At 42.4% G+C, this 72,089-nt stretch overlaps 1 protein-coding gene and 1 non-coding gene across 3 annotated transcripts; one reads left to right on the top strand and one right to left on the bottom strand.

Annotated features, from left to right (window-relative positions):
- Positions 1 to 9,941: 9,941 nt before the first annotated feature.
- On the top strand, positions 9,942 to 10,048 carry LOC121824568 (U6 spliceosomal RNA). The gene has a single exon (XR_006066500.1). It is a non-coding gene; the product is annotated as a U6 spliceosomal RNA (small nuclear RNA).
- Positions 10,049 to 31,333: 21,285 nt separating this feature from the next.
- Positions 31,334 to 71,260, bottom strand: Tmem65 (transmembrane protein 65). 2 transcript variants are annotated; one of them, XM_006990665.2, is made up of 8 exons: positions 70,755 to 71,260; positions 54,975 to 55,055; positions 45,260 to 45,304; positions 42,296 to 42,363; positions 37,720 to 37,774; positions 37,008 to 37,050; positions 35,079 to 35,184; positions 31,334 to 34,047 (listed from the first exon to the last, which is right to left on the bottom strand). In XM_006990665.2, the coding sequence occupies exons 1-8, from the start codon at positions 71,038 to 71,040 to the stop codon at positions 33,946 to 33,948; spliced, it is 786 nt and encodes a 261-aa protein (XP_006990727.1). In that variant the 5' UTR covers positions 71,041 to 71,260; the 3' UTR covers positions 31,334 to 33,945. The 2 variants fall into 2 exon arrangements, with proteins under 2 accessions (XP_006990727.1, XP_006990728.1); XM_006990666.3 differs by lacking the exon at positions 54,975 to 55,055 and having other exon boundaries at positions 70,755 to 71,229.
- Between the last annotated feature and the right edge of the window lie 829 nt (positions 71,261 to 72,089).

Here is a 72,089-nt window from a genome sequence, read left to right as displayed (position 1 = left end):
AAGTGGCTAATATGTGGTACAGCCCTTCACAGCTGTTTGTATCTGCTCCCCGTCTCCACAGATATAGCATATACAAGTTCAGGGTCATGCAGGTTGAGCACTTGCCCTACAGTCTGGAAAGTCACAGGCAAAGCTAAGGGTAAATTCAGTTCCTGCTGTGCCCAGGGCTCTCTGCCACAGCAACCTGCGCTCTTAACTGTTCAGGCCACTGCTTCAGCCACTGTCCACCTGTGGTCTTCTTCACTTCCGGAGTCAAGAAAACTAGTGGGAACCTGGCTATTTCACAAAACCAGCAGGCTCTCCAATGAGAACACGCCCCTATTCCCTGGCTGCTGTCTGTTGCTGTTTTCTGGGAAAAGACTCTTTGGTGGTGGTGTGGGTCTCCTGGGGTTTCTGGAGGTTTTCCAGATCTTTAAAGTAGACTGAGAAGAATCTTCGGTTGTCTTAAGCATTTCCCCCAAGTTAGGAGAATGGGACTTGGTGAACATAGGGCAGAGAGTAGATCATCTGTCTATGCCCACCCACAGCACCATAATTCAGCCCTTTTATGAGCACTAAAGATGATTTTTTTTAAAAAAATGGGCTGGAGAGATGGCTCAACAATAAGAGCACTGGCTGCTCTTCCAGAGGTCCTGAGTTCAATTCCCAGCAACCACAGGGTGGCTCACAACCATCTGTAATGAGATCTGGCATGCAGGCAGAACGCTGTATACATCATAAACAAATAAATCTTTAAAAAAAAAAAACCCACATGATTGCTGGAGGACTGGAGAGCTTCAGGATTGTCTGGACAAGTAAAGAAAATGGAATGGTCAGTTTTGATTCTCAGTGTGACTGCATTTGGAATCTGTGACTTAGAGGGGGGGGCATTTCCAGATCGACTGAGGGAGGCCTCCCGCTCAGCATGGCTGACACCTTCCAACAGAGAGAGGTCTGAGGGGAGAGCAGTGTGGCTCCACTGCCCGCTTCACTGCCTGCTGTCGAGGGTGGCTGGTGGTGGTGGTGAGGTTACCAGACAGAGGTCTGAAGGCTGGTGAGGTGGCTCGGTGGGATGGCTCCGTGGATTCCCAGAGCCAACAAGAGAGTGGGAGGGAAGAACTGACTCCCCAGAGCTGTCTGCTGATCTCCATATGCCTGCTGTGCATCACACACACACACACACACACACACACACACACACACACACACACACACACATGAATAAGCTTAAACATTTCTTTTTCAAAAGGTCTAAGGGAAAAGCATTGGTGCCTGCCTGTCTTCACCTCTTGTTGACGGGTGCATCTGTTGTTGTTGCTGCTGCCGCTGCAGCTACCACTGCTGCCGCCATCCTCTGCCAACATCAGACTCTAGCTTCTTCAAGCCTTCCAACTGTTTTAGAAATCAAGACTCTCCAGGAATCTTCCAGGCCTTCAACACCAGATTGGGACTGCTGAGGCGTCCAGCTTCATGGACTGAGCAGCTACTCGATGCCCAGCCTCTCCAGCTTACTCATAGCCACTGTGGGCTTACCAGCACACCCTCTGTAGGTTCTGTCTTCTAGAGAACACTGTCTAATACAGAAGAAGACATCTCGCTGTGATTTTCTCCCCCAGGCCGCCTCTTTTTTAAAATCAGAATCGGTCATTTTGGTTTCCATACTGGGTCCTGGCATTTATTGTAAAGAAGTCTGAAGGCCTAGTGAGAGGGCTCGGTTGATTCCGAGAACCCACATAAAAGTTGTCCTGGTTAGGGTTTCTATTGCTGTGATGAAACACCATGACCAAAAGCAACTTGGGGAGGAAAGGGGTTATTTGACTTACACTTCCACACCACTGTTCATCACTAAAGGAAGTTGGGACAGGGACTCAAACCGGGGAGGAACCTGGAGGCAGGAGCTTATGCAGAGGCCATGGAGGGGTGCTGCTTACTGGCTTGCTCCCCATGGCTTGCTCAGCCTTATAGAACCCAAGACTGCCAGCCCAAGGGCGGCCCTCCCCATCAATCACTAACTAAGGAAAAGCCTTACAGGCTTGCCTACAGCCCAATTTTATGGAGGCATTTTCTCAACCACAGCTCCCTCCTCTGCAGTGACTCTAGCCTGTGTCAAGTTGACCACCTGCAGGAGTCAGTTCTCTCCTTATGTGGGTCCCGGTCTGCTCCTCTCTCTTGAAAATCTCTTATCTCTAAGCCTTCTTTGCTCCCTGCTCATTCTAGTCTCTCCCTCTGATCAGTAAACTCGGTTTTACAGACATTCAAATGTCTTTTGGGTGTGTGTACTATTAAAAATTGTTATACATTGTTCCACTTTATTGAAAGGGCTGATGCTGGAGCTAGAATTTGGCCTTCCTGCCCCAGACCCGAGCACACTTGTTGAGGTTTCCTCCAAAGTCTCTGTCCCGGGTCAGATCAAAGTCAGTCACCGGACTCTGTGACAGAGAGAAGGAAAACAAAACAAAACATCCCGGAAAATTACATTATATGCTTAAAACCAACTAAAAAGTAAACTGTTCCCAATAGGGATCACTGCTGCCTGCCTCCTCCTTTTCTTGGTTTTCTTCACTGTTCTTAAAAATGACAAAAATGTGGTCACAGATGTTTAACTCTCTAAATATCCTCTCTTATATTCCTAAACTTTTACTACGGGATAAACTTTATCTCAGGATTTGTAAGACCATTGTGTAAACTCTCTTAATCTCAGGATTTGTAAGTTCACTGGGTGTGGTTTAATAAAAAAAATTATCTATAAAAATCTGTAACAGAAAGTTAGCTTGAAACTTGTAACAGAAAGTCTTGATAGTTTAGAATTTTATACAAATTTTTTAAACTTTTTTTTTTTTTTTTATGGAAAAAGGCTCTGAAGCTGAGGCATGATTACCTGCCAGCCTGAATTGATTTTATCTGTAAAAATCAGGCTTTACTTTTCCTGGAGCTAAGTCTCCCATGAGAAAGGCAAGCTCACAGCCAGGTTTACCTTGCTAATAGGCCTCTGGCTGCAAAGGGTAAATTCACAAAACAGGTTTCAATGTAAAAAAAAAAAAAAAAAAAAAAAAAAAAAAAATCTCAAGCTACCATGCTGTTGTTATTGACTAAAACTTGCTTTTACTATTCCTTTATTTAAAAAAAAAAAAAAATGCTTCTCAGTGACTGTTCTCGGTAACCAAACCCCTATGTGCCATGGCCAATGATTAGATGTTCCCAGCTAAAACGTCAATGTGTTGATCTGGTCTTGGTAACAAAAACACTGGCTACTAAAACTTTTTTAAAAATAAGTAAAATTACCATCGTCACAAGCCCAACATTTTTAACTTTCCTTTGGTTGGGTTGTTTTCTAAATATAAGCTTAAAAGTGCTTCCCACTGTACTGAAAACATCTCTGTCCAATCTATCCAGCTCAGCCTTCTGGACAGAGAGGAAAGAATGTTTACGCTTTTGTCCCAGGTCACCTTCTGGGTCCTCAAGCTCTTCTCGACCTTTGTTCTCTTTCCTGCCAAGAAATGTGTCTTATTACAGACGAATGTTTATGCTTCTGTTATGTTGATGACTTTTCAGGCTTTGACTGTGGCTTACAGGCCTTGGAGGACTCCAGCGTTTACAGACAATTGTTAACTGCTTTTTCTACAAGGAGGATTTCAGTGCAGGTGACAGACAGTGGTCATGGTAACACCTTCTGTCCCTAGTCTAATCTGTCCCCAGCAGATTTCCACTCAGTTGACGGATACCGTCCAGGAATCAACTGTGGCCTGGAACTGCTCCAAAGCGGGCTCATCCCCCAGCCTCAGTGGTCCTGCAAAAGAGCAGGGACCTGGGCTTGATGAAAGCTGAGATGAGCCAGTCCAGCCAGGTGAAAGAAAGCTGGCCTGCAAACTGTGGTCTTCAGGGACTAACTCCAAGGATATCGTCAGGTCCCTCACAGGCCCCAAGCTCTTACATCTCCCTGGCCCACTGATTTCCGTATTTCTTGTAATAATGATCACCTCATCTCTTCAAGTTCTTTCAGGAGAAAATTGTCGGAATTATTCAATGGTCAGTAAACCTGATGCTTCTAACCAAACTTCCTCAAGTCTCAAACCATCACCTATCTCAATCCCCTCCGTCTTCTGGCCTTTGGACAGCATTCTACCCATGGGGACCCTGCCCAGGTCTGAAGCCATCAAATACTACACACCCCTGTCATCAACAAAAGGCTAGAATGTCAGATCCAAAGGGCACCCATTTCCCCCCTAAAAAGGGCAGGCCTGGTGACCTGGTCCTAAATTAAGTCTAGGGTCTACTCAAGCTGGACTGTAGAAGCATTTTTGGTAATTAGATAAATAAATAAATAAACAAACAAACAAACAAACAAACAGCATTCCTTAACAACTAGTGGAATGGGTTCCCCTCTACCAAAATGAGCCTCTGGAAGAAGGGACATGTGACTACTGACGTACAGCTGTGATGCCTATCAGCATATCAAAGCCCATGCTGGCCTCCAGGCTCCTTCAGTCCCTAGTCACAAGTATCCATGATACACTTAAAAGCCCACACTAGCACCCTGGCCCTTCTCACCTCCTCCTCTACCCAGGCAGCTCTAGCTCATGGGCTTTCCTTCCCTCAGCTGCTCATCCTCCTTATACTACATATGATTTTCCCATTTCTTGCTGCCCTAGTCTGGCTATGTCCAGTCTGCTCTGGACTCTTCCAGATGCCTCTGGATGAGCTCTCTCTCTCTCTCTCTCTCTCTCTCTCTCTCTCTCTCTCTCTCTCTCTCTCTCTCTCTCTCTCCACACACACACACACACACACACACACACACATCAATAATAAAATTTGGGTGGTTTCTTTATTGTACCCTCACTTATATTTATTTAACTCTTCACCCAACCCCAAAGAAAATACATGACAGCTGCTGTTGTTCCTGCCAATTCAGATGCTCTGGGCCTTTGACCCAGAGGACCTGTGAGGACCTGTGTGGTGAACAGCTCTTGCATTCAATGATTACAGACTTAGTTCCCAGAACAGCACAGCTGAGGAAGCAGGCAGCTTATTAATCTCCAGCTGCACACATTTCCCCAGCTTTGAGGCACTGCTCACAGGATGTCTTGAGGATAAATCAGTCGGCATCATTTGAAATGTGGTCTTTTCCTTACTGTTAGCAAACGAAATTGGAGAAAAGAGGGATGAATATCTGCGAATAGTTACTGTTTCCATTGGTATCTTTGACTTCCAGGATATTCCTTTTGGAACCAAGTATATCTTCTTCATCTGAACTTCACAGAATGGCCTCCCCATTCCTTCTCCAATGGAGGGAAACAGCCCAGGGTTAAGCAGTAAGAAGCAAAAGGAGACAGGAAACCCTCCAGCTAGAACTTTGTAAAAATGGTGTCGCCTGACTGCTTGTATCATAGGAATCTAGGAGAGCCTAAACACGCACAGACCCCCAGATGAAACTACCTGGGGAAAGGTTTGCGAATCTACATTTTGACGAGTGCCCTTGGTGCGACTTTGGAAAGCACTGATATTCGGCATGTTATAATCACACAAGGGATGCCACGTATTGTTGGCATGTCCTGTCAGTAGTTTGTATCTACAGCAGAGATGCAGGGCACAAGAGAAGCAGAAGCCAAGCAAACAACTCTCTAGTAATTGTAGAGCCGGTTAATGCAAGTGAGCACCAAGTAATACTCTATAGCCTGGTCAGTCCGTCCACCTGGAGACGTGGACAGCATCAGCAAGGTCTCCCACCAAGAGAAGCTGTGCCTGCATGTCTCGCACCTGAACATGGCTGGAGGTGGGTGGAGGTCAAAGGTTAGTGATGGATGGAGGAAATGGGGGATGCAAGCAGAAAGATAATCTGGGGTGGGAAAAATCAATGAGAGAATTGGGTCAGTCAAAATTTCATCATGGAAGGGAAGAAGGCCAATGAGTCCCCACCCCTCCTGAGGAACTAGTGACAGTTAATAGCATCAGGCAGGGAGAAGAGGTAGAACATCATCATCATCATCATCATCATCATCATTATATTTTATATACTGTGTTATAAAATTATATTTTATATACATTATATTTTATATAATCACACAGGAATGCCACAGCGCATCTATGGACCTCACAGGACAATCTGCAAGTAAGTTTTCTCCTACCTTGTTGTCTCCAGGGATCAAACTCAGGCTGTCAAGCTTAGCAGCAAAGGCCTTTAACAGCTGAACTATCTCACTAGTCCCTAAGGGGTGGCGCTGTCTCCAGTGGTGTGGTCACTGGTAAGCTGCCCGTGCTCCAGTAAAGAACCTCTCACCCATGCTCACACAGCCACCTTAACTCAACTCATTGGGACACACACACGTGTACACACACACACACACACACACACACACACACACACACACACACGCACGCACACACACCATCAGAATAGGAGGACTTGTTGGGAAGCAGTTTCGTCAGGAGTGGGGATGAGAGAAAGTAATGGGGAGTAAACAACCAAAATTCGTTACATGGATTATGAAATTGGCAAAGAATTTTTTAAAAAGCAGAGTGAGAACCTGGCTGAGCTGAAGAGCTGTGGTGCTTCTCTGTGTGACTGGAAGGTGGGGACCGGGAGCTGGAGGGACAGCAGGGGCATGTCACAGCTGTACAAACTTCCCTTCCTTCCTTCGGGAAAGAGGCGACGTCGAGTTTCTATCGCTAAGACGCATGAACAAATATCTCAACTCTACTAGGCCTTGGTGTTTTTTGTTTTATTCTCTTCCTGATCCCACTGCAAATCCCAAGCAGATGCTAAAAATAGCTGGCGTGATGAGACTGCTCCATTTCCACCGTTTGCCTCTTCAGCTATGATTATGTTCAGGTTGTGACTGTGTTTAGTCAGTTAATTTCAATCAAATCCATCAGGCATTCATTTCCAACACACACACATTCTTATTCCTCAGAAGTATTATTATAACTGGTTTGTTATCTGCTCTACTGTTGAGTCAATGTATTTAGTTATCTATCATTATATAACCAAACATCCCCAGACTTAACAGCCTAAAGGACCCATTTGCATTTGCTCACTCTGTGAGAGTCAGCCTTAGCTGGACAAGGTTTCTGCCAGGCTAGCTTGGTGGCTGGTGGGCTAGGCTGTTTCCTTCAGCTCATCACGAGCGGATTCGCCATGGGCTGGCTTGGGGCAGAGCTCAGGTTCAGATGCGGGGAAGGGAAGGTTTTATATAGGCCTCTTCACAAGGTTTTTCCAGCAAGAGTTACCCTTATAGCTTATTACTGTCATATTAGTATTATAATTATTATTATTATTATTAGAAGGGGGCAGGGAGGGAGGAAGGGGAGAAAGAGAAGGAGGGAGGGAGGGAGAGAGAGAAGGAAGAAGAGAGACTTAACTTTGGGTCACAACTGCTGGGTAGGCATCTACCAATAAGCTCTATATCCACCTTCTTTTTCATCTTTGTTTTCAGACAGGCTCTTACTAAGTTCCTAGGTGGGCCTGATCTTCCTGCCTCAGCCTTCTGAGAGGCTGGCCTGGCAGGAGTGACCTTTTTGAGTGGCAGCTAAGGTTCTCAAAGCACCAGGGCAGAGCTTCCCAGCGCCTCTTAAGGCCCCTGAGCTGACCTGGTGCACCTTCTGATGAATTCCCCCGGAGAAAGGGATCTATGAACCTAGATTGATTCCTGGAAGGAGCATGCACAAAGGCTTGGCTAACAGGAGGTGCTGTTTGTTGGATCTTTCATAAACCAAGCTGTAGCTGTTGGCTCTCCGGCCTCTACTGGCTCCCAGCTCTCCACATAGAAAATGTCCTCAGGCTCCTGAGACCTAAGAGAATTGAATCCTTTTCTGCAACAGTCTCAGCCTCAAGGTTTAGACCTTGTCATCTAATCAGATCCTGGTGTGGATGGGGTGTCTCAGGATCTGAAGCAGCCAACTGTGCCTCCCTGAACAGCACAAAACAAGCTTAGAGACTCTCGTCCTGAAGGAGGGCTGGGCCGGAGGACTAGTTTAGTCAGGAAAGTTCTCGCCTTCCAAGCATAAGGACCCTGAGTTCGATTCCCAGAATCCACATAAAACATGCCAGGTGTGATGGCACATGCTTGTATTTCCGGAGCTGGGGAGTAGAGACAGGCAGGTCCCCGGGGCTCACTGGCCAGCCAGCCTAATACCTGCCTGGCAAATTCCAGGCCAATCAGAGACCCTGTCTCAAAAAATAAAGGGAAGAGCTTGTGAAAAATAACGCCCCGATTGTCCTCTGGATGTATGTGCACACACATACACACTAGCACCTGCACACTTAGACACACACACAGAGGGAGGAGGGGGGAGGAGGGGAGGGAGAGAGAGAGGGCACATGCAGGGAATGCTGGTAGACAGCCATTCTGAAACCCAGCCTGGTGCCTGTCACCCCATCCCATCTGCTCTAAGGACAGCCGCGGTCCCGGGGGGGGGGGGGGGGGGGAGGGGGGGGGGCTTCTCCACCATTCCTGACACTGGCTTCCAGATAGTCCTTCTTTTAGGAAAATCAACAGCTTATTTCTAGATCTAGATAGATTTCCCATTCTGGTTCCTGCATGTTGAGCCTAGAGGCCTCTTCATTTTTAATTGTCTGTTCTTTTTACTCTCTCTCTCTCTCTCTCTCTCTCTCTCTCTCTCTCTCTCTCTCTCTCTCTCTCATAGTACTAAGAATTTAACCAGGGCCTCGTGAGTACCAGACATAAGCTCTGCCACAGAGCTATGTCCTCAACCCTCTTTTTACTTTTTATTCTCCACACAAGTCTTGCTAAACTGTCCCTGCTGGCTTAACTCCCTCTGTAGCCCAGGCAGACCTTGAACTTGTGATCTTCCTTCCTCAGCCTCCCGAGAAGCTGGAATTACAGGCCTGTGTCACCAGGCCTGGCTGGCTCTGTTTTGATAATATGATTTTAGCTCAGCAAACACATGTGAGATTCTTATGATGCTTGCCAGGCTCCTTTCCATTAGAAAAGAGCCATCAGATTTTATTTGCGATAAGCCTCTCTGTTTGCAGGGTTGTTAGTGCTGTGGGAAGATGCCCTTACATTCTTAGAAGCTCGTGTGTCTAGAGGCTTGACTGAGGTCCACTCTCAGAAGATCTCATAGCCATGACTTCAGAACCGATTCCATTTTCCCTGCGCTTTGGATTTGCACCCCACCCCCACCCCAAGCAAATCTGCAAACTCTGCAGACTGGATGACAGGCAGGTTTATTCACTAAATCTGTTCAAGGCCCAAGTTGGAAAGCTTTTCTGCTCTGATGCTTTCGCTTTCCAGCTTTTTCTCTGAGTCATATGTGGCCAAAAGCAGGCAGCTAGCACTTGCACCATTCTGGAAACAGTTTCTGAGGCTACCAAGTTCTTTGGACATCTTTTCTGTCTTCCGCCATGAACATATTGCCAAACTTCCAACCGCTATACACCATAGGTTGTCTCCCCTCCAGACTCGGATACCACTTCCTCCCAGCACTTTCAGCCTTCACTGGGGGTCCCCCTGAGGCACCTCCAGTTCCACCCACTACCCAGTTCCAAAGCCAAGAGTAAAGGTTTTGTTATGACAGTTGCCTACATCCAACTCCTGACTTTTGTTTGGTTAGCTATTGCTATGTAACAAATTCAGCTTAAAATGGCAAGTGTGTGTGTGTGTGTGTGTGTGGGTGTGGGTGGGTGTGTGTGTGGGTGTGTGCGCGTGCGTGCGTGTGTGTGCGCGTGTGTGTGTGTGCGTGTGTGTGCGCGTGCGTGTGTCTGTGTGTGTGCGTGTGCGTGTGCGTGCGCGTGCGTGTGTGCGTGCGTGCGTGCGTGCGTGCGTGCGTGTGTGTGTGTGTGTGTGTGTGTGTGTGTGTGTGTTTCCCACAATTTTGAAATCTAAAGAGAACCAATTTCTTCTGCTGGTCTTGCCCCGGTTCACCAGGGAGGGGAATCAGGCTCAGACTATGAGAGTCCACAACCGTCACAGTGAATGCGCCCCCCCCCAAAAAAAAAAAAAGCTGTGCTCAGTTTGGCAGCACATATACTAAAATTGGAGCCATACAGAGAAGATTAGCATGGCCCCTGTGCAAGAATGACATGCAAATTCCTGAATTGTTCCATATTAAAAGAAAACAAAAACATAAGCTCCAAGACATCATTTCCTCTCAAACATCTGAGCAATCTGGTTTCACACAAGAAAGAGGATGTGTCTGGAAGGTTTCATAGATGAAGGTCTCTTTTCCCTGCTCTGGGTGTTTAATGCTGTTGTGAATTTAATAAAGTTACTCCATTGAAAAGGCCACTGCTCTGCAATGTCTTGCTGAAAAATAAATCCGAGGGATAATCATCTTTTGCAGTCTAGGGGAATGGTTCAACAAAACAGCCAGTCAAGAGAAGACCTAGGACTTTGTTCTAAACATTATTCCAAAGACGCTACAATTGTTCCTTAGGCACCCAGAAATCCTGAGGAGACCCAAATCATCACACCTCAGTGGAGCTATGTAAGGGGTCACAATGCACAAGTAACTTCAAAACTGTGTTTGATCCGGGCTCTTTTGGGTGGCACTGAACTTTAACCAAAGACGTGTTGGATGAACTGAGATTTCAATACTTAAAACAACTGGATCATACAGCTTAAAGTACCTAAAGAGACAGAAAATGGAACGTTTTCACTTCTTGTTATTCTTCGGCTTAAAACTATGCATCAGGGTCCTTGTTTTTTTTTCAAACATTTTACTTCTAGGCTGAAAGGAAAAGAAGGTGTCTGTTGATGGACAGGTTCCAGAGAGATCGCAGCCAGTGCCCAGCTCCTTCTCAGAATGAAGGAGCTGTCCTGGGGCATCACCATAAATACCAAGGACAGAGAAGTGAATTAGCTAAGAACACGTTTGCACTCAGGAGCACAGGGCTGTGGCCTAGAATGAGCATCAGAGGAGTATATTCCCTCCCAGAGGCCCACAGGACCGGGGGACTTAGCATGCATTCAAATCGATGTCTTGCCCTTGGAAGCTGCCCTCTGTATTTCACTTATATTTTTCCCAAATTGGAGTAATTCAAGAGTTGTACTTAATGGGTTATTTTACATTAAGTCTCGCTGCAAAGTATAGATGACTACAAATTGAATCAGAAGACTCCACTGCCCAGTATGCTAAAAAGGAAGAAACTGTAACGTATTCTAAGATCTTGACTGCAGCACTGTGAACCGTGTAAGGCATTCAGAATATACAATTGTGGGGCTTGCAGAGGGTGGGAAGGCCATGGGGCTCTGTGGAACCATGCTCCTGGGGACACTTCTGCTGACCCACCTCCCTCATAACCACTGCTCCCTGGACACTGAACACACAGGTAAAGGTAAGTGCAGAAAATATCTGCTGTGAACAGCCATGGGTATTCTTACCAAGAAAGGCTGAATCTCAGTTAAACTGCTTACTGGATTTTGAGTGGGAAGGATATTGCAGGCAGATGTTACTGTGGAATGTGAAAGTAGCCAGCACCCAGCCCCGAGATGTAGCCTGGTGAGAAAACACGCCAGACCTCAGGCTGCATGCAATAGATGATGGGCTAGTGATAGCAAAACACGCTGAGACAGAAAGGCTAAGCAATCCAGACACGCTGGCTCATCTCCTCTACAACAGTCTCCTCAAGATCTGAACTCAGAAAGGGAAAGGAGCTTGGGGAAAATGAGTTAAGATGATTTTAACCTTGACTGCCCTCCTAAAGTGGTTCATTTTCTACACAGAGAAATGCAACTTATAAAAGAGTGGCGCTGCTGGGCGGCGGTGGTGGCGCACGCCTTTAATCCCAGCACTCGGGAGGCAGAGGCAGGTGGATCTCTGTGAGTTCGAGGCCAGCCTGGTCTACAGAGCGAGATCCAGGACAGGCTCCAAAGCTACACAGGGAAACCCTGTCTCAAAAAAACAAAAACAAACAAACAAAAAAAAGCATGGCGCCGACTGCCAGAATATTCACCCGTGAATTGAAAGCCCCAAGTTACCCACCACTCTCCTTAATTGTTGAATATACTATCACCCTAGAATTCTGAAAGCAGGCCGGGCGTGGTGCATGCCAAGCAGGTCTCTGTGAGTTCAAGGCCAGCCTGGTCTACAGAGCGAGATCCAGGACAGGTACCAAAACAACACAGAGAAACCCTGTCTCGGGAAAAAAAAAAAAAAGAATTCTGAAAGCAGGAGAGAGGAGAGGAGAAGAAGAGAAAGAGGAGGGGAAAGGGGAAAAAAAGAAAAGGGCACAAGAAGATGCATGTGCAGTCAGGAGAGCTGTACTTTAAACAGACCTGTAGCCGCTTAGACAACAACTCCAAGAGTCTCCTCTGTAAAGTCAGGGGTTGTGCTGTCCTTGCCTCTTGGCTGGAAGACATTCTTAAGCTGCTCTGAAGGCTCCTCAATGGCTGCTCTTTCCTTCGGCTGTCGTGGCAGGTTTCAACGCTTTGAAAGGTTTCTTCTCCACCCCACCCTCCCATGCACGTCCAGCTTGAGGTCCTCTCCCCTCCTCACCTCGGCTTCTCTTGCCGCCCAGGAAGACACTCACCTCCTACCTCACAGTGTGGAAGGCCTGTTGCTGGGGGGGATACAGAGGAAAGCTAGCGCCGACCCTGCCTACAAGAACTCACGTGACTTCAGTCTCGGCACCACCGGCTATTGAGGACAGCCAGCGCTTCAAAAATGGAGGGCTGTCCCGTTGCGCATGCTCAGCAGCATCCCTGGCCTCAACCCACCAGACAGGGTAGCTCTCTTTACATTCCAAGTTATGACAATCAGAATTGTGCAGATATTGTCAAATGTCCCCTTGGGAGAGAGCAAAATCATCCCCAGTTGAAAATAACATGGAGGAGAAGCTTCCTATAGATCAGTGGTTCACAGGGATCAACTCAAAGAGCCATATTAAAAAAAAAAAAAAAAATCCGGGGAGAAGACATTGTAAAGCTTCTGAACAACTAGAATTTAATGGGACCAAATCTGGAAAACTGGAAACCTCAGCAATATGAGCCAACTGTTCACAGCTCTGTTTGTTTGTCTGAGGCAGGGTCTCATGGAGCCCAGACTGGCTTCAGACTCGCTATAGCTGAAGATGACCTTGCCTGAGTCTTCTGCCTCTACCTCCCAAGCCACAGCTACTTTTTCCTTAGGACATCTACCCACTCTGGACATGGGCTACGGGGCTTGGGATCCAAACAAAAGGCCGAGGCAGGAGAGTTGGGAAAGTCAGGAAACTTTGGGAGAGTTCAGGGAAAAGGGAAAGGAAAATCAAGAAGCAGGAATGAGTGAGGGATGGAGAACAGTGATCCTGGTACCCTCAGCCAGCTTCCCCTCAAGAGCGCTGTCCATTGGAAACTGTCTGAGACAGAAGGCTGAGATAATAAGCATTGGGTGGGTGAGCAGTGTTTGGGGCCATCTCATGTCCTAAAAGAGACCAAACTGATACTCAGAAACAATTCACAGAGGGAAGCTGAGGTCAGGAGAATCAAATGAGGATTGAGTTAGAACAGAATAAGTTTTTCTACCAAGAATAAAGAGGGCATGAAACAATACTAGAACACTGTGCAAGTGCATGCCAATACATTTTGAAATTTCCAATGAAATGGCCAAATTGGGAGAAAAATATAAACTGTCAAAGCTAAAAGAATAAATTGAAAGGAGAAAATTGAATGTCTTAGGGTTTCTGTTGCTGTGAAGAAACACCATGACCACAGAACTCTTATACGGGAAAATATTTAATTGAGGTGGCAGCTTATAGTTTCAGAGGTTCAGTCCATTAGCATCCTGGCAGGGAGCATGGAGACGTGCAGGCAGATGTGGTGCTGGCTACATCTTGATATTCAGGCAACAATAAGTTCTGAGACACTGGGCAGTATCTTGAGCATATATGAGACCTCAAAGCCTGCCTCCACAGTGACACACTTCCTCCAAAAAGACCACACCTATTCCAACATGGCCACACCTCCTACTCCTTTTGGGGACCATTTTCTTTCAAACCAGCACACTGAACAATCTTCTAGAACTTGACAAGGTTCTCTAGTTAAAAATCTTTTCACCTACAAAGCGAGTTAGAGGACAGCCAGGACTTTACACAGAGAAATCCTGTCTCGAAAAACTAAAAAAACAACTTTTCACAAAGAATCTTCTAGAGTTGGAAGATCTTCAGAGTGGACTCCTCTAAACATCAAAGGAGAAACAGCATCAGAGAGGAGGGGAGGGAAGGAGAAGGGAGGGGAGGAGAGGGGAGGGGAAGGTAAGAAGGGAAGGGGAGGGGAAGAGAGGGGGAGGGGGAGAGAGAGACCGCTACAAGAGACTGACTCAGTTGTCTCTACAGTGGCAATAGATAACATGACCCATGGCTTCTGAGGTTACACTTTACAATTTACAACATTATTTAAATATCAAACCAACTTCAGACTTAAGTAAAACTCTAAGAGCCGATGGACTTGTTTCTCTAAAGAACCTCCTTTTGTAACTGGAATCTCAAGGCTTTTATGAACTGTATTGTTCAGGTCTGAGGAGACAGACAAGAGTGCTAATACAGTTAAACTCAAGGCCACAGACACCCTGGCTCTCAGGACAGTCTGTTGATTTTAACATCCCTGTGGAGATGACCTTAGCAAGTAGTTCTCAACCTTTCTCATGCTGGGACCCTTTAATACAGTTCCTCATGTCCTAGTGACCCCCCAATCATAAAATTATTTTCATTGCTACTCCACAACTGTAATTTTGCTACTGATATTAATCTTAATGTAAATATCTAATATGCAGGGTATCTGATATGTGACTCTGTGAAAGGGTGGTTTAATCCCCAAAGGGGTCATGGCCTACAGGTTGAGAACCATTGCTTTAGAGTTGGAGAAATTCTGTCGAAGTTTCTAGACTTCAGTGACCAGGAAAGCCAAGCAGGTGCCAGGTTGAAGAATTTCATTTCTCCTGCACCCTTAATTTGGCTTGTCTTTGGAGCCTGCTCAGAGTGAGCTGAAACTGACTGCTGTGGGATGTTCTGTATGTTAAATGTGTTGCTCTGATTGGTTAATAACTAAAACACTGATTGGCCAGTAGCCAAGCAGGAAGTATAGGTGGGACAAGGAGGGAGAAGAATTATGGGAGGAGGAAGGCTGAGACAGGGAGACGATGCCAGCTGCCGCCGATGAGTGCCAACTTGTAAGATACTGGTAAGCCACGAGCCATGTGGCAAGGTATGGATTTATAGAAATGGGTTAATTTTTTTTTTTTTTTGTTTTGTTTTCCGAGACAGGGTTTCTCTTGTGTAGCTTTGCGCCTTTCCTGGATCTCACTTGGTAGCCCAGGCTGGCCTCGAACTCACAGAGATCCGCCTGCCTCTGCCTCCCGAGTGCTGGGATTAAAGGCGTGCGCCACCACCGCCCGGCTAGAAATGGGTTAATTTAAGATATAAGAACAGAGAGCAAGAAGCCTGCTGCAGCCATACAGTTTATAAGTAATATAAGTCTCTGTGTGTTTACGTGGTTGGGTTTGAGCAGCTTCTGGACTGGCGGGTGAGAGAGATTTGTCTCTGACTGTGGGCCAGGCAGGACCAGGAAAACTCCAGCGACAACTGACGGCTGGACTGGTCAGGAGTAAAGGGAGCAATTACAGGGGTGAGGAGCTTTCCAGGCCGGGTGTGGTGCCTTTAATCACAGCATTTACAAGATGGAGGACGGAGGGTCGGGAACTCAAAGCCAACCTCAGTCACAACGTGAGTTCATTCAAGGCCAGCCTGGAATGCATGAAACTCTGTCTTCAAAGAACAAAAGGAAAAAAAGAAACTCTCTTGGCCCCAGCACGGCATTTGGAAGGGGGTGGCAGGAGGATCACAGGCAAGTTCAAGGACAGTGTAGACAAACGCTGCCTCAAAAAAAAATGAAATAAAGATAAAGTTAAAAAAAAAAAAGTCAGTTGATTGCTTCAGTAAAGGAAAATCCAGCACACATTTATGATTTAAAAAGCAAACCTCCATACCAAATAGGAAGGAAATTCTGTTACTCTGGAAGAAATGTCTATTAAAAAAAAAATCAAGCACGCAAACAAACAGCAAAAATCTATAGCAATATGTTGCAGTGAAAATCTCTACTCTGAGATCCTCCTGCTCAAAACCCGAACGGCCACTTCCTACAGTGTACTATGATCTCTGCCAAAATGCTAAGCCAAGAACAGGGTCTCAGCAGAGGAGAATCAACTTCTCACAACCAGGAGGTCATATGACTGTGCATGTGAGAAACAGAAAAGACCACACAGACTATGTAAATAAGTAGCTGAGTAAAGTCACTGCATACAAGGCTGATTTTTTAAAAATGCACTGAAGCTATAAACAGGAAAAAAAAGAATTTTATATATATATGACAAGTACAATAAATACCCAGAAAGAAAATGCCTGGAAGAAACAAACACCTAGAAGAAAACTAGATACCTAATTTTACACACACACACACACACACACACACACACACACACACTAAGATGGAGGATGAATTGTGCACAGTAGAAGACTCAGTGTTGAAAAAGCATGTCAAGCAGTGGTGGCACACACCTTTCAAGTCCAGCACTCGGGAGGCAGAGGCAGGCAGATCTCTGAGTTCAAAACCAGCCTGGTCTACAGAACAAGCTCCAGAACAACCAAGACTACACACACATACACACACACACACACACACACACACACACACACACACACAAAAAAAGTCTCAAAAAAACAAACAAACAAAAACAAACAAGCACATATCTATATAAACTAAGTTCTGAAACAATGCAACTGATTAAAAAGAAAATGTCGCTGTGTTTCTGCTGGTTTGTTAGGTTTTACTCTTCAACTTGGCGAGGCCGGCTGGTATCTGCAAGCTGACTTTAAACTGTACGCAGAAACACAAGGGACCAATTGGGGCACAAGCAGTGTCAAAGAATTATTCGGCAAAAGATAGCCAAACCAACTAGGGGGAAGAACAGAAAATACAAGGATTCAAATAATCATCGTTATCAGTTTTCTACTTATCTCGTAAGCAAATGTATTAACTCATGGGTTGTAGGTCAGAAGTCGTGTGCCCAAGCTAATCCCTCAGCATCTGGTCTCACAAGGACAAAAGCCAAGGTGGCAGGGGCTTTGTCACTTTCTGGGTTTCTAGAAACTACTTCCTTGCTCTTGCAGGTAGCTAGGGATATAGGATGGAGTTCCCTGTGTCCTTGCTGACTCTCAGCCTCTGGAGGTGGCCTGTATTCCTTGGATCATGGCCCCGTTCCTCCATCCTCAAGGCCAGTAATAGTGATGGAGCCTTCCGTGCTGTGGACCACTCCTTTTTTGTCTATAGCATCTCTTCCACTTCAATATTGGATGATCTACCATTAACGCCACATGTAAAATCTGGTTATATAACATGCCCCCAAGTTCCGGGGATAGGATGTGACATCTTCAGGTGTGTGCAGAGGTGTGGGGCATAAGTGTCGCTGCACCTTTGGTTTCTGTTTGTCTTCCTCTCTATCCTACACAGCCCAAGTCTCCCAGGATTCCCAGGGGGAACCACAGCTTGAGACCCCCCTGGTGTCTCTACCCAACGCCTCTTGGTTTCTGTCCTCTAGAATCTGGCTTTTAAAACTGCAGAGTCCAAACCACCAAGCAGAACTGAAAGCCTCTAAACTAAAGGTGTTATGCCCAGATCTCAGGGACCCCAAAAAAACCACCACATAGACCAAATCCCATATGTAGAAGCAAAGAGCCTTTATTTTCAAGGTCAGAGCTTGGACTCTCTGTCCAAAGCAGCGGTGAGAGCAAAAAGCCCAGAGCCCAGAGCCCAGGCAGGATGGGATTTTTATCATAGCAGAGGTTGGGGTGAGGGGATTCCAGGGTTCAGGACCCTGATTGGCTGACATTTGTCTAGGGGTGTAGGGAATATTTGGAATGACAGATATTTCCTCTTAGATGCAGGCCCCACTGGGTGGGGTCAGCTTATGGCTTCCTGGGTCCAGGGATTGCCTGCCAGAAGCTGTGTCTGGGCCTCTAAGCCTCTCATGGCAGCTGTGTGGTCAAGCTGTTTTGCCCCCTACCTCCCCCCCCCACACACACAGTCATAGGAGGCAGTCATAGAAGCCATCTCACCCCTAGACGCCCCCTCATTTTAGAGTCTTCCCTTTGCCAATTTCTTCCAATATATGAGCCCTAGGCTTCAGCCAGTTTTTTCTGGACAGTCATGGATTTCTGCTGGGTTATGATCACTGCAGAACTAGTGAGCGCTGGGTCCCCACTCCTATATAGGCCTGGATGGAAACTGTCAGTGCATGCTGGGTATGTTGGTTGGCCCAGGTGTTTTTTGTGTGTAAGTTATCTGATACCAAGGGGACACGCAGGATGATGGTGTTCCTGATAAACAGAGTCACTACCCAGAAACCTGAGCCTTGTCCCAGATGGGTGTCCTCACAGAGGGAACAGGTGAGACATGAATATGTGGTGGCCACAGGGGCAGATTTCAATAGACAGCTAAGTGTCCCCTCAGAGGTCCTCCTAATTTCCTGCTACAGACTTGGTTGTCCAGAACAGACACATCTGAAAGCGTCTAGGTGGAAATTTGAGAGGTGAGATGGGTCGCATGGCAATTTAAGTCACTCCAAGCCATTGACCTTTCTTTATTCCTTCCTCCTGTGCAGAGTGTGGCTAACTGCTGGGACTCAACTGTTTTAGACCATGCGTTGACTCTACGGATGGAAGACCATGTGTTGACTCTATGGATGGAAGACCATGCATTGACTCTATGGATGGAGGAAGACCATGTGTTGACTCTACAGATGGAGGAAGACCATGCGTTGACTCTACTGATGGAAGACCATGAGTTGACTCTATGGATGGAAGCTGTACTCGAAACAGGAATCCAGGTCTCTGACCGCTTTCTGAAGTGTAACCCCTTTACCAGCTCTGGACAACATGCCATGATAATGTTACACAGCATGCTGAGTTTCTGTCTTGTTCCAGCCAATGTTGTCCTGGGATTTTCTTGCTTGCAGTTAGAGCTAATATAACCAGGGCGGTTCAAACCAGTTCTCAAGGCAGAGGTGTGCTCTGCTGTGGTGATATTTTATTTGTACTGAAATGTTATTTTAATTTTATGTTAATAAATAAAGTTGCCCTGGGGTCAGAGCTATTAGAGCCATAGTAAGAGCGTGGTGGTTAGAAGAGCTAGGTAGATTTCTGTGTGTTCAGGGATACAGCCAGTATTGGAGACATACGCCTTTAAGACCTGGAGGGCGGTACTTACAGGCAGTGATGAGGCAGTCATGTGGTTGGGTTTACAACCAATGAGAAGGCAGAACAGAAAGATTATTTAAACAGAGACACAGGAAGTACCTCCCTCTCTCGGGGAAGCTAGGAGCACTGCAGGAGGTAAGATTTTATCTCTGAGCTCTGACCTCTCGGCTTTCTTTTTTACATTGGCTCTGTGTTTCTTATTTTAAAAAGACGATTGGTTACATCTACATCTGGCACCCAACGTGACAAGAATCCATTAAAAACTGCTTGGGGCCGGCTCCCTAGCCGGAGCAGCCGGCTCCCTAGCCCCGGCCCAGGTCTGCTTGGGCTCAGGCTGGACTGTGAGCTGCTTGCTTAAAGCCAGTGCTACAAACAGCTCAGGCCTGCCCTGCTAAACAGGGCCCCTGCCTGTAAAGCCAAGCCTTGACTCGGCTCAAGAGGGAACAAGTGGCTGGCTTTAAGCTTTAGCCGGCTACCCCTTCGCTTTCGCTTTCGCTTTCTCTCTTGCTTTCTCTCTGTTTCTGTCTCTGTCTCTGTCTCTGTCTCTGTCTCTGTCTCTCTCTCTCTCTCTCTCTCTCTCTCTCTCTCTCTCTGGATTCACACCTAGGACACTAGGTGGCTCTTTTGAAATTCGCTCGGATTTCTACTGTTCTGCGCAGATTTGGTAAGTCATAAAGGAAACTATTTAAAAGACAAATTTTTTCCACATTTAAAAAAAAATGGGTTTTCTGTGTACATTGGAAGAAAATTGGGTTTTGTTTGAAATTTTAGGCAGTCTGACAATGGAACAACTATATGAAAAGATTAGTATTATGGGAATTATGCAGTTAATCACCATGCTTATTCTCATTTTAGTATTTAAAAAGATAGTCGATTTAAGTGCCAGGATAACAGCTTTAGAAAAACCTGTTAATTTTAACAGTGAAGTTGGTTCAAATTTGGATCATAAGGTTACAGAAAGAAAGCCTGTTTTCACACAGTCATCCTTAATTTATCCTGTAACCGTACAGCAGATGCCTGATCAAATGGCTACACAAAATATCTGGGCTCCAATTGAACTGATGGATTTTAAAAGGTTTAAGGAGGCAATAGTATCTTATGGCATGCATTCCCCATATGTAAAGCAAATGTTAAACTCTTGGTCAACATATAATAGGATTATACCACAGGACTGGCGGGACCTTGCACAAGCTGTTCTGGAACCCAGCCAGAGAATTCAATTTCTAACGTGGTTTAAGGAGGAAGCTAGAAACGTAGAAACACAATGGAGGGATAAAGGAATACAAGTTTGTCAGGATCAGCTTATTGGAGAAGGCCAATATGCTTCAATACAAACACAATGTTTATATGATGTTCAAACCGTAATTTTATGTCGAATGGCAGCCTTGAATGCATGGGACAGAGTTGATGAACCAGGAAAAAAACCTGAGTCATTCACAAAGGTTATGCAAGGCCCAAAAGAATCTTTCACAGATTTTTTAGAAAGACTGGCTTCAGCAGTAAACAGAATGGTCTCAGGATCAGAAGCTAGTAAGGCAATAATTGAAGCTTTGGCATTTGAGAATGCGAATGCAGCATGCAAAAGAATAATCAGGCCGTTAAGGGCAAGATCTGCACCTTTGGAAGATTGGATTAGAGAAACAATTAATGTTGAGGCTGATGAGCATGATGATACGTGGGTAGGAGAAGTAATTTCAAAAGGTTTGAGGAGTGTTAGATGTTTTGGGTGTGGAAAGCAAGGACATTTTAAAAGGGACTGTAAACAGGTCATTCCTAGAAGCAATGTTTCTTCAAGGAACAAAGGCAACAGAATGCCCCTTCCTTCTGGAGTATGCAGAAGGTGTGGTAAGGGAAAACACTGGACCAACGAATGTAGATCAACAAAGGACAGACAGGGTAATCCTTTGCCTCAGTTTTCGGGAAACTCCCGGAGGGGCCTCATGCAGGCCCCCATAGCAAAACCAGTTCAAACCTTTCCTGCAGCTGTAGAGGAAATCCCTGCTCTGAGCGATTAAATAACCAAATGACTATTGGAATAAATCATGCTGGTCAGGATGATGAAAAAGAGAGAATAGAAAATTCAGGAGAAAACATAAAGAAAATTTTTTGGCAAACTTCTATTAATGAACAGAGACCAAAATTAACGATAAAAATAAATGGTGTTTTGTTGTCTGGTCTGGTAGACACAGGTGCGGACATTACCATAATTGCACCAGAATTTTGGCATCCAGCTTGGCCTCTTCAAGAGGTAAACGTTCAACTGTTAGGAATTGGGACATTATCTGGAGTGAAACAGAGTGCAAGATGGCTGGAATGTATAGGTCCAGAAGGACAGAGAGGAAAATTAAAACCATATGTCGCTAACATAGCTATGAACCTGTGGGGTCGAGACTTGTTGCAACAATGGAATACTCAGATTAAAATCCCTCCAATCTCAGAAACAAATCATAAACTAGCACATGTTTCTGAGAGAAATATTAGAAGGCATTATTTTGAGTGGTCACCAGCCATCCATATTATACAGGAACAGGGCACAACAACTGATAATCCTCCAAAAATACCAACAGCTCTACCTTTAAAATGGTTAACAGACAAGCCTGTATGGGTTCAGCAATGGCCTTTAACAACAGAGAAACTCCAGGCTTTAGAAGAGCTGGTAGAAGAACAGTTAAATGCTCAGCATATTGAACAGTCAACCAGCCCTTGGAATTCTCCTGTATTTGTTATTAAAAAGAAATCTGGTAAATGGAGAATGGTAACAGACCTTAGAGCAATTAACAAAGTAATTCAGCCGATGGGCTCTCTACAATCTGGAATTCCTTTGCCTACTCTGTTACCAAAAGGATGGCCTCTCATAGTTATTGATTTAAAAGACTGTTTCTTTTCAATACCCTTACAAGAAAAAGACAAAGAAAGATTTGCTTTCACAGTGCCTACTTATAATAATTCTCAACCGGTTAAAAGATTTCAATGGAGGGTCCTCCCACAGGGAATGTTAAATAGCCCAACTCTGTGTCAATATTTTGTACAACAGCCATTGGAAGTGATACATAAAAAATTTCCTAAATCTATAATTTATCATTATATGGATGATATTTTACTAGCTGACTCAAATGCAGATACTTTAGAAAGAATGTTTGAAGAAGTAAAGAAAATTTTGCCTTGCTGGGGATTACAAATTGCTCCTGAAAAGATACAAAGAGGAGATTCTATTAATTATTTAGGATATAAAATAGAGCTACAAAAAATTAGACCCCAAAAGGTGCAAATTCGGAGAGATAGACTACAGACTCTTAATGACTTTCAAAGATTATTTGGAGATATTTCTCATCTACGAACTATTGTTGGGGTAAAAAATGATGAACTGACTAATTTGTTCAAAACCTTAGAAGGTGACAAGGACTTAAATAGTCCAAGAGAATTATCACCTGAAGCTGAGAAAGAATTGGCCTTGGTAGAAAAGAAAGTACATGAAGGGCACGTGGATCGTATTGATCCAAAGCTGGATTGCATTTTGGTTATTTTACCTTCTAGGCATTCTCCTACTGGAATATTAATGCAGAGGGAAGATATTATATTGTAATGGATATTTTTACCAAATAAACCAAATAAAAAATTAAAAACTTATGGGGAAAAAATCTCTGACTTGATTTGGAAAGGAAAATTGAGACTTCGTCAATTAGCAGGCATAGACCCAGCAGAAATTGTCGTACCTTTAACTAAGGAGGACATTGAAAAATTATGGACAGAAAGTGAACCTTGGCAAAGAGATTGCAGTAATTTTTTGGGAGAAATTAACAGCAAATATCCCAAAAGCAACAGAATTGATTTTATAAAGAGAGCTGATTGGATCTTGCCTCGAATTGTACGGCAAAAACCCATATCTGGAGTTCGTACATTTTATACAGATGCCAACAAACAAGGAAAGGCAGGTTACAAATCAGAAAATTTAAGTAAAGTGGTTCAAAGTCCTTATAATTCAGTGCAAAAATCAGAATTGTATGCTATTCTGTTGGTATTAATGGATTTTTCAGAACCTCTCAACATAGTAACTGACTCTCAGTATGCTGAAAGAGTGGTGTTACATATTGAGACTGCAGAATTTATCCCTGATGCTTCAGAATTAACTTCACTATTTATTCAATTACAAGATACAATCAGGAAAAGGAGTCATCCTTTATATATAACTCACATCCGATCTCATACTGGTCTGCCAGGCCCTCTAGCACAAGGCAATGATGAGATTGATAAATTATTGATAGGAAATGTGCTGGAGGCCTCAGACTTTCATAAAAAACATCACGTCAATAGTAAAGGTTTAAAAAAGGATTTTTCCATAACCTGGCAACAAGCCAAAGAAATAGTAAAGAAATGTCCTACTTGTTCTTTCTATAATCAAACGCCATTACCAGCAGGATGTAACCCAAAGGGTACTCAGAGGAATGAAATTTGGCAGATGGATGTGTTTCACTTTGCAGAATTTGGAAAATTGAAATATGTACACCACACCATTGATACTTATTCAGGATTTCAATGGGCAACTGCTTTGAGTTCTGAAAAAGCTGATTCTGTAATCACTCATTTGCTAGAAGTTATGGCCATCATGGGTATACCTGCACAAATTAAAACTGACAATGCTCCATCATATGTCTCTGTTAAAATGAAACAGTTTTTTGCTTATTACAATATAAAGCATATTACAGGTATACCACATAATCCTACAGGTCAAGCAGTTATAGAAAGGTCAAACAGAACTCTAAAGGATATGCTAAATAAACAGAAAGGAGTAACAAAAACCCCCAGAAATAGACTGCATAATGCTCTATTAACTTTGAATTTTCTGAATGCCAATGAGAAAAGAACAACAGCTGCAGAGAGACATTGGGTAATAGAAAAAACTACAGAATTAAATCAACCTATATACTTTAAGGATGTGCTGACCTCAGAATGGAAACCAGGGTATGTATTACGTTGGGGACGAGGTTTTGCTTTTGTTTCTACAGGAGAAGATAAGCTGTGGGTACCATCAAAATTGATAAAGGTTCGATTTGAACAAGAGAAACCTCTTAATTAGAGGAGGTGATAGTTCATCAACCAGCATGAACATCCAATTTAAACTAACTTGTACCTATAACACATGTCTTTTCATTTAATCAGATAATAACTTGCCAAAAAGGAACATCCCCAAAATTAGTCTTGGGGGAAGGTTTTTGTTTTTGTCTTTTAGGAGAATGAAGGTTAAGGAATCTGAAGGACACAAGACAAATGAGACAACTGAAGAAAAGGGACAAATCATCTATCCCAGGAAACAGAGTATATGGGAGTATATGGCATATGGGTATATATAATCTAAAAAAAAAAATTTATGTCTTCTTAAATGTTTGTTTCTGCTTTTCTCTAAAGATTTAACACTATTGGTTTTCTAATAGTCCCAGTTCAATTAAAATTTAAAGCTGACTTTGGAGTTGGAGAATGGCTCTCTCCTTCTTTAAACTCAAGCATGTTGTTAAAAGGAAAATGCAAACTCCCTGTATCATGCCAGAAAGAGCCATTTTCTGCTATGGGACAGGACAAAAGCAAAATTAATTAAGGGACTATTCTATTACTAATCTCAACTCTTTGATTCTATTCTGATTCCTTAAACTTTTCTTAAAGTATAAATTTTATATCAAAATTTACAAGATTAATATATACATATACATTTTAAACTTTGTTAAGATAGGAATGGTCATATAGAGTACTAACTAATTCTAGAAAAAAGGCTTCAATTAGCTGCATATATATGTCTTTGTGTTCGAGTCTCTTATCAGTTTTCTGCAGGAAATCATGGCCAGGCCTAACATCAACTGAAGTCTCCAGGAAGAAGATGGGGCCCCACAACAACAACAACAATTCCACGTGGACAATAATAATATCACTGAACTGACAAACATCATCTACAGATCAGCTTTGAACTACAAGGTGCTCAGAGCAATTTTGAGATGACTAGCTGAGATGATCCAGTCTCAAAGACTACTTGAATAAGGACTTGAGATAAACCCTGAACTTTGGCTTTATACACAGACTGGATAATAATGAAGGATATAGTTACCTTTCCTAGAATTTGACAATTAACTTAAATTTTTCTTTCAGGATAAAGATAACTTCGCCCATACCCAGCAGGAAGCAATTTTAAGAATGACGCCCACATTCCCAAAGAGGTGGTGTGGGGCGGATGGTTTTTTTTTTGGTTCTTTTTAATGGGTTTTGGGTCTGGGATAACTTTCATTATTTAGGGGGGTAGGTTACAAGTTGTCAAGGGTTAGGAAAAAGGCTAAGCAAAGGAGATTAGATTTAAGGTTCTTGTTTTAAAAAAAAAAAAGAAAGAAAGAAAGAAAAGAAAAGAAAAGGACAATTGCTAGTTTTAAATACTTTACATTATTACCAACTATTAGGATGTAAAGAAATGAAAGTTAGTAGTTAGACATTACAATAGAAATTGTAGTCATATTAGATATGTTTTAAAAATTGAGCAGATGTATTTTGGACAGGTCATCTTCAAACCCTTCAGAGATCTACAGAATATGGCATTTAAAATGTTTTAATAACTTAGAGATTTTTCTTTTTTGAGACATGTCGGCTCCTGGCAGTACCAATCTACTTCAGAGAAAATATGGGCATTGAAGAAACTGCATATGGAGTTAATTTTCATTGTGGCAAAAGTTAGCCACTGGACAACAAAGTATCCTCAAATCAACAGGACAAAATGGACAGACAGAACACGAAACAAAGGACTACTGATTCCTGCCAAAACAAGTGTGGTTATGGCTTTATCAAAAGGCATCTTCTGAGGCCAGGACAATATGGCACCATCCCTGAAGTGGACTTCACAATCCGGAAAAGGTACAGTGTCCTTTTCTTAGAAGGCAGCTGAACAGGCAGTGGGCCGATGGCTTCTGTTGTGCAATGGAACAGCAACTGAAAGCTCACGCCTCTCAATAGTAGACTGGCATTTAATAGAGGGATGTGGAGAAGGGGATGCTTAGATGAAGCCATATATACACAGCCAAGAAGAATGGACAGCTGAATTCAAAAACCATCAACAATTTCCAGAATTTAAAATCCTGAATCATGACATGACACTAGTGGAATTCAGGTGTTTCTGGTATATGGACTGCTCTCACCCAATGTGAGGTTGAACTGTTGACCTTGTGTACAACCTACTTCACAAATGAGTCTGTCAGATACGATAAGCCTATAGAGTTTCAATGTTTGTTGTTGTTTTAAACAGTTTGTGAATTCAAAACATTTTTCCTAATAAAGCAAGGGTGTGACTGAAGCTATAGAAGGTCGAGGCAGAACGCCTTGGGCCCTGGAATTTGAGCTCAACCTGGGAAACTCATCTAGATAGGAGAGGAAGGAAGAAAGAGAAAGGTGGAGAGGAGAGGGGAGAGTGGGAGCGAGGGAGAGAGAACATGGGAGGGAGGGAAGGAGTAAGACGGGGAGGACAGTGTGGATAAAGACAGCCCTGAGCCAAGCAGGCCTAAGCAGACACTGTGTTCTTCATTACCATGTGCTTACAGTGTGAGCTCAAACACACAAACAAAAGGCCACTAGCATATATTCCTTCCTTTTGCAAGAGGTCTCTGTGTGAGGTTTTATCTTCCCCAAGCTAAACAACATCCCGCAGATCAAAACATATGAGAACCCTGCTGTCTCTAGCAAGTTCGATGTCAAAGACATTTGGAAAAACTAGAAAGCTCTCCAGTTCTCCTCACTAGCTTGTGAAAAATAACTTCCATAAAGTATGTATTATTTACATAAACATGAAGTTGGTTTGTAGTTATACTAAACTGATAGATTATTTATAATCTGTGAGTTGCATCTCCAACACAGTTAATATATATATATATATATGTACATATACATATACATACACACACATATGTATGTATACACACACATATGCATATATACACACACACACACACACACACACATATACACACATATATATATGCTACATACATAAGAGCCATTTGGGGAACCTCAAATGTTGGAGAATAAAGACATCTTGAAAACAAAGAGGCTTAAAATCTTTGGTTTGTGATACTGAATTTAAAACAATCACAAAGCTGTTCTCTTATGAGAATCCACACGCTGTTAAGCCCTCAAGTGGAGAAATAACAGCATGTTAAGGAAAGGGGGCTGGAGAATGGGAATGGGCAGTTTCGAAACTGGAGATCAACAGCCTTGGTGTGAAGAGTCATGGAAAAATGAGATCAAGCAAGTAGAGTGGTAGCCATTGGCTCCAACATGCATGCACCGAGAATAAACCAAGAAACAGTTATTTCCTTGGAAAGAGGGTCTCACTGTGTAGCCCTGGCTGGCTTGAAACTAGAATGTAGACCACATCGGCCTTGAACTCTCCGAGAACTCACCTCAGAGCCTCCCACGTGCTAGGATTAAAAGCGTGCACCACCACGCCCTGCCCTTGAAATTGATTTTTAAATAGGGAGTACATACCGAATTTTCATTAAGCACTTGATTACCTGTCATGAAAACCCTGGCCCAGAGAACTGTATGTAACCAGCCTCCCAGAAGCGAAATGTGAAAAGATCAGAGGTGACAGAGAATGTGACACAGGAAACGAGACAATCTTGGGATGGAAACAGAATGCTCCAAAGAGCAAGTCAGCACTTCAGGACCAACAGAGAAAATCAAGAGTGACGCAGGTGACGTTCATTCAGACAAACAGCCGCTGAACACCAGGCCCCGCTCAAAGTTCGCTGGAGGTAGTGGGTAGGGGGAGACAGCTCTTCCTCAGAGCTGAGATTTAAGGCCTGGCTGATCTTTTTCTTACAGAATGTGGGCCCCTTCTCTGAGTCAATGTAGAAGAAAGAACAGTCAAAAATGTTAAGTGAAATATTTTGGTTGTGAGCCTAGCCCTTAACGGCTGAGCCATCTCTCCAGCCTGTTAGCTAGGGAACATGTATGGGACTGAACTATCAGGCTCTCTGAATGTGGGTGACAGTTACGTGGCTATATCTGTTTGGGGAGCCCCTGGCAGTGGGACCAAGACTTATCCCAGGTACATGAACTGGCTTTTTGGAGCCCATTCCCTATGGTGGGACACCATGCTCAGCCTTGATACAGGGGGAGGGGCTTGGTCCTGCCAGACTTTGCTGACTCCCCAAGGGAGGCCTTATTCTCTGAGGAGTGGATGGGGGTGGGACTGGGGGAGGGGGGCAGGAGAAGAGGAGGGGAAACTGCGATTGATATGCAAAATGAAAAAACTTTTTTTAAAATAAATAAGAATGGAAAAGATAAAATGAGATATGTCCAGTGTCTCTTTAAAAAACAATGTTAGTGAAATAAACTACATGAACTTTCATTTATTCTCCTCCCAAGAAGGAATGGAGAAGGAAAGAGAAAATGATTGATTGACATGTTTTTAAAGTCACAGCCTGGAATGTGAAATGTATCCTAAATACTGTTTTTGTTGTTGAGGTGGAGGAAAAAAAAAGGAGGGAAGAGGATACAGAGACATACAACATGGGATTTGACAGGACAGAGAAGGGGGGTACTGCTGGAACTCCCCGGTCAGTGTGTCAGAAGGAAAAGGTCCTTATTTCCTTCCAATCAAGGGGCCTCCCGGTTTGTTTTTGCTTGTGTGTAACTGCCTTTTAAAGCCCATCTCTGTGCGGCATCTACATTAAGTGCTCTGTGAATGCTAAAACACTACGCAAATGTACAGCCTGCACGCATACTATTAGCAAATGCCAAGTCAACTGAATTTCACAATTCTCACACATTCACCTCATCCAACCACTCTGGAGGGTCTCCTGCACACCATCTCCCTCACATTTCATTCACTTAAACAGGAAGTTCTAGTAACTATGGAAAGATAATATCATCTCTCCAAAGCCTTTTTAATCTTCAAGGCAGTAAAGTAAGCTCACACGTCTTCATACCTAAGCTTATGGAACATGTGAATGGCATCCATGCCCAGTGCCATGAGATTTCACACAAACACCAGTGTGAAACAGGAGTCCACATCATCAGGAAACCCTCAAAAACCTGACACCTCAAATGGCAACATTGTATGTGCCTGTCTCGATTACTAACCCCTTGCTAAAAAAAAAAAAAAAAAAAAAAAAAAAAAAAAAAAAAAAAAAAAAGCCCCAACCCCTGAAACCAACCTAATTCTAATGTCAGTCCTAATTCATACATCAGCAGCATACATCACTTACTGAAAACAAGTGACTCCTGTGTGGTCATGAGCACATGACAAACCCTAGCTACTTACAGACAGATTAGCTACAGATTTTTCATACCTAAGATCACTTCTCCATGCTTCTGGGTCACTTTCTTCTCTCAGTTTAATATCCAATGTATATGTGTCCTGACATTTATGTGTTAGTGTTTAGGGTTAATCCAGACATGAGCCTAGTGAAACACAGAGGAAAACATTCACAATGCACCCCAAGGTGAAATATTATTTCATATGTCTGAGATGTACCATCAGTTTCCTGGAATGTAGCACATTTTTTTTCTGCACAGATATCTGTACATGCTCACTTCCTCCAGTCTTCCTGGTAACCCCACTTATGATCTGGCATCTTCTAATCCCATGATCCTGTTTCATTTATCAACCAACAGATTAAAAAAAAAAATAAGTGTGCATTTATTGTTACGTTCTCTTCCCCCACTTTTGCTCCCCGAATAAACTTCACAAAGACAGAGATACCAAGCCGATCTGGTGGAGCAGGCCTGCAATCCCAGCACTCCAAAAGCAGAGATGGGAGAGTTGCCCAAGTTTGTAACAGCATGGTGAGACTTTGTGTCAAGAAAAGAAAAGGGAAAAAGAAAAAAGCACCTCCCAAACAAACTAGTTGTTGGTGCCTTGGACAGTCCCTAGCCTACCGCATGTAACCAAACACACAGAATTGACCAAGTATACCTTGAGATTCCAAATAAGAATTGCTAGGTTACACATGAGAAAAGGACTTTTTTGAAAAGAAAAATGTCTTTGTTAAGAGTTCACTCGGAGTCCAAGCAAGTGATGAAGCCCCTATTGCACAGTATCTAAGCGCAATGCTGTACACAGGGACACAACTAATTCAAGTCCACAGTAAGCATCAAGGTAAGCATCGACACACCTTGACCACGCCCCGGCTTCCTCAGTGTAAAGCAGGGCAAGGGCACCAGCAGCGACGTTGTGATTAACTGCGGCGACGTGTGTGGGACCCTGCGGCACTCAGCAACAAACAGGCAATGTTGATAAAAAGGGAGATGACAGTGTTGTTACCACCACCATCAATCACGTTAGAGTCCGAAACCCATTCTTCTCATTTCCAAATAATGCATGGGAAGAATGGGAATCCACTTTCTAAGTCCACACAACTTAAAAGAAAAAAAAAAAAAAAACAGATTAAGAGTTTCCAAAAACCAGAGCACCTCTCACAAGGAGTAGGGTGGGGTGGGCATGAAAAACTACAATTCTATTCCCCAGGCACTTCATTACACAGTACAATAAAAATGTCCATAAAGATAAAGCAGAATTCTAAAATGAGGCAGATTTACTTCAAAGCAGTTCACACCACCTTTGGTTGGAGAACAGAAACTTGTATTGTCCTTGTTAGCGGCTGGGAAAGGAGGGTCAGTTTTCTCTTAGCGTGAGTACAGCTGGCCCCGGACAGGTCAGCCACACTCCAGTGAGGGTCCCACAGCCAACAATATTTGGCAGCACAACTCGGTGAGGTGGGGGCTCAAAGCTGGGTGGAAAAGGAGCCTGGGAAGAGTTTGGGTAGGGAGTGGGAACAGGATCAAAATGCACTGGATAAAATCTGCAAGGAACTGACAAATACAACGGAAAACCTTTCCAGTGCTTTCACAACGCCCTGGCGGGAGAAAAGCATGATGGGAACTGAGCATGGCTGAGCAGTGGCATCATTCCTCTCTCAAACTCCACAGGGTTCAGTGACAATGGGGACTTTAAGAGTGTGTGTGTGTGTGTGTGTGTGTGTGTGTGTGTGTGTGTGTGTGTAAACTGCTCCAGGTAGTGTCTCTGTATGCTTGTTGCCTCATAACAAACGTGCATTTATTAATCCTGTTTCCTTCAGTGACAGGATAGCCCAGGCCCTCTGAGAGTAAGAAAACCAAACTTTAAAATCAAAACCACATTCCAAATGTCTTAAAAGATATTTTTTGTTCAATTCTTTCGTAAAAACATTGGTCACTATTTAACATACAGAGGCAACAAAATGCACCCAGTTCACATGCATCAACAAGTCAGTAAATCATAGTACATGAAGAACACAAATTCTGAGCGAATAGTCCTCCAGCTGCTCATGAGACAGTCGGCTGTCCTCCGGAGCTGATAGAGAACAGCCACCACGAGACGGGGAGGTCCAGTTTCGGCTGATGTCCGATTCTCTGTGGTGAAAACACCCAACAAGGGTCCTAAGGAGTCATTCATTTAAAGGGGACCATCTTCAGAAATCACATTGTGCTAAGAACCGTGTCAGGTCAGAACAAGAGCTTGAGAAAACGATACCTTTGGGTGAGGACAAAGAGACTCTGATTTTGTTTGTCTGCTTTTGAAAACTAAGTACTTTAATGGTTCAAAACATTTCATTGATTAAATAGGATTCAAATTTTTTTTGAATGTCTTTCAATGTGAAAGTTACATCTTTCATAGTTTGACAACTCAGACAGCTGAAGATTGAATGAAACTGGCATGATTCTGTTAACAGGAATTCCAGCAGTAAGGACTGCGATAGTTTTAAGAGAAAGAAAAAGGAAATCAGCATTCAAAAGTCCTCTCTAAACTCCAAGATAGGTTTCTGGAAATGGGATTTAATAAGAAGAAAAGTTAAGCACCACAATACAACACTTAAAAACAAAAACAGGAAAGAAAGCCACCAATACACCAAGGACAGACACAAGCACTCACGTATTTACACAGAAAATGAAATAAACATTCTAATCTGTCTATACAAAGGACGGACACAGCACGCACATGTTCACACAGAAAATAAAATAAGCATTTTAATCCATCAGCCTGGAGTCCTCTTCCTGGCGGCCATGTGTGCTATGTGGAAGAAGACACAAAAGACAAATCTGTCTGCCATCTCCAGTCGTGGAATTCTAATTTGATCAAAGGAGAATGCTACTTGAGTATATGAGAATTTGATGTTTTTTTTATACTGTCTATCTTTCCTTAAAATCATGATAAATGGACAGCACTAAACCATCCCTAACTGCAATAGGGGCAGTATATGACACATTTTCCTATGGAAAAGAAATCTTCTTTAAAAAGAGCTCGAAGTAATTATGTGCAAACAAAACTCCCAAATAAGATTTAAAAGGCATAGCCATGCTAAGTTTCTCTTTCCTATCTAGTTAGCAAATATGAATAATTTTAATTCCCCAAAGAATAAACTCTAGCTTCAGTTCCTCTCTTCCATATGTTCAATTAGTCTGTCACATGTAACTTTTTAGTGTATGTAGACCACACGGGAGAAAATTTAAAAGGTTCAGAAAATTAAAACCTAGGCTTCCCACTTGATTCCTTCAGACATACAAGCACAGACAGAGGAGCTCTCACCAACCATGTGCTATAATCACCACGGAAGAAACATCTCCAAAAATGGGAGGAAGACTCTCTCCTCATGTTACATTTGACTAGACTATATAGCAAAGAGCAAAATATGAAATACATGTTATTTCTAAAAAAATTCATCCAAAAATAATCACAAAGCAAGATCTAATGAGATTAGGGTTCTGAGCATGAAATATTTAGACTCATTCCAATCTGATGAGATAAAAACACTTCAGGGGAGAAATCCTTCCAAAGTAATAGAACTGATCCTCACGAACCTTCCAAACACCACTTGAACTCTGCCACTTTCTCTATAAACCCTGAAAGCTTCCCTTTTCTATTTCCCTTAAAAAATTACCATGATTTCCAAATGTCCTATCAAATCCCTTAGTTCATGCTAACTTCCTAATCTTTTAAAAGACGGTGAGCATTGAAGCACTGTCTTTTCCTCACAAACCAGAACTCATGGTGTCGTTAGTCAAAGTTGGGAAATGGAAGGTCAAACGTCAACTAGAAATAAGTACACTTGTTAGCATATATGGGGTATGTAAAAGGAAGGCCAGAAAATTGCTCTTTCTGGCCCTTAAGACAGCGTGGTTCAAAATTAAAATGAACCAGATATACTTAAAATACTTAAATCTGTATTCATTTGGAACAGACGTGAAAGCTTTGAAAATGAGTGAAATCCTATGATTGTAAATGTTTACTCTGAAACAGCAGAGAAGTGATGCCACCAGGCAGGGAGTCAAAATTTTAACTGATATTAGACATCTTAAATAATTTGGAGAGACCCTAGCATTGAATTATAACCATCAATGAAAAAAAAAAAACATAAATAGGTATTTCCATGCATGTACATGTTACATAACAAATAAGCAAATCCCAAGTCAGTACAGTACAGTATCAATGACTAAAAGTTAAATAATATGTTGATACATAGAGAGGAGGAAAAGATAACATATTGATGCCACTGATGAAAAGCATCTCAACAATTTACATAAAATGATACTAAATGGTTTTTAAAAAGATGTCATAAGAAGACCAAGCCACAATAAGTTAGTGTTTCCATAATACATGCTGAATTATTTGATCCCATATCTATACACTGTTACTGTCTTCGCCACTAAATGTTGTGACAGTATTTTTTTAATGACTGAGGTACATTAGTTTACATCTTTTTATAGGTATTCTAAGATGATTAATTTGTCGTTTCCAGTTTTTCATCTTCTTCACCTCCTCCAAAGAAAAACAAAGGGAACATTCCTAGAATGCAGCCAATAGTCACTCCAACAGCCTTGCCCTAAGGAAACAGAGAGAGCATTTCTTAACGTCACGTATCTTCAACAGAGGCATCCTTACATAAACATTGATGACAACGGTCAACTGCCACACACTGAAGTTTCTGCTACACTTGTATTCCTGCTGATTAGAGAAACCTAAGTATTAAAATAAGCTACAAAACACTCAACATGCCATTTTAAGGTTCAGAGGAACAAGGGAAAAGTTTACCATGAACATGACATCAAAGAAATATTCAAGCGGAAAATATTTTTTTAATCATTCATATATTTTAATGTCAGAAGAACAGAACACAGGCAGGGAAAACATGCCAACTATCCTCAGTGTATCTGGATTTGATACCCTTGTATACAGACCTTCAATACTTAATCCCATGTTAGCTATATGAAGATACAGCCAGTATGTGAATATTTTTAAAGTACTAAAGTTTCAGAGGTATAACAAGAACAAATTTGCTATGTCCAGATACTTAAGGTTAGTCCCAAATTCTTATTTCGATCTCAATATTTTGTTCATTTATATTTTAACAGAAAGACTATTCTATTTGGCTCCTGATTGCCCTAGGATGTGACCGCTGCTAAGAGACCCCCCCAATGCCCACCCATTCTATTCAAATCACTTTCACTATCACCCAGGGGAATCAAGGGCCCCCTACTGCTCCCTTTAGAAATGCTGGAGCAGGATGATCTTTGCCTCCATTAATATTTCAATCCACTACTATTTGATCTTTCCTTCACTATCAGTCCACAGAAATGACCACCAATGAACGACTACAGTATGATGGGGATCAGTTCCAGAATAACCACCAATGGATAACAAAACCTTTGGGTGCTCAAGCCCTTAATTAGTCAAGCTGGATAACATTTTTAAAAAATCAGGTATACTTATGGAACTAAAGGGATAACAAACTATTTTTCTGAGAATGTCCAAGGCCTGGGTAACTTTTCTTAGTAACTCCACTCAAATCAATTATAGTCTCAAAACTGCCATTGCTAGCCACCAAGATTCATGCTCATGAGCCACACAACTTACCAGATGTGTGCTAACACGCGTTTGCCACATGTCAACTTGCTTTGGTGTAAGATCAGGAATTGATAGGCCTAACCTGGAAGCCAAGGCCTCAACGTAACCTGCAAGGCTTCAAGAAAACAAAAGAACAAGAGAATTTAAAGACATGCAAATGTCTTCATATAGTAAAAACCAATCACTACAAAGAGAAAGGAGAGTCTTGGCCCTAGACTCCACTCTAGACAAAGCATAAAAATTTTACAACTTCTATAACACATATATATATATATATATATATATATATATATAAAACTCTGGTTTAAAACACTTTCAAATCCACATTTAACACACAGTGACTCAGAGCATTTAATCTCTATCATTATCTTAAGAGACCAATCAAGGTACATGATTTTTTATAAATAATTAAAATCGCTGCACTTATTTCAAACTCAAAGCAAAAGTACTTGAACATATGATTTCATTTGATAACTATGATCAGAAAGTAACAGTTTTTAAAAATTCATCAGACTAATGTACTTAAGAATGACAGCTTAAAACTTTTAGCCTAACCGGGGATTCTAAGTTGCCATCACTGATGGATATAATCTTGTTCTAAGTACTGTCGGGAGGAAAAAGCTTGTCAATTACGCACACTGACAATCATAAGATAGATCCTGGCTTCGGATGTGAAGTGTTTTGAAAGTGTGCATCTGAGAACACAAAAAATGTGATGTTTGAGAGAGACATGAAAACAGAAGGGAGGAAACAGTTCTCAAACGTAAAAGCTCTTTACAAAAACCTTTACACCTCAATCTAAAGTTAAGTGGCTTTAAAATCTATCAGTTGGTTCTATTAATACATCAGAAAGCTATTTAGAAGCTGCTTTATTGTCGATATTAAGCTTGAAGTTTGAAAAACGGGAAATGGAATGTCAGAGGCTGTATCAAGATAAGATTTATGTCAAGAATTCTAGAAATATAAAATCCCAATCATGGCCTTAAAGAAAAAAATTAAAATTAGTTTTGGCCACAAACTCCAGTACAGATACCTAATATTCAGGGTCAAATCACTTATAAAACTGTCTCTGCCTACTGTGAGCTGAAATAGAATCCTATCAGATCCAAACCCAAATCTCAAAATATACCACTTGAGTAGCCAAGAAAGGAAGACGATGTCATGAAGAACAAGAAAGACATGTTTGTCCTAATATTTAATGCCAACTTCCCAGCTTTCCCAGGCCCAGGAAGCAGTGCAGGCCATCTGCCACCTGGAAGGAAGTGAGAAACATGGCTTTTCTCGAAGCAGCCATCCCCCATTTGGGTTATCATTCCTGGCATATGAAAGAAAGAAAAAATGGCCAAGCAAACATACGCTTGGAGGCTGAGGTGTGGCTCAGTGGTAGAGCGCATCCTTAGCATGCATAAAACCCTGTGATTAACCTCTTAACATCTGTGAGAGGGAGGGAAGGAGGGAGGGAAGGAGAGAGGAAGAAGTGGGGAGAGTGATGGACATTACTTCCTTTGTAGATCAGTATCCTCACATCTCTTTATCATTGGGATTTTACAAGTATAAGGAAGTGAGGAAATGACAGAGATTTCTTTTTAATTCTCTGTTCCCATTGGAGATGTCCACAAAATGTATCTTCAGTAAATAGAAACTCCATTTTGCATACATTTTTATCATTTTAGGATACAACATAGTGTATATAACCTAGTGATATGGGTCTATCCAGTCTCAGAACACTGAGTCAGTTTTACAGACTCATTGCCAACAACTGCATTTGATTTCCACCAAATATTTAGTATGACTGATTTAGAAATATTCAACTTAAATTTTTAGTTTTAGCACCCAAAGGAAAATAACTGTCCCTTTAAAAGTCTTGTTAATTAGAAAGGAATAAAGACAAGTACATATAAGCACGTAACTTCAGAAATGAATCATGAATGGACCTACCCAAGTCCAGCTAAATCTGAAACAAGATTTCCCAAAGCAGCAGCTGGAAATTTGAAAAACACACAATGAATTACCAAAACAAAGCCAGCAGAAGTCACAGTATTACATCAAGTGAGAGGCACTGAGTTATGGTCTACTGGAGTCAGCGTATTTCTCTGCTGTAACAACTATGTTAGAAGCAGCTCAGGGAGAGCTCTAGGTGCCAAGAGTTTGACAGACAGCACAATCCTAAAGTCAAAACACCCTACCTCCATTAATAGAGTGTTTACCTCTATAGCAGAAACGTTCTATTCTTACTTCAATATTAAAATTCCGTTCCTGTGTCTCTAGTGTGGTGTTTATTTCGGGGAATTTGGATAGTAGAAGCTCAGGAGCAAAGCTGCATGGGCAACTCCAGATTCAGGAAAGTACAAGAGGAAAACACTTTAAATGTGTAGTGGGAACGCTGAGTTAGGAGACAAACTTGCCTTCACACAGGCAATTGAGTTGAGTAGTGTTACCCACAAGTAACATAAATTAGTTACAATTTCTCAGGAAACAACACCTGCTATATAGAGAAAACTAGGAACCAGAAGAGTAGGATTAGAGATATCCAAACAAATATCTCAATGAGCAAATTCATTTCAAATAAATTGTCTTCTGAACCTAACTTTCTAACATTTTTAAACAATATGCAAACAATAGAATTTTAACATTCGCTATTATTAAATACCTGCCATTGTTGAAATTCCCAAAATAATTCCAATAGACAATTCAATCTGGGTTCCCTGAAAAGTAATTGGGAAAAAAATTAAAGCTGACATGGCCATCAAAGAATATCAACGTGCTAATAAAAACAGACTGTGTAGTAAAATCAACATGCTGCTGCAACATAATTTCACACAAATATATCCATGAATGTGCACAGTATATGAGGTGATTCACTTAATTCTTACACACACACACATACACATATGTATATATGCATGTGTGTGTATATATATGTATATATATACACACATTCGTGAAGAAATAATCAAAACATGTCATCTATTAAAATTGAGCCTCCCTAAAAATAAATAGCAACACATGTAATAATTCTTCACTGAGAATCTAATTTCTTAATTCTACTTTTCTATCACAGAGAAATAAGCTTTAAAACTCCTTGAACAAAAAGATTTACACTTAGATGCTAAATTCTGAAAAACACTGTGCTATTATTTACTCTATCCAGATGTGAAAGACTAGATGATTTTCTAGGAAAGCTGTCATTAGTAAGACTTTCCTCAAGGCTTGTGGTTCCTTAGCCACTAGGCAATGCAGCAGTGAGAAGAGTTAGTCTGACAGACCTACACTAAGAATGAGGACCACTGCATCCCACTGATTTACTCACTGGGAGTCAGAGGTTCCCACATTTATCTTCCCCCGCTGGGGAAAGAAGAGTAGCTCGTGTTTTCCACCCACTTTACAGAGGAGATGAAGGGATCCCCTGGGCTGTCACACACAGGAGGAGGCCTCAAGTCTATTTTGCTAATTCAGTTCCTTCCAATCCTTCACAAAGTGCTGTGGATGTTCTGTATGCTGTGAATATGTGTTGCTCTGATTGATTGATAAATAAGAAGCTGATTGGCTAGTAGCCAGGCAGGAAGTATAGGTGGGATAAGCAGACAAGGAGAATTCTGGGAAGAGGAAAGCTGAATCAGTAGTCGCCAACCTGCCATCCAGGAAGCAACATGTAACAGCACACAGGTAAAGCCACAGAACACGTGGTAACATATAGATTAACAGAAATGGGCTGAGTTTAGTTGTAAGAGCTACTCAGTGGTAGGCCTGAGCTAATGGTCGAGCAGTTTTAATTAATATAAGCCTCTGTGTGTTTACTTGGGTCTGAGCAGCTGCAGACTGGGCAGAACATTGAAAAACTTCAGCTACAGGTAAACTTAGTTTTCAAGAGCTCCCTAGAAAACTGGCGTTGAAAATTTTTTTAAAATTTCAAATCTTAACATTGAGGGGGAAAAAAAGGCTGTCTACTGTGCTATATAAAATGTTCCGCTGCTCAGTCAGTACAGAGCACTAAAGCTGGATGACATTTTCCCCAATTCTCTTGCCCTCTGCTTTCCTCTGCCCCTTGAAGACATAATTCTTGCTAAATATGATCAAACAGCCTGATGCACCACTCTCCCAGACACAAAACATTATAAACTTCTAAAGGCACCTAAAGTAACAGATTTCTGAGGGAAATAAAAAAGAAAGCATAGAAAATAAAAAAAAAAAAAAACACAAAGACACATGTTTTTCTTACATAAATGTAAAGATGTTAGAGCAGAGATGTGCACAGGCCACAGTAAATAATAAACGAGACAGCACCCTTAGCAGCAATGAGTCATTGTCAATGACCCAAGAAAAACCTCTTTAAAAATATCCATCTGAAAAACTGTTTGTGTGAGCTGAAGACGTAGCTCTGTGGGTAGAGTATCTGCTAGTATGCATGAGGTTCTGGGCTTGAGCCCAATCACCCCACACACAGAGAAACAGTAAGAAACAAGAAATATTTGTGTGCTTTATCATTTGGTGAAATTTGGAGTGCTTGAAGGTCCTTCTAAGAGCATAAAAACTTCATATAAATTCAAAGATGTTTTGAGGACAATTTCCCACTTCTTTACTTTGTGATATATTTTTTAAAAATTAATAGATGAGATAGGAATTATGAATAAATCTAACAATAGTTATAAAAGTAACACTTTGTTTATCACCTTAATTACACTTATCTTACAATTAATCTATTCTAAAAAAATTCTATCCTAATTGAATTGTAAAACAAAGCAATTCCCCAAATGACTAAAATATAAATTATAAAAAGCAATGCAGCAATATAAAAGTATAACAAGCTATATACCCTAAGGCTGAGTATTACTAACAGCTAATAAAGGTCTTCTTCACCTTATTATAATTGGCTATACAGAAGCTTGTTCTCATGACTACAAAGAGGGTAGCAGCCAGGAATGCACATCTAACAGGAAGGAGGAAAGTAAGTTTACAGCATGACAGGGCAGAAGACTCAACTCTTTGTCCTGTCTGGAAAACTCACATCTGCTCCACAATGTGAAAGATCATCTGTGCTTTAAAGTATGGTAAAGGGGTAAAAATAAAACAAAACAAACAGAAGAAAAAAAAAACACATTGCTAGGACAGAATGATTACTCATTCCCCTTTCAGAGAGTCTACCCTTGTATTATTTATCTATTTTAATGTCTGGGGTCAAATAAACCACTTCATTGGAAAATGTCACCCTCTCTGAAATGGCCTTCAATATAGGGACAGTCAAAATCATTCCTCTTCATCTGGTGTTGAAGTCAGTGATTTAAAACACCTGTTTCTGTAAAAACTGTATCCAAGGGGATGAATCCTTGAAGACAGATTTCAGTGTATCAGGTTATTAGTGATTTGGAGTTAAGAATCTCAAGTCTGGGAAAACACTCTACTCTGATATACTAAGGAAGAATGAGGCACAGGTCTGAAGGACACAAAATAACAAAACTGAAGTGATTGGAGTCTCTGAGGTGCTCTGCTGGGTTTCTGCTCCATCTCCACACAGACGGTGCTTTAGCTTTCTATAAGGCAGGGTCTGATCAGAGAGAGATCTAAGAAGCTATTAGCTTCCACACTCCTCTCTCTTCAGCCCACCTCCACACACACACCCCACCCTTTGTCAAAGTGCACCATCTCCATGCTGCCAACAGCAGAGGACAGTTTTCAGCATCTGAGTCTTCAGGGTGAGCCTTATTAAGGAAGTTTATTAAAATGGTGGCTGGAGCACTAAAATGTTGCTCTGTGCACAGGCCAAAGTCACTCTGTGACTGCTGACAGTGGCCCCTGAACCCTCTGTGGACCGGGTCCTCATTAATCTGGATGCAAGCATAGAAGACCCTGTGGCAATCAAATCATCTCAAGTGAGCTGACTTCGGATACTCTAACAACACCTGCGGTCTATAAAACAGCTATGTAAACTACTTTAAAAACCTCTATTTTTATAACTAAATCTATTATTCATGTTTCTTCATAGTACAGATAAATTCTAAAATACCAAAAATAAACGCTTCCATCTCCCCTCCCTTCCCACCACCCCCCTCTTCCCCCATCTTTCTGAGTAGCCTCTTCAATAATAGCTAATAGAAAATTCTGAAAGTTAGATTCTGTGAAGCTGACAATACACTCTCAGCGTTCTAATTCAGAGAAGTATTTTTTTTCCCCCAAATGAATCTAAGTAAAAAAAAACCTACCCTTTGGACTCCCAAACTGGTACCCAGAAGGAAATAGGTAATTTATACTTTTTCATCTTTCAAGGATTTAGGTAAACTTCAATCTATTTACTGTTAATATCCAAGAAAGATGACTGCACAAAGCATTCTAAAGGCACATTTAAAAGTTAGCTTTGACTTAACTATGAGAAAATCATTGTCTTTATATAAAATAAAAGTAAATAAACACTGGGAAAGTCTTAAAATACTTGTGTTTTAATCACTAATTTGTTACAAAAGTGTACCAAATATTAGTGTCCACTAAAAGAGATATCATTAATATCAGAAAGGCAAACCAGGCATTCCAGAGCTTGCAATGGTCACAGCAAAGGGGATTTCTTTTATTTACTTATTTTTCATATTATATGCCTTGGTGTTTTGCCATGGGTGCTGGGTTCCCTGGAACTGGAGTTACAGGCAGTTGTGAGCTGTCATGTAGGTGCTGGGAATTGAACCTGGGTCCTCTGGAAGAGCAGCCAGTGCTCTTAACCTCTGAGCCATCTCTCCAGCCCCGGAAGTTTTTTATACTACTACATAATGCAACAAAGGCAGAAGATGTCGTTAAGTGACTCTTAAGACATCTTTGGGTTAAATGTTGAAACTAAAGCCTTGACTATGCCCCAAAACACCTACTAAGATATTCTAGAATGAGAAAATTGAACAAGGAACTAATCAAAACCCTCTCTCTCTCTCTCTCTCTCTCTCTCTCTCTATATATATATATATATATATATATATATATATGTGATGACAAGTCCCAACACGACTAAAGAACACCAGATACATTACATACATCTGCTCCTTAATAAAAATGTTAAAACAGAATTATATAAACCATAAGCATTTGTCTACATGCTTTGCCAAAAGTTTTATGATTAATATACATGATGCTTTAAAATTGAACTTGCTCAATGTTAATTAACTTGATAGGTATAAGATATAAATCATTAGGAATATGTAGAGCACACTGATTTCTTTATTAACTCAAAATAGAAGTGGTGAAAGACTTACTGCAACAATCATAATTGCATTATCCAAAAAGCCAAACCCTATGAAAGGTATCGCATTGTGGAAGAATACTGAAAAACATCAAAACACAGAAAAATATATTTTAAAATTTTGATAACTGTAGAGGGACCCAAACAGGCCACGTAATTAAAGCTTCTAAACAGACTCAGTAACAATCACAGATCCTGTAGCTGCTGTAAGTTTACTTAGAGAAGCTATACTGGGAAACAAACCACAAATATGTAACACATAAAAACAATTTTAGGCCTTTATGTTTTCTTACCAGCAATGCACATACATACAGTTCATGGGAGAGTAAATTCATAAACACAGGAGGACACCACTTTACCGACCCACAGCAGTCTACTTCTTCCTTGTGCCTGAGGACTATCGCAACAGTACTAATCTCTGTAATTGTAATAGTATTTTTTTTTAATGACTACTCTCAAATTCCAGGGAAGGTAACTGACCGCTTTTACTTCCCAGTCTACTTTCAAAAGAAATTTTAGGAAAAGGCTATTGCCTTCACCTGACATCTATGAGCAGTCTCTAACGTCTCAGAACCCACCAGGACTCCTAAGTGCTACTGAAAACTGTAAGAATCGGTATTTGTTCTGCATCAAACTGTGGCTTGAAGGCCTCTTCCTCCTATCCGGTACATAACCTGAAACCTGGGATATGAAAAGTCAAAGCAGGAAAAACATGTTGTTGTTGTTGTTTTTATAATCTAGCCTCACTTTACCAAATTTGTATCTTCAGCACACTGCGTAATGCTGAATGCTGAGTACACAGCAAATGCTAAAAAAATAATTGAGGACTGCTAACCTGCAAAAGAAGCTAATTCCATAGTCAAACAACTGGAGGCATACTGTGAAACAAATTAAAGGCTGGGAACAGGAAAAGACTATTCTATTTGATCATTACAACTTCTAAGGCATAGCCAATGTCAGCTCAATGGACAGCTTTTTTCAATAAACATCAAGAATCTGAGTCTCATACTGTATTTAAAAGCAGTCCTCCCTTAAGCCAGCTGGTTATACTTGTTAGTGACTCCAGATTCTTTTTTCTTTTAACACAGTTAAATATACAATGTAATTAAAAATATAATCCAAAAGTTAGGAAAATGTGATATTCTATGGTGACTTCTCTACCATCAGGGAAAGCCAGTAGGCAGTAATTTTAAAAAATTAACACTTCTATTCACAACTACTATCAAAGAAATACCATATTCAGCATAATAATATGCACTATCGTGTATAGATTACTATAGTTACATTGGCAGTACACAATAGATATTTCGGATCTCTGCTTGTCACAGTAACAATGTTTATGATGAAAAGCAGAATATCCTGTTGTGATTATTACTGTGAAAGGTATCAAGATGTAAAAGTCAAATGTCACATTCATGAAATAGGATTCACCTCAAGAGCCCAGCCTTACTTCTCTGGCTTTTCACCTAAGCCCATTGGACACCGACTGAACATTCGACTTTTTATAGTAAACAGCTTCCAAAACATGCACACAACCCTCCCTCCCAACTACAAATAAACTCAATAGGTAACTAGGTACACGGAAAATTTTAAAGTCACCCAAAGAAGCCCACACAGTGAAGGGAAACCTGTCTGGGTGTATCTAGACACAGCCTTCTCCATGGCTTCTGGAACACAAATATGAGGAAATAACCAAGAAACCAGCTGAGATTACTTAGTGTTTGAATATGTGATGGCACCTCTAAACACAGCCAGTTAGGAATCCCTTAAAACAAGGTGTTGATGGCATTAAGGTCGCACTACTAGTTCATCCTGGTAGAAGTCTGGTCAGTAAAGCTAAGGCATACTGCCATACTCATCAACTAATGAACTATGAAGTAGGTCTTTATGTTTATATTTAAATAAATTTGCCTTATAAATAAAAAAACTACTTTTAATTCAAAGGAGGAAAATAGTTTCGCAAAGAAAAAGTATGCACTGGGCACCCTACTGGGCACCCCAGCTGTAAAGACATATAAAACTTGGTTTCCACATCTCAAAGGATTGAGACGTAGAAACCTAACCACATAAACAGTTCATTTCAACATCACCTACAAAAAATGGGAATAGTACCGCATGCACTATCAGTACCGGGTTAGGAGTATGGGCCGGGAGAATCAGGAAGGATTACCTGGGAAGAGAGATCTTAAAGAATTCTTAACTTGTTTTGGTTTTTGAGGAAAGTTACTAATTCCTAACATAAATATATTCTACCTATGAGAGGAAAAAGGGAGCTATCATTAGTTTTTCCTAGTCATTTGAATTTGCCCTCCAGTGAAGAGTGATCTACTAATTCGCTCTTTCTTCAGCCCCCTCTGGCAAACACTACTCCATAGCTAAGCAGTTGTTAGCAATGACATTTAATATTTAATCACCCACTTAATTACCACCTCCTCAAATTCACCGGCACACGTTTCAATGAGTCTTTTCTACTGTCTTTTCATAAGACCCTAAACTGTTTTACATGGCTCCCAGGTTAACCTGCAACATTCCTATCCTAACAGAACACGGCTGAGCTCCATAATGAGGCTTCTTCCTCCTCAGACGAACTTCTCTTACTTTTTTATAGCTACGAACGCTACCCAGAAATACTCTCTGCATCAGAGAACAGTTAGCCTGAATCTAAAATTAAGTTCTGCAGTTACCTAATTTAAATTTTGCCGAGGAAGTAAATATAACACACATTTTCCTGCAAATTAAGAAATCTTCTAACATAAATTTACTTTTATTACTAGATAAGAACATATAAAAATATTAGTTATCCCATAATATTATGATATATCTTCAACAAGGTTTAGAAAGTACTCCTAGATGAAAAACAGGATAATCCATTCTACCAGAAAGGTTTAATTTGCTGACTTCTGTGCTATTATAAGAAACAGTTCCTTCAGGTCCAAAAGAGAGATGCATATCAATTTCACAATTATAGAACCATTACCGTATCTCAGTTGTCCTGGAGTGGGTGGTTGAGCTTCCAATTTTTCTAAAGGGGAAGAAAAGGTACGGAGCAAGAATTAGTTACTACGGTAGAGCAACAGACTTAGGAAATGGAAAGATATATTTAGGTTAGCTGATCAAAATCATCCATTTTAAAGAATATTGGTTTGGAGTAAATGACAAGATCAGGCGCTAAGCAGCTTCGGCCATATGCTGTGGTCACACACATGGGATCTCTTCTATTTAGGTCATGACAGCACTGTGCAGGAACCCATGTGCGTCTGTTACAGTAGAATCCCATCCCAGAAACATAACTTGTCTTTAAATGGAAACTCTGGATGACTTAACAAATGTCCAATACTGACAGCAGAAAAAAAAAGACACTCAAATATGCTTATATTAGTTTATTTTTTTAGAGATGGACTTATTATGCAATCCAAGTTGGCCCTGAATCCCCAATCTTCTTGCCCCACGTTCCAAGACTGAAATAACAGTCCTGTGCCACCACAGTCACTTGGAAATTACATTGTAAAATCAATGTCATTACGACAATGGTGTTACTGGCTTGTATAATGTCCATTTAACAATACACTGAATGTTTGAATTTTCAAAACTGTACTACTAGAATAAGTAGTCTACACACTAAAACAACCAAAAAAAGGCACAGTGTTTTCATTTAAAATAACAAGTAATTATATATCATGTATAATGTATGGCAAACACTTGATCTTTAGTCAAAAAGCCAAGAGGCAATATGTAATATATGACATAAAGTTTTTCCAAGTATTAACAAAAGCATCATGTCATTACATTTAAAATTATCTAGGTAAATAATTTAACTAAATTTAGAATTATTACAAAATGCAACTAAGCTAGTCACTCAATCACAACACCTCACCATCTGTGAAAGCAGAAAGGATCTTCTTCTACCTGCTCTTTCCTCATCCAGCCAAGTGGAATGAGTTGGTCACAGAGAAGAACCTGTATAGATTTGTTTCCCAGAGCTCCTATAACAAAAGTTTGGCTCCCAGTGCAGCAGTATTCAGAGATGGGACTTGAGGGAAGTGACCGGCTCCCTGGGGCCCTGACTTCATCACAGATTCATCCTTTACAGAGCTGTGGAACTGTGGCATTGTTGGGAGGAGGCGGAAAGTAGGATGTGGGTCCTAACTGGAAGACACGCTTGGAAAGATACACCTTCTTTGTGCCCAGCCCCCTCCAGTTCTGCGTCCTGGCCACCATGAGGTAAGCTGCTTTGCTCCATGTCCTTCTGCCATGATGGTCTGTCTGTCTCATCATCACCCAGAAGCAATGGGGCCAACCAACCAAGGACTGAGCCATCTGAGGCTGTGAGTCAAGATGAATCTTTCCCTTAAGTTCTTTTTCTTATATTTGGTCAAAGCCGCAAACACTGAGTAACACGGTGGAGAAATATTTTCCATCACATTTGAGAAGAGACTAATACTAAAAACAAAGCCTAACAAATAAAACCAAAATAGGAAGTTTCAGGGCTGGAGATCTAGTCCAGGGATAGAGTGCTTGTGCATCAAGTACAAGGCTGTAGGCTCAGTACCTGGGAGGGTCAATTTTTGAAATCAAAGGGAGGGGAAAACTGAGAATTATAGACCAGCTTCCTTCATGAACACACTTATTTGTGAACACACAAATACTAAAGTAATTTAATATTAGGAAACTAACTTCTGCCAGGCAGTGGTGACTCATGCCTTTGATCCCAGCACTCAGGAGGCAGAGGCAGGTGGATGTCTGTGAGTTTGAGGCCAGCTTGGTCTACAGAGTGAGTTCTGGGACATCCAGGGCCACACAGAGAAAGCCTGTCTCCAAACAAAAACAGGATAGCTTGTACAGTCCTGTAACTACTAAGTGTTTGGGTAGGAGCTCCACCTGGCACCCTGGCATCCCTATACCCAAAGAGTCTGGAATGTTCTGGTAGAAGAACCACCTCATCTCTTTGCCCAAAACCGCCCCTTCAAAGCCCACCAAACACAGCTCCTCCCCCAGAGAGGCTCAAGACCACTCCCACAGGGTATAAAGCTACATCCCAGAAAATAGACATGTGGTTCTTCTGGTCTCCTCTTTGAGGGGCTGGGGAATCAACCAGGGAATGCTTTACCCATTAAACCTGGGCTTTTCCAACTCAGTCTGATTCGGTTGAATTTGAATTGCTGCGTCGGCAGAGAGTCCTTCCGGGTGCAAAGACTTATCCCTAAGGAACAGTTCATTTTCATTCCTTGAGGACTGGGATACGGTGCCACATCAGAATCCTCCCTGTGAAGCAGCATTAGTATTTTCTAAGAAAGGCAGATAGAACTGAAGGGAGCTGCTAAACAAACCACACGGGAATCAGAAAATAACATTTCTCCTCCTATTTCAGAAATAAAAATTTGTTTAACCCAGACTCTCTTAAATTTGTTATACGTAAGCTTTATACTGTGTTCATGTAAAGAAAATGGCAAGTCAGTGAAGAGGGGGCCAACGAGAAACAAAAACCAGGAAAATGCAGGTTTTTAAAGGAAATAATTGGCGGTTTGGTGTCAAATAGACTTTTTCTTTTTCTATTTTCTTTTCTTCTTTTTTTTTTTTAATCTTGAGAAGAAACCCAGGCCACCCCGGAGTCTGGAGCCTCACTGCCGGAGCACACATTTGTCAGCCCCGCCACCCTCTGCTTTACTGCTCAGCCATTCCGAGGTCCCCGGCCCTCGAGTCAGTTCACGGGCAGACAGACACCACAGGGCCAGTGGCCTGAGACAGCAGAGGAGTCATCCCAGCTGCACCCGATGGATGCTGCTTGGCACGAAGGTTCCAGAACCCCTCGGTTATGCTCTAGATTTACTTCGAATTCTCAGCCAACTGTTTGGTTGTTTTTCCTTCTGTATCTAAAGTGGCATCTGGTGGGAGAGGAAATTACTAACTGTAGGTTAGGTTCTAATAAACTGAACTCCAGTTAATTAGGTTTTTCATTTCACTATACTGGAAAATATCCAAGAAGCTTTTTCATTGGTAGAAGCTCTTCCAGCAGCCTGAAGGCAACTAGTGAAACCACCTTTAATCCCCGCACTGCACTCAGTGAGCACAGGCAGGTGGGCCAGCCAGGGCTACACAGTGAGACCCTGTCTCAAACAAACAAACAAACAAATAAAATCAGGCATGGAGGCACACAAAAAATTTCAGCTCTTGGGGGCAGAGGCGGGTGGATTTCTATGAGTTTGAGGCCATCCAGGTCTACGCAGAGACCCTTGTCTCAAAACAAAAAACAATTAAAAAAACAAAAATAAAATCCAAAGACACATACCATGAGGACGGTCATCCTCATCGCAGCCTGGCTGTTGTAGAAACCCTTGACCTAACCACAGTAAAGCAAACATGTCCACTTTAGAGCTCACACCTGCTCCAACCCTAGGCTACTCCACCAGACTGTACCATAATTCACACGTGACTTTGATGAAAATGTTTTACCACTGACACTGAAATGTACCCTCTTACACAAAAACTCAGATTACAGGAGAAATGTACGTGAACTTGTACTGCACAGGAGCAGAGCTGCCTATAAGGAAGGCAGGATCACCTGCCGGTTCAGGTCGGAGCCTCCGTGAAGCCTGAAGTGACGGGCGACAGATGTGCAGTTCTGCTGCAGGAGCAGATGAAAGTCTCATCACTCACAGTGGACACTTTAAGAACAGAGTGGAGAAACAAAATCCTAATGTCAATCATTACTTCTTTGTGAGGAGAAAAACAAAACACACTAACAGCTTTTAGAATAACAAACAACAGAGCTGGGAGTTTAGAGAACTTCACTGCCTTAGCAGTGATGACTTCTCTGTGATAAAGCAAAGAAGGAGCAAACCTACTCTACCTGCGGACACAAGTCCCCCCGGGCCTTAGTGCTTAACTTTCAGCTTTCCAAAAAGGGGAAGGGATTATCACAGAAAAAAATGACCGATTCGAAGGCACTGTTTTCTCTCAAGGAAGCAAAGCCAATCCTTGTAACACTTACACACACACACACACACACACACACACATGTACACACACACACCATACACACACCACACACACACATACATCACACACCACACACATACATCCACAAACATACACATACATCTCACACACACACACATACACACATACACACACATACATCACACACACATATACATCACACACACACCATACACATATATCACATACATACATCAAACACACACCACACACATACAAACACACACCACACCCATACACACACAACACACATACATACACACATCACACACATACACACATACACACACACATACATCTCACACACACACATACATCTCATACACACACACCACACACATATCACACACACATACCACATACATACACATATACATACCACACACACACACACACACACACACACACACACCACAGTGGTTAGGGATCAGATCGATCATGCCATGCCAACATGTCTTTGACAAGTGGTCACTCAATGTATGTAGACTTTTCCCTTATTGGTAAGGCAATATATAACAACACTTAGATGTTTTTATAGAATTAACAGTTTTATATAACACTTAGATGTTTTATAGAATTACAGTATGTACAAGTGACTTCTGGTATTCACAAGACACCTCACATTTCTAATACTGCTTCTGTACTTGAAGTCATTTTTAGTTGCTGAATCTGTGAAGTGTCGTAATCACCAAGAAAAAGGTTCAAGACCAACAAAATAAGCATGGATGAGTAATGCCCAGGTTTCTCGATTATTTTTGCTGTCTTTCATGAGATCACATTTTTCCCTAGTGAAGAAAAATCAATTTTATTTGTGAAACCATCAAACTCTTACCCTACTTGGGGAAACAATTTTCTGATAGCAAATTCCCAAAACAATTTATTCCAATGGCAAAAGACCATGTGCCCTACTAGTGCTTTCAAAGACTAATGAAAGTATATAAATATGTATTCACAGTAAAGTTATTAGTAAAACAAACCACACAGAAACAAACACAGTGAATGTATAGTTATCTGGAGGAGAGAAAAGTGTTTGTTTATATCCAATCTTCCTTTGCCAAAATGATTTTGACAACAAAATTCACTATTTTTTTAATCTGAGATTTTCTGTCTACTAACTTAAGACAAATATACAGCAGATTAACTGTTTATTGGATACTTTAATTAACTGTTTTTTTTTATGCTTAGGATTTATACCTAAATCTTTTGTGTTCTTCAGAAAAGTCATTAAGTGATGTTTCCTCTTGGTGTTATTGAACCCAAAATAAAAGCAAGACACATATTTAAAGTCTGCTCTAAAGCTATAAAACGTCTCCAGGAAAAGTATGCCAATGAGCCCCACCATGCTGCTTCCTACTCTGCTCCTTGGGATGGAGGTCTCGCTTTCCTGTCCAGGCTAGACCCAGACCAGTGGTCCTCCAGCCTCAGCCACTCAGGGGCCACAGCTACCAGTGCACACTGAGCCCAGCTTGCATTTTAGGTCAAACTTGATGAAAATATTTTCATGTTTTGAGATGTAGATAAAATACAAGTAAGAAAGAAATTTAAAAATTTCCAAGCTCCAGTTTCTTTTAAATGATAAGACTCTAGCCAAAAATAAAGATAAACCCAAGTTTACTGTAAGATTTAACTTCTATATCTCTTCTTTTTTTTTTAAAAAAGATTTATTTATTATGTATACAGAAGAGGGGTGCCAGATCTCATTACAGATGGTTGTGAGCCACCATGTGGGTGCTGGGAATTGAACTCAGGACCTCTGGAAGAGCAGTCGGTGCTCTTAACCTCTGAGCCATCTCTCCAGCCCCCTCTATATCTCTTCTTTATCCTATTTTCCTTTAAAGATAATTTTGTCAATATTAATAAAAATTTATAGAATTTTTAGAATAAGCTATGCTTGTTGGTATATTTCTTTCCTAATTGTTATACAAGACACTTTAAAATTGAATTAAAAGACTGTAATAAGGAAGATGTAAGTGAAATAGCTGCAGTTTCCATGCTTCGGTTTCCACTGTTGAATTATAAAATGTCTTTACAGAAATGTAGTCCCACAGCATACAACAACCTTTAATATATTATTTAACAGAAACTATGTCTTGTTATTTTAATGTTGAGCACTCATTACATTTAAACATGCTTTATATAACTCTAAGCTTGAAATGACGGAAGTTCTGAAAAACCAAGTGGCCTAGTCCCAACTCTATGTACTATCGTGTTCCCGCCACAGGATAATGCTAAATATAATGGTTGATTTCAGCCTATTGCCATGAGTGTAAAAAAATATCAAGAGAAATATTTTAAAAATCATTTTTAGTAAGTTTAAGTAGCAAACAGCTTCCCTCTGAGAGGGCAGAGAACTGTCTAGTCAGTGCTGGGCCTTCTGAACACTGGCCTTCTGCAGATCCACCAGCCTCTGGCCCAGGGAGGAGAGCCAGCACAAACCAGGCTATGAGGAACTCACCGGGGAAAATAAAGACAAAACTGATGTTTTAAACAACAGAGAACTAAGATTCCAGGCATTATGAATGTCTGCTTAGTTTTTAATAGGAACAGAAAATTAGATGTGTATGACCAAAGCCACAGCGGTGCGTCAAAGAGTACAAAATGCAAACCATGCCGCAGGCAAAATAGTTTAACTAGTTATATTGGAAGACAAAAGGCCACACACCACAAAAGGGATTTAAAACACTACACAACCATGGCTAGATAACACACTTGCAAGAAACAAACAATGAACACTCTTCAGAAACAGCAAAGAACTCAATTGATTTAGTAGTGTTTAATTAACAGGTCCTTTTATAGAAAGCTTTCAAAACCATATTTTAAATTCATGCTTTGGGTTAAACCTTTGAATGTGGTCCTGTGATTTTATTTAGCTATTAAAAGTGCTTGCTGTGAGATATACATTACACTAGCAAAGATATTCCTGCGCAGAGCTTAGCAGAACTATGTATCCCCTCAACCTTCTGGAGAACCTGATGGGCAAAGGCCGAACTGCACCCATCTACTGGTACCCAGGAGCTCCTCGGCCAGCAAGAGCCCAGCAAAAACAGGAGCTGACCTGGTGTTGCCAAGAAGGCGACAGTACACAACTAGATACTAGTTTACTAACCTTTCGAACTCCACCTTAAGTAATAGCTACCATACTAAAGATACAATCATTTTATTTCCTCCTATCTTTCACGTCCCGGTATCTGTCTTTGAAGACAACCAAACATGCCATTGGTGTACAGTTGCCTTTACACATATAGCTGTGTAGACGCAACAATTACAGATGCTTCTTAACACAGACTCCCTGCCTATGCATTACAGGACGTTATTATGACATGTAATGGTTCTTCTTTACAGGCTAATACAGTCAAGCAGCAGTGTAACTTTAAGAAAAGTCACATCCTGCTACTTTGACTTATTGTGGGATTACTTTAAAAAAAATCATAAAGCCATGTATGTTACAGATGAAAAACTTAAACTGAGCTAGAAAAATCTACCTATCGTAGAATACCACAAATGGTACATCTGTCCGTGAGTATGGTTACATAACTCCCCCAGACATTTATTTTAAAATAAAACTGATTAATATCGAGGAAAGAAGAGGTTTTTTTTTTTTTCCAGTTTTTCTCTTTCTATCATTCCTAAAATAAGGATTCTTCCACAGGAAATGAGTGATGCAAGGATTCTTGGAAGCAAAGCGTGTGGTTCCCCAGAGGATGCTGCCTCGCCCTAGAAGCGAATGCCCAGCTGTGTAGAATATGATAAAAATGGGAAATGCCACTAGCAGCAGGGATTCTAAACTTTTTAAAAATACTGCAGAGTCCACCACAACTAAGAACTGGGTCTCCAGGCAAGGAGCATGGCCTCCAGGAAATGTGGACTGAATCCTGTGCTTTGAAGATATGAAGATGTAGCCATGGAGATGGTGACTTAATCATGATGTACAGCTGGTCCAAAACCTAGAGTCTAGGTTCAAATTCCCTTTGATTTAATAAACCTCTAACGGAAAAATAAAGAACAATAAAAAATAACCGCATGTAAATATATAGCACTCTCAAGACATTGGCCATGCATTAGTATTTCAAACAGAAAACAACTGTAATTAAATACCAGAATCCTCTTCAAGCTGTTTTCCCTCTCTCCTAAGACATACTCTCAGACATAATTTTCAAACACCTGTTATTTAAAGGAAAATAAGAAATCTGACGTACCTCACCACCACTCATCACGAAAAAGAAAATAAAAAACCCATATGGCTCATCATGATCACCAGATAAAACACTACATGAAGGGGGGCATGGAGGGCACACACATCAGATTTCTGCTGGTTTCAGAACTATGTGGCCTCCAGTCTAGGGCCAATCTCCATCTCTAGCCCTGAACAGATCTGCTGTCCTGAAATCACACTGAACTAAGACTCCGCAGGGCCTGACGCAAACGCCTGCTCTGACAATGACAAGATGCCAAACCCTGGACACATTTTCACAGTGCACAAACAAGAGACTTAAGTCCCTGCATTCCTGATGACTCAACTGTGTTTTCCTTCTTCACTGCATCCTGGTAGCTTTCGGAGGGAAACCCCCCAAATGTTTGCAAAGAGCTGTAATAACTAGGGGCCTAACTAAAGACTGAGCGTCAAAAGCTGAGCAGCAATAAGCCCTGCTGTGAGTTCAGTTCCCGTTCGGCAGCGCAGTAACTGCTGAGGATAAGGCCCGTCCATCGGCTCTGGAACCAACAGCCTTCCTTCATGCCCACCCTGGGAACAACCTCCAGAGCAATTCAAAACCAAAACGAGTCTTCAAAAGATACTAGCATCTATGCTTACCTGCTTGTGTTTTTTTTTAACACTGCCATTAGAATTAGCAAAGTATAAAATAGTAGAGAATTTTACAGACAAGGAACTAGTAGTCCATGTGAGTTCAAACGTGAGCACACAGGCTGTGCTTCTCTGTGTTTCTCTGAAGTTCTGACAACTCGGTTTTTGTCCTTGACAAATACTATCTGAGTAGTATTTAATCCTTAGCCTTACACAATTTCTTTAACCCATAAAGCCATAAAGTCATTCAGATACCTTTTCATACACTATACCGCATTCTTGGGCATTGCTAAATGTTAACTAGTTAATATTAAATGTTAAATAGACTATGAGTTGAAATTAGAATAGAGAATATTGATTTTAAACTATTGTTCTCTGTGTAAACTTCAAACATAAACACAAATTCACACAACTCCACCACTACTATTATATGTGACTATAAAGCTACCATATCAACAACAACAAAACAAGCCTTTCACTTCTGGCTTTAACATGAACTTAGAACTTATGTAAACTTTTAGACTACTCAAGAGCACATGTCTATATATGGGGGAACACTGAGAAGATAGGGTCTCATGTCATAGCCCAGGGTAGCTTGGAACTAGTAAAGCTCTTGTCTCAGCCCCCTTACGGAGCGTTGAGATATGAGTTGCCCCCTGGCTATTACTTTCTCACCGTCACAAACTTAGTCCTTTAGTTAGTTAAGCATGCAGTTATTACTCAATCACATCCACAGGCCAGGGTCAGATAACGGGAACATTCTGCTGACAATCTAAAATATTAATGCAAAGACACGGTTTTAAGCATTCTATTTCGAACAAGCAAGGAGTCCTGTCAAATAGATGCTTTGCTCTTCGCAACATCTGCCAAACAACACTGGAAAATTGTACTGTACCAAAACTATCAGGGGTCTCTGCTGACGATACCTCCTCCGCCCGCTTCACAATGACCATCTCGGGCTTGGGAAATCTGCATGCTAAAAACATTCTAAAATCAGAATGCAGTCAAACAATGAAGTCATTACAATGTGTGCAAAAATAAAATACAGAAGAATTTTAAAGTGCTATAGGCAGTCTTTCTATGAACAATACTGTAAAACTGGCGATGCAGTATTAAATGGTACTGTCATAATAGCCAATGGGGGGCTAGGTGTAGCTCCAAAGCACAGCACTTGTCTAGTGGGCGAGTCCCTGGGGGGTCTTACTTAGATCTCCTGCACTAAATAATAACAACAACAACAATAACAAGTAGGAATTTTTTAAATTGTTCTGTGACCTTAAAGATTTATCCCCCAACCCCCATGACCCAGGAGCAGTGGCACATGTCTATAACCACGGCACTAAGGAGGCAGAGGCAGGAGGATCAAGAGTTAAGGCCAGCCTGGACCACAAAGTCAGTCCCAGGGCTGCCTGAGCTTAGTGAAACCCTGTCTTAAAATAGAAAAAGGAAAGGGGAGAGAGGGGGGCAGGTGCACCTGTGTGGAAGCCAGAGGACAACTGCTATCACGTGACACTCTAACCAGGAGTGACTGAAGCTATCAAAATGCCATCACCCTGGTCTCAGGCCTCTGGCCATAACACAAGGCAAACCAGCCATCACAATGCTCCCTCCTCCTCCTCCCCCTCCTCCTCCTTCCCCTCCTCCTCCCCCCTCCCCTCCCCCTTCTTACCCTCCCCTCACTCTCCTCTCTAAGACAGGCCTCACTATAATAGCTGGCCTGGGATTAGAAGTGTGTGCCCTCACACTCAGTTCACACTCTTCATTTCTTAGATGCACCACTTTGCTTTCCCCATCGATTCCTTGTTCATTTGTTCATTTCTTTGACTGCTGTTTGTTGAGACAGGGTTGCAGTGCATTGCCCCGGGTGGCTTAAACTCCTGAGTTCAAATAACCCTCTTGCCTCACTCTCCCAAGCAGTCACAGCTACAGTCATGTGCCACCACGCTTGCGCTTCAGCTCCCTGTGGATTACCCACTCTGTGAAATGTTCCATGAGTTTGTCACCGGGACACAGGGAGGAAACACAATCGCATGCTTGCTGTGGGACGGTCTGTATGTCAAATTGCTCTGATTGGTCAATAAATAAAACACTGATTGGCCAGTGGCCAGGCAGGAAGTAGGTGGGACAAGGAGAGAGGAGAATTCTGGGAAGCGGAAGGCCGAGGCGGAGAGACACTGCCAGCCGCAGCCATGACCAGCAGCATGTGAAGACGCCAGTAAGCCACCAGCCACGTGGCAAGGTATAGACTTATGGAAATGGATTAATTTAAGCTATAAGAACAGTTAGCAAGAAGTCTGCCACGGCCATACAGTTTGTATGCAATATAAGTCTCTGTGTTTACTTGGTTGGGTCTGAGCAGCTGTGGGACTGGTGGGTGACAAAGATTTGTCCTGACTGTGGGCAAGGCAGGAAAACTCAAGCTACACATGCTTTTCGGTCTGACAATGAAGTGGACCCTGGATGCACAGTACCCAGATATAAACACACTGTGACGAGACTGTCCCCGTCATCACACGCCTGCGCTTACAGAGCGATCTGTGAACTGAGGCGCACAACACAACTTGTAGACAGGTGTGTACTTTACACAATTATCCAAGAATAAAAACTGCAGCCATGTTGTTGGAGACTGATGTTATTTAACTAAAGCATCCTCATTTAAATCCTGGGAACCATGATACAGAAATCGCCTATGTGAATGAAAATGGATTATTTAGTAAATTATGCATAAATGCTACATATGCAAATTAAGAATTTTCCTGAGAAGTTAAATGTTTTCTTTTAAAATTATTCAATTTTACTAGCATTCGGCTAAAATCCTAGGGTTTACTAATCTATGATGAAGCCAAGTTCATCTGTTAAACCTCGAATTTAAAACTCAGGGAATTTTACCATAGATTGATTGACTAGAAAGTTTTTTCAATCTGCCTTCCCACTTATGACTGGAAAACAAAACAAAACCTGAAGAGTCATCTTTTAAAAAACTCGCAGAAAATTTTCCTTGTTATCAGAGTTATACACATAGAGTTGGCAGAGTGTAAAAATAGGCACAGGTAAGTAGAGAGCTAGAATGCGTCATGTGACCTTCCAGCAGAGAAGGGCTCTGGGCTTAGCCTTAAAGCACTGCGAATTTTAAGCAAGTGGGAGAGGAGAAGGCGGGGAGCCATTTCTTCCCATCAAATGTAGTCCAACGGTCATGAGATGAGACCGAGCCGGCAGGCATCTATGCAAACGGTGAGGAAGGCAGAGGGATGGATACACAACAGGGTCTCACAGCTAAGGCAGGGGAGAGGGTAAGTGCACAGAAGGCCGGGGGCAATCTGGAACAAGGTATTGCCGTCCACTCTGGTGGAGAAGGGCTTCCTTCCACGTGGCAGAGTGGGTGTCAGGGCCCAAACTAGAGAGAGAGCGTCTGCACGAGAAGGCGTCAGCAGTGCTGGTGGTGGTGCCCTGGTGACAGACACAACCAGTGACTAGAAAACAGACGCACTAAGGATACTGGGAGTCACTGCGCCCCATCCTGTGGCTGTTATATTCTTGGTACCCACTCTTCTGCGATGTTCCCTGAGCCTGGCTCCAGATGTCCCATCTACTGCTGACGACTCAGTGACTTCCTCTCAGCACGCTGAGCAGTTACATAGACCTGCACTAACCACTAGCTGACAGAATAAGAAGCTTCTCTGACCAAGCCTGGGAGCAGCACATATAAATATTTAGAAAGAAGTGTGACAACATGACCACTTAGCAAAGCAACAGGTTCTCCCTTTGGGCCTACGGCTTCTCCAGACAGGAGTTTTCAGTACCAGGCATGACTTCAATCCCGTGGAGAGTGGTTGGTAACCCCATAAACTGTCTTGCCTTTACTGTACCAGTAGACACATCTTGACTGGCAGGTCAGTACTGCAGCCTGCAGGATCCAGTACTGGGTAAGACCACTGATGTCTCCCGGCCCCTTCCCCACATCCCCAGAAGCCTGTACATCACCTTCTAGCACTGGGAAAGCTAGCCAGCAGGGAGAGAGAGTTTCCTGGCCAGCTCAAGGCTGATTTCATCAAGTCCTAAAACCAATGAGGCATCTTCAGCAACAGGGTCTTGCAATCTAGTTGTCCTGGGTAACGTAACAGGGACGGTATTAACAGCCACTATTGTATGGCTGACTCTGGAGCCTCCTGGCCAATAACTCATAGGGAGATGACCGGTACACAGCACTGAGATCGTCGCTAATCAACTGTCTCCTGGGAGCAGCACTGTTCACTCATGCAGTGGCACCTCTGTCCAAATGCCCCCCTCTTTTCTTTTAATTGCATTTCTAATTAGTTTACAAACTAGTAGGGTTTCCTAAGATTTCTTCACACATCCTTAGACTTGGTTAACCCTTCTCCAATACCTCCTCTCCTCCGGCAAAGTGTTCTTGTTTGTAGGAAAGGCACACCCAAAGTGCTCTGGTTGTAGTAAACACTGGGCTGTCTGCAGATACAATCCTCGCCTGCCTGAAGTCCTAAGAAGAGATACCTCTCAGCAGCCACTGGCTTGTGGGGTGGAGGGGTGGGACGGCAAGGCTGCAGCTGGAGAATAAAACTGATTTACCTGAGGCTCTATACTCTGCCCAGAGCAGTCTACAGCCAACAGCCCCCTCTTCACACAAGTAGAGACCAAGAACTCTCAGCTACCTCAACAACGAAGAAGGGTCATCCCAACTCCAGAGCTCCCCACGGGGGCAGCTGAGTCTTCTCTTCAGACTATACCAAAACTCTATCTCTTGCCCTGCCGAAGCCAGGCCTGGGTCTCCCTTTCTCTCCTAAGGTAAGGACTGCAGCAACAGTACCCAATATACTTTCTGCCTGCTAATCTTTGTCTCACAGACTGCTTCCCAGGGAACTGGAACAAATGACTGAGATAATAGGACTTCATCCCACGAATTCATTTTCTAATGATTCGGGGAAGGAAAAGATGTTTATTGAACAATACTGGGAAGTCTGTCAACATGAGATTGTTCCCAAAAATTCTAAATAATCAAAAATAAGTGCAGAAAACACAGGAGGAGAATAGTATTTTCAAAAAGCAAATGAAAATGCTCTGTGTCTGGAGGCATATTCCCTGAGGAAATACTTCACTGGCGAGTATGTTCTAGACAGCAACAGGAAATAGAATAAAAAGTAATCCAGCCATGCATCACCTAATAGAGACACATCTGAGAAAAGCGTTGTCAGGAAATTTCAGTTGTGCAAACATCACAGAGTGTATTTAAACAGTGATGCTCTCACCAGGCAATTCTGTATTTCTGGAGCACCACGGTACATGAGGTTCATCACTGCAATGAATTGAATGTGGTCTGATTTACCTCCAAGAGTACACTGACTGGTCCCCAGGATAGTGCTGCTGGGGGTGACAGAGCCTCTACAAGGCCGAGTTCCTTACGTCATCCTTGGGGATATGCCCTAGAAAGGGATTATGGGAACCTACGAGATCCAAGATCTGTCTGTCTCTCATGCACGTCCTCCCTCCGCTGCCCCTGCATCCTGTTTGGAGTTCTACCTCTGAGACCTCTACCCTTCTACTAATGGCTTTCCCAGGACTCCCATGCTAATGTCTGCACCATGCAGGAATGAAGCCAAGAGGCAGCTACAAAGCCTGAACAGCTAGGCTGTGTACTCTGCCTCTAAAACTCCAAGCTAAGTAAGTTTTACCTTTTAATAAAATTAGCTGTCTTATGTGTTCACTATAGCAATACAAATTTGACACTGAGCACAGCATCATTATGTGGCACTTGTTATATGATATTCATTTCTCAAAGGTGATTGCTATATAGCTACAAAAACCATGTTAACAGGTCACATTTTCTAATGTCTTTAAGAAGCAAGCCCCTTCGAAGCAGAGATAAAAATTCTAGGATAATATATTTTTAAATCTAAGATCAGTCACACATGCAAATATAAAATTCTACTATTTTGCAAAATGCACCACATCTTATATCATAATGATAACATTTGCTTATTCTTCTCAACTCAAATGTACCTACGCTTACTATCTGCATGGTAGTTTTCTACTATCTTAGAATAAATGAAGAAAAAGCTCTAACCTTTGTTATTTCAAATCCAGTCCCTGAACCTGTACAGCATGGAAATCCCTGGGAACTCATGAGGAAGTATAAAGCCTTTAAAATCTACTGAGATAGAATCCTCATTTATATCATTGTTAAACTACATCTGCTTTCCACTGAAATACAGAGAGCTACAAGGAACATCATCCACCTTTATAATAAAATAAAACCAAAGTCAATTCACATTTAAAGCTTACTTCAGACGCCTAAGAGAACTGTAGTCACAGGGCAAGCAACTGGAACCTTGTCACGAGCCTACAAGGGCAGAGGAGACATTAGCAGTTGTTTACCTGGGACAGATGCAACCGTACACCATTAGAAGAGTCCAGCTAGAACACATGAAGAGCAAGGAAAGGCGGCCTGAAGGCTGATGGGTACAGAGACGCTCGCACATGCTGAGACTGGAGAGTCTGCCTGCACCTTCTTGAAGATTTCTACCCAAAATTACACACAATGAACCCAAAGTGTCTCTGGCAGTGCTCACCCATAAAACCCAGCCACTGCACCTTGGTTCTGACTGCCACTCAAGGCCAGCAAACACGGCTTGAAAGACCCTGGATCAAATTCAAGTCTATTATTCCTCCTTTCCCCATCCTCCTAGGAACATAGACACAGAGCTATCTGAATTCAGTCTCCCAACAGTAAGACTACCTGGTGCCCCCAAAACTGACTTCTACAGTTTCTGGGTTTAAACTGCTCGGAGCCAATGATTTATCTAAATACAAACTAGACTTTGCTCACTTTTTCTGCATATGGTGCAAATGTAAATGCTGGCAAATTCCAATCTGCCTATAAACTTCTCACCAAGAACAGGTCCCACCTGCAAGACGGCCACACACTTTCTATGGAATGCTGCCAAAAGGGTGTGATTTGTTTACATGGGAAATTTAAGTTTTTCATAATGAAAAATTTTAATTACTTTTCAGTTTCCTTCAAACCTGTAAAAAGCACAGAGTAGGCTTCTGAGATTACAAATGGAAGATGACCCTTTAGACAGGTGTCTACATGGTCACTTGTATTGCTGGTTACAGGAAAGATGTTAAAATATCCTACTGCAAAGCCACGTTTCAAAGGACAGCACAAGAAGATTATTTTCCAATTTGCAGATAAATTGAGGGTCAGGATGGGTAGAGACAGAGAAAGACAAGATATCTGAATTCACACAGCTTGGGAATGATGACTGTAATGAACTAGAATCCTCCTCAGGAATCACCTGTGGAAATGAGCATATGAACAAATTAACTCATGTTAAGTAAGTTCAGACTCTAACCTGTGAGTACAGAGAAGGTCAGGTAAAGTCTAGCCCCACAGCTCCCTCTGTGGTGGTATTGTTTATCAAATGTTACTGGATTGGACACTGTTAATATATATAATGGAGTTTTTTGTCTGAATCTGTCAAATGTTAATGGACTAGACATTGTTAATGTAATTTTTGACTGTATATATTGTATATATTTATTGGATAGCTTTTCTTGTATTAGTTATAAGCTTTTTTTAATTTTAGACAAAGTAAGGGGAAATGTGGTTTATTGTGTTCCCCAAAATATTGTGCACCCTAATAAGCTTATCTGGGGTCAGAGGACAGAACAGCCACTAGATATAGAGGCCAGAAAATGGTGGCACTCACACCTTTAATCCTAGCCTTCTGGAGGCATAGATTTCTGTGAGTTCAAGGCCACACTGGAAATAGCCAGGCATGGTGACTCACACCTTTAATCCCAGGGAGTGATGGTAGAAGGCAGAAAGGTATATAAGGCGTGGAGACCAGAAACTAGAAGCATTTGGCTGGTTAAACTTTGAGGTTTGAGCAACACAGCTCAGCTGAGATTCATTCTGGATGAGGATTCAGAAGCTTCCAGTCTGAGGAAACAGGATCAGCTGAGGAACTGATGAGGTGAGGTAGCTGTGGCTTGTTTTGCTTCTCTGATCTTCAGGCATTCACCCCAATAAATGGCCTCAGGTTTGTTTTTATTAAACAGACTCTTTAAGATTCCTGCTACATCCCTCTGTACCCTAAGTTCCCTTTACAGTGTTAAACCCATCCTTAGCCACTTTTTAGCCAACTACATGTGGCTGCCCTCCATGTGACCATCACAAACTACTTCTGAGAAAGACACTGTTCCCTTTTGTTCTTAAAGCCAAAAGACCCCCCACCCAAGTGCCCCTCTCACCATCTGAACTGCCAGATCACCCGCTCATCTAAAATGCTCTCTTCATTCCTTAGCCTCCAAAACACATTACACTATTTTTCCATCTCTCTCGACATTCACGGCCATCTAACTCTGGTTTTTCTTCCTCTCCTCATCCAGCAAGCACTGGTGTGTCTCAGCTTCTCCTTTCTTCCCACTCACTCTGTCTGAACTCTAGTGTCCACACACCCATCTAACGCTGACTAGTTCTCCATAATGATCTCACAAGCACACAACATACAGAAAGCTCAAGTGAACTCAAACACTCATTTCCTGACTTTTCCAAACTTTTACACAATCTTATTAACCACGCTGCACATTGAGGTCCCTTATTGACAAAGCAATGATGCCATGTTGGCTTATGTATATTGAATATGTATTTGTGCAAATATTCAGAAGACAGACTAGGGTATGTTATCAGCTGGGCATGGTAATGCAGGCCTACAATGTCAGCACTCAGGAGGCAGGAGGATAGTGAGCTTGGGACAACCCAATCTCAAAAACACAAGCAAACACACAAAAAAAGATGACACTGGTGGGCTGGAGAGATGGTTCAGTGGTTAAGAGCACTGGCTGCTCTTCCAGAGGTCCTGAGTTCAATTCCCAGCAACCACATGGTAGCTCACAACCATCCATAATGAGATCGGGTGCCCTCTTCTGACCTGCAAGCATATATGTAGGCAGGACACTGTATACATAATAAATAAATAAATCTTTAAAAAAAAAAAAAAAGATGACACTGGAAAATTTTGGTTTTGGGTTTGGTTTTTGGCTATTTGGATATTCATCCCAGTACAAATATTCAAAAAGGAAGAATAGAATTGAGGTTTAAAACCAGGCAAAACAGAGTTATAACTCAAATATGACATGCAGCTTAAAACATCTTGGGCAAAGTACTCTTAGTCTCTGTTTCTTAATCTAAAAATAAAGATAACATCTTCCAAGAGCAGTAAACAAGGTAAGTATATGAAAATTCAATTCAGTGTGTCCAGTATCCATCCAATAACCTACACACAGCAGTAGTATGAAGATGTGCTTACAACAGCAATGCCTATAGCAATAATACACAACAAAAATTCAGAAGTTACATAACAAAATTCCAGACCGACTTTTAAATGACAGTTTTTTTAACATGCTAAATAGTCTATCCTGCAATTCAGAGGAAAACAGGAAATCTGAACTAAGCCAAGAACATCATTCTAACTTAAATTTCTAGCAGCTTAAAGATTCATAAAAAGCAATGCCCCAGACTACTTTTTGGGTGTTTAGAACAATGATAATCCAGCCATAACCTAGATATTATTAATAAAAACACTCATGAAAGATCTTCACTGAGAAAGCTGAGGCTGGATCTATAACCACGTGATGGATGTCACTGGTTGACTAGAAAGACAAGTGAGTATTTGGTCCCTGAATTGTCAATCAAGATTAAACCTTCTGGGGGGATGGACACAAGGTTTTATTTTATTACTAAAAGAAAAATAAATTATAACCACCGTGGAACAGTAACAAAAAGCACAATGGCACACATCAGAAACAGTAGCAGAAATGCCAAGCAGCACACCTCCTCAGGAAAGAGCCACCAGGAGTGAATGAGAACAATAGAATGTGTGAGGGCCCTGGCGGGAGGTGGGAAGCAGGCTAAGCCCAGCACACTTCACTCTCACTAGAGAGTGAAGAAGTCGATACCACCTAAAACAGCTGTGCTCTGCAGGCATTTGGTGTAATGACGAGTGTGTCTACAAATAGAAAGAAGTAGCTTCAGAGAAAACCACTGCACCAAAATACAGTCTAGAAGGACTCTGCATTTCGTGGAAGGTACACTGGACACATTCACACATTGTATCTAAGGCAGAGAAGGGAATATGTTCAAACAGAGTACATCAAAAGCCAGAAGAATAAATGTTTCATAGTTTCCCTGCAAGGGCTTTTTACAAGAGCCTCGCATTAAGCCGACTGTTTGAGGTGACTTTAACATGTAACTACTTGTTACAAGAGAATATGCCTTAACTTAAGGAAGACATAAAGCCATAAGCCAAAGACAAGGCTAGAATCCTGTAAAGCTACAACTGATTAATTCAACTGACTTGAATAATATGCTAAGAAAATTTGCACTTAGGGATTGGGTCTCTGTTTGTCCAGTGATTTTATAAGCAGGCATGCCACAGGAAAGCAGACAAGAATGTGATTATGCAAACATCACTGTTTTCATTTAGAAAAATGAAATCTCTCCTAATAATGACTTACTATAAGGTCATACCCAACATTCAATATCATGCAGTTTCTTTCAGTTCCATGAAACCCTATTCACACTCCTATAAATCACTGATGTTATAGTGTTCTAACTTGCCAGCCCACAAATTTATTCATTAAAAACTTGCTTGCCATAACTGCTATTAAAAAAAAGAAGTAAAAATGCCAAATGGTAAATTAAACAAGGGTGATATTTAATTTATTTGAAAGCCGTATTTTCTAACTTTCTAGTGTTTAGAATTTAGTTTAATGAAACAACACAATCAAGGAAAACAGTTATCAATAAAGTTCATTGATGGGACCGATGAGAAGTTGACTAGTTAGATCAAGAATCACCCTCTGTCCTCATCAGGACACAAACACACGTTAAATAACACAGTGAAGGAGGGCTAAAGGCCTGTGGTTAATGGCAAGCACAAAGAAGATGTGAGGAGAGACAAGCCCGAACAGCTGAAGAACCAACTTCAATGTTTCATATGATGATGTCTCTCAGCCGGGAGGTTTTGATAAGTCTCTTTCTGCAAGGCTTTCTCCACATTCTCTACCATCCAAGAAACCCTGAGAGACTACAGTTAGAGACATTTTTGGCCAACACAACTAGGAGAGAGTGGGAGGGGCCACCAGCAAATGGCAGGCATAGGACAGGAATGCTGCTAAGTATCCTATGAGAGAGACAGTCCCCACAGCAAAGAATTACCCAGTCCAAAATGCCACCACGCAGAAAGTGAGAAATCCTGACAAAGAGAGAGGACCGCTGTACATCTCAGTACCTAAAAAGAATCACTGTACTAGCACCTGGTAGGGGAACAAATGTTCCAAGGGGGGTCTTATACCCTTATAAAAGCTAACATAATAATCTGCAAACCCGTCAACAGAAAATACAGACATAAAGGAACTCCAGTGATTAGGCAGGATCACTCACATAAAATGCTATCTAAGTTCTCTTTCCTTGAATCTGGAACAGCCCTAGTGATGTGCTTTCTTGATGAACAGCATGCAGCAAAGGGGGCTTTCCAGACTAGGTCATAACAAGTCTGTAGGAAGCGGGATCAGGGACCTCAAAGATGTCCACAGCCCTATCCTCCGACCTTTGAATATGCTACCTGCATAGTAAAGGGACTTTACAGACGTAATTTAAGATTTTAGGAGAGACTATTCTGCATTGTCTGGTTGGGTCCTTAAATGTTGTCACAAGCTTTGTAAAGTGACATGTGCAATGAGGGTTATCCAGGGCATAATCATGGCTAATGGAAAATAAATGTAGTCCCAAGAGTCCTTACAAAGGGAAGGCAAAAGAGAGAGAGAAAGGTTAAGGGGAAAGAAGACAATACAACAATCGAAGCAGAGATTCAAGGGACGGGGCCAAGGAATGCTAAAAGCTGGAAGAAGAAAGGAACAGCTTCTCCCCAGAGACTCCAGAAGGACGGGGCCTTGCTGACAAGCACCCTTCAAGACTCACTTTGGACCCTGAGTTGCCAAAACTCTCCAAGAGTAACAGCTTGCTGTTGTAAGCACCTTAAGGACGGAATGGGTGCTAACTTGTTACAGCAGCAATAGGAAATGGATACAAAGTTTTATCGCTTCTCTGATCCGTCCGGGAACATTTTCCCTAGGCGTTCTAACCTATCACCTAAATGTTGCAGCCCTTCTGAAAGGCCACTGTCACGTTACTGAGGAATCCTGTATCTGCCTGGGAGAGCAGTTCTAGCTGGGCCCAGGCCCCTGTGTGTAAATTCTTCTGGGACCCTCCAGCTAGCTGCTCCTGTCCTCTAGCTGAGTCCAGTGGGGGCCGTCCCTCCCATATTCCTCTTTTATTATCTCAACTAAGGTACTGAAATGTCTTTAGTCATGTGTCTTCATTGACAGAGGAAATGCTTTTTTCTCTTTGAGCCAAAGCTAGGGCTATCCCAATCGGTGCCAGAGCCTAGGACGTGGGCACACCTGCTTCTTTCTCACAGAATCCGGAGGGACAGGCTGCGGAGAACAGGGACAGAGTTTTTAAAGGTGCAAGACCCCTAGGAGAGCAATCGCCATGGCAAAACTTGGTCCTGTGCAAGGACTCTACATGTCCAGCCCAAGAGCTGCCAGACTTTCATTTTGTCAAAAGCCTTTAGGCTACTTGCCAACACTCGGAACAGAGAGGCTTGGCCTACCATAAATAACAATAATCACAAAAGGGGAGGAGTGAAGACCTACAGTTTAGAATTACATGAGTAATATGGATTACATAAGTAGTGAAACAAACTTTAAAAGAACATAATAACTGTGTACACAGAGAAACAAAAACTGTGAGCTAATGAGTCTGCGGATGACAGAAAAAATGCACTATTCACCTTGAAATAGCTTTTTTTTTTCTTTTTAGAGTAAAGCACAAAAACACTCCATCCCGTCCCCCTCCCCAATGTGGGGAAATCGCAGGGTAAGCACACCCTGAGTGCCATGGATGAGCCTCACCCTAGGAAAAGCACCCACTTGGCCGTGGTAACGCCTCTGCCAGGTAACTGCCACCTTAGTATATCTTATTTGCCATACAAAAAAAAAATCTTTTTAAAAAATCTGAATACATTTAACAACACTATTCCCTAAGAAGCTTTTTTTCCAAATCTCATCTCTTATGATAGCCAGCTCCCAAAGCCAGCTCCTGTCTTATATAACTCTACAGTAACTGATCATTAAACCTCAGTAAGTATGGCAATCAGCCTCCAACATGACCCCAGCGGCTCCCAGTCTCTGATGCAATAGTCACATCCTGTATAGGAACCTCCGACAAGGTACCACAGCAAACAAGAGACTAAGACTGAACTATAAAAGAATGGCTTCCAGACCTCCTTCCTTCGCTGAGTGCCCATCTTCCCTCCCTCGTCTCTCCAGGAATTCTGTCTTGAAAGCTATGAGCCCTGGAGGAAGGTCCATATAACAAAGACTGGACACTGCCAGCCAACAGCCATGTGAGTGAGTCCTGCTCAGAATGAATCCTCCAGGCCCAGCCAAAAGCTTGATTTCCATATGGTGAAAGACTGTGAATAAGAAATACCCATGTCAGTGGCTCCAAGATTTCAGAACACTAGAAACTGTGAGGGGCTCGTTCTACGTTTCTGTGTTTTGATAAAATTTGCTTTATAGTATCAGATAACGGCTAATTCAATGACTACTACCTTGGTTCAAAAGCAAAATGCACTTTTAAAGGTTTTTAAAATAATTATAAACAGAAGTGTTAGTTGCAAAAATGAGGAAGAAGATATTGCCTTAAAAATCTTGGCTAATGCTAAAGGCAACTGTAATGACATCAGCTGTCAGGCCCACTTATGACGAAGGGCCAACCTGCTGTCCATGAATGCAGCCTACCTCTGGAGGAGAAAGCAAGTGGCCAGGTCAGAGTGCAACATCAACTTTTTCTTCAAATTGAGAAGGAATCTGTTTGTCATTTTAAAATCGAAACAACCCAACTCACTAAGATAAGCTGCCCCACAAAGTCGGCCTCACTGGTTGTAAACTGATTCTGCAGTGTGTTATCTTGTCACAAATGTCACCACAGGACGACCAATAGACGCTGGAGAAAGATAAGGGCCAAGCGCCAAATTTCAGCAGCTCTCACGACCCATCCCCAAAGCAAAGATGATTTTCTTTCCCTTTCTGTAATGTTCCATCAAAGCCAGGATGCTTCCTCAGATGATCTAAGCACCTTTCCAAGGGCATGCAAGCTTTCTATGGTAAGGAACAGTTCTTTCACAGTGACTGTACTTCATTAGAAAGTGTGGTTAGTACTCATATATTTAGTACATTAGATGGTATTTTAAAACATCACGAAGACCAGCACTTGCCGCCAGGCCTAAGGGCCCCAGTTTCATCTTCTGAACCAGTATTTTGGGAGGAAAGACTGGATGGCTCCCACACATTGTCCTCTGGCCTCCAAAAGCATGCACTCACATACAAAAATAAGTGATTAAAATATAATTAAAATTTAACAAGAAACACTGAAAAAAGTAACTAAAGCAAAACATAAGAGGTTTTCATTAAAAAAAAACTATAACAATTTCAGCAATAGTATGCATAAGCTGCACACATTCCCTCCTGTGACTGATGAGCAAGGTAGGTTACTAAGTAAGTCTAGTTATCCACTAACTACATGTACTGGTGATAAAAACTGTAAGTGAGCACTGAGGCATGCTAAAAGTTATTGCAGCAGCACCTCTAAGTGTCACTTAACTCAAAAGGCAATGATTCAGTCAGTAGCATCAACAAAACTAACTGACCCAACTTTAAAGTCCTTTAGCTTATAAACAGGCGGCATTAAAACCACCTTTTCTTCTGAACAAACACATGTAAATTACCAACGGTTTCCTCAAATGACTTAGGTCATTAAGCTCTATTGATGCTCATGACCTCCACAGACTTGAGTTTTTAGGTCCTTCCAAGGATATCTAAAACCATCTTAGACTTATTTATTTTTTTATTTATTTTTTCCACCTTAGATTTAAAAGTACTACCTTCATTAGGAAATGTGGCACTCCCACCTGACACACTGCTGGCATGTGCAAAAATAGTAACTCATGAGATAAAATTTAGCAAGTCAAGTGTTGTGGAAACATGCTTTTCAATAACTGCTATAAAATTATATTCACAGGGCCCTCCAAGCTCGAAACACGTTAACAATGTAGAATTTCCAAGATCTTGCTTTAGAGAAGGGAAAAATGAATGTTTACATAGTCTTGTCTAAGTGGCAAAATTTGACCTTCTAAGACATGACTACCTACACTGTTTTTCAGAGAGCAGCACATTTTTAAGCTACACATAGAAAACACACATAGACTAAAAATATGCTAATATTCAATTATGATTTCCCATAACATTGTGCTTTACTAACTGAATTGATTGGGATGTTGCCTTTTTCCCGTAAAAAGCACTGTGGGTGAACAATGCTTGAAATTATCCACTACTGTATATCGGTTCACAACTCCCTAAACTGGAAAAAAAAAAATTAAAGTAGTTAAAGGGTACAACTAATAAGAAGTTTCTTCAGTAATAAAGGGAAGCCATGCTAATATGAGGTAGAATTCACTTTGCTCTCAGGAACAGGCCAATGACAAACTTTCAAGATGCTTGACAGACACATTCCAAATCAACGTGCTGCATACGTCAGAACCTATGGAATGTTTATATATTATACAGTACCAACTTCGACTATCTAAAAACTTTCCAACGCATTCAAATGTAATATAAAATAGTAGCTGGGCGTTTTGTGTGTATTCAACAGAATTTCCGTAGCAAAAGAAATATATTTGAAGACTGAATCCATTTCGGTCTTTGCCTCCTTTCATTCTTCTTCTGAACTTTCAGCCTTTCCACCTGCACTCAATTCTGACCTACCACATTCCGCACTTGTCTTAAAAATATCCTATCTTAACATGTGTTTAAAATTAGCTTTCCTTTCATCCTTTCCCAGTTATTTTTAAGCAGAAGTGTGTTTTTCATTTTCAAGCCCCAGAGTCCCTAACCTCCACCACCCCAAAACTCACTTCGTTCTTCCCAACTCCAAGGAAACAAAACATTGGAGTTCAATTTGAATCTCCGGGCTTCCAGTACACTCACTCAGCGGTTGGCTCGATACATTCTATTCCACCCTCCCCCCCCCCCCAGAAGAGATTGCCTTGGGCGGTCCACAAGCAGATGTGAGTAACAATACACAACCGAGAGCATCCCTGCCTCGGGAAGCTACACCCCTTTCCGGGGGGACATCCACACACCTTCAAGAAAGTTTCCCCTTGCCTGCCTAGTTCGTTGCACTTTCTTAGAGCAGGCAGGGCATGCCACCCGCATGGGTGCACGTTCTCGGGAAGACACCAGAGGCTTAGGGAATGGAGGGCTGAAGAGAAGAGGCACGGGACCAACCAAATCACAATCCCAAGAGTCAGCTGGCATTTCAGGCTGCAGCTCCTGAATGCCATGGCTAGGGAGGCCCCAGCCAGGCTTGGCCCCAGCTGCCTGGCACGATCCGCGCGTGTCCTGCCTGCCTTGGGGGACACTTGGGAGGTGGAAAGTTTCCCCTTTCGGCCGTCCCAGGCGCGGGGCCCAGGGGGGTGGGGAGGCGACAGGGGGTCCAAGAACGAGGTCTTCCCAGGCGGCCCCACCCGCTTACCTTGGGCGATGGCAATGGACTCGAAGCGGTGCAGCTCTCTGAGCAAGCAGCTCCTCTCGGTGGAGTGCAGACTGTAGATGAAGTCGCGCGCGCCCTGCGCCGTGTTCAGCGCCTCCATGGGCTCCTTCTTGGGGTGGGTGCCCAGGAGCCGGGGACCGCCGGGGACCCCGAGCGCCAGCAGCCCCCGGCCGCAGCTGCACCAGGACGGCGGGCGGGGCGCGGCGGCAGGGCCCGGCCTCAGGCTGCGCACCGTCCGGCTCCCCAGCAGCGGCAGCAGCCGGGACATGGCGTTGGAGCGCGACCCCCGCGGCAGTCCCAAGGCTCCGTCCGGCTTCGGACGCCGCTGGACAGAGGCTCAGGAGCTGGGCTCAGCCCGGCCCCGCCCCGGGTCCTCCAGACGCACGGCCCGGACGCCCGGCACCATGCACTCGGCGGGCCCGCACGGCGACCGCCTCCCTGCCGTGCCCGCTCCGCTTCCCGCAGGCCCTGAGCCCGGGAAAACTTTCTGTGCCGCGGCCGGGCTGGGAGCTCGGAGCGGGCGGGCGGTGCGGGCGGGCGCCTCCCGGTTGAGGAGGAGCGGCGGCGCGGGCGAGCGGGCGGGCGGGCGGGCGGGCTCGGCGAGCGTGTCTGATCTTCCAGAGGGATGAGTCACCGCGCGCCGCCCTCCTCCGGCGCCGCCCTCCGCCGCCGGCCGCTTTCCCACCCTCTGGCCTCGCGCCGTCCCCACTCGGTAGGGCTGCGGCGCCCTCAAAGCAACCGCGCCGTCACTCGGGCCGTAGCCGCAGCCGCCACCCCTAGCGGCGGAGCCCGGGATGGCAGGGCGGGGCGACAGAGAGGAGGCGGGGCGACGGGGCGGAGGCGGGGCTTGGGCGGAGCTACGCAGGCGCAAAGTGACCCGGGGTGGGGGGAGCGCACCCTGAAGTCTCCGCCCACTCCCTTGCGTAGAGAGGGAAGGAAGGGGCTCGTTTGCGGTCAGATGGTATCAGTCTGTGTTAAATGCACTGCAGGGAACAGCAAAACAGTTTAGGACCCGCGGCCGGCGGGGTGCTACAGCTGCTGCGCTGCTCTCCGCAGCCTCGTCCTAAATCTGGAGCTGGAGTGGCCCTGGCGGAGCAGCGGGGCGGCTGAGAGCCTGGGGTGGGGAGGTCACCGTGCCAGCCCAGGCCTGTGGGAAAAGGAGAAAAGGAACACAAAGAGCCGCGCCCTTCGTGGAGTCCGTGCCCACCGCAGCCAGACAGCCCGGCGCTGAAACGCCCTCTCTGGCTGCTCCCTGTGGAAGGCAGGGCCGGTTCTACCCGTCCCCCGAGAAGAGGCGGGTTTGAGACTGAGGCTTCA

Source organism: Peromyscus maniculatus, chromosome 20 (assembly GCF_049852395.1).
Source record: "Peromyscus maniculatus bairdii isolate BWxNUB_F1_BW_parent chromosome 20, HU_Pman_BW_mat_3.1, whole genome shotgun sequence".
Lineage (NCBI taxonomy): Eukaryota > Metazoa > Chordata > Mammalia > Rodentia > Cricetidae > Peromyscus > Peromyscus maniculatus.
Note: the sequence above shows the minus strand (reverse complement) of the source record. Positions and strands in the feature narration are given on the sequence as shown.

What these genes read in the sequence shown, in the direction of transcription:
- Tmem65 (XM_006990665.2), bottom strand. Translation starts at nt 71,040, where the DNA reads ATGTCCCGGCTGCTGCCGCTGCTGGGGAGCCGGACGGTGCGCAGCCTG. An exon ending in GTCCATTGCCATCGCCCAAG is followed by an intron (nt 55,056 to 70,754) that starts GTAAGCGGGTGG and finishes GAATGTTTTTAG; the next exon opens with CATGCAGATTTCCCAAGCCC. An exon ending in CGCGTGTTAGCACACATCTG is followed by an intron (nt 34,048 to 35,078) that starts GTAAGTTGTGTG and finishes CTGTTTCCTTAG; the next exon opens with GGCAAGGCTGTTGGAGTGAC.